The sequence below is a fragment of the Marmota flaviventris genome, chromosome 6 (genome assembly GCF_047511675.1).
Source record: "Marmota flaviventris isolate mMarFla1 chromosome 6, mMarFla1.hap1, whole genome shotgun sequence".
In the NCBI taxonomy this organism is placed as follows: Eukaryota; Metazoa; Chordata; class Mammalia; order Rodentia; family Sciuridae; genus Marmota; species Marmota flaviventris.
Window position 1 is genome coordinate 112549653 of NC_092503.1, and position 70874 is coordinate 112620526.

The 70874-nt window shown below is 47.0% G+C and overlaps 2 protein-coding genes and 1 long non-coding RNA gene across 6 annotated transcripts in view; 1 reads left to right on the plus strand and 2 right to left on the minus strand.

Annotated features, from left to right (window-relative positions):
* Positions 1-16392: 16392 nt before the first annotated feature.
* On the minus strand, positions 16393-44769 carry LOC114099285 (eukaryotic translation initiation factor 1-like). Its single transcript, XM_071613816.1, has 6 exons — positions 44716-44769; positions 24359-24535; positions 24041-24240; positions 19969-20036; positions 18687-18737; positions 16393-16451 (listed from the first exon to the last, which is right to left on the minus strand). Exons 1-6 carry the CDS (start codon positions 44767-44769, stop codon positions 16393-16395), a joined length of 609 nt encoding a protein of 202 aa, XP_071469917.1.
* An 18302-nt stretch (positions 44770-63071) lies between these two features.
* LOC114099257 (uncharacterized) lies at positions 63072-65620 on the minus strand. The gene is made up of 2 exons (XR_003583858.2): positions 65429-65620; positions 63072-63220 (listed from the first exon to the last, which is right to left on the minus strand). It is a non-coding gene; the product is annotated as an uncharacterized lncRNA (long non-coding RNA).
* Positions 65621-67652: 2032 nt separating this feature from the next.
* Positions 67653-70874, plus strand: part of LOC114099350 (triggering receptor expressed on myeloid cells 1) — an 11398-nt gene continuing 8176 nt past the window's right edge. The window contains exon 1 of one of the 4 annotated variants that reach the window (XM_027943638.3): positions 67653-68069. In XM_027943638.3, the coding sequence (XP_027799439.1) occupies positions 68030-68069 (40 nt within the window). In that variant the 5' untranslated portion in view covers positions 67653-68029. The remainder of the gene's footprint in view (positions 68070-70874) is intronic. The other 3 variants (XM_027943640.2, XM_027943637.3, XM_027943639.3) reach the window with 3 other exon arrangements.

Consider the following 70874-nt stretch of genomic DNA (forward strand, 5'->3'; position numbering starts at 1 on the left):
CTGGGAGTGTAGCCCAGTGGTAGGGGGCATGCCTTGAGTGCGTAGGGTCCCCGACATCCCAAAACAAACAAAAAGAATGTGACAACAAATCACAGTGATCCTAGCAGTACCTGTGGTTCTGTCACCAGTAGAAATCACACCTATTTTCAAATCACATTATAGTTGTTGCAGAAATCTCAAAATATCGTTATATTCGTCACTACTTGGAAATTGCAGCAGTTATTAGACCTGCCACCAGATTGCACATAATTGCAGTCTTCTGTTGACAGTCAGGCAACACAACTGGCCGATGCTGAGCCAGGAGGCACTCAGCCACCACATGGTGACGTCCACAGTGCTCATGCTGGTGGGCCAGCCATCTGAACTGCTTCCCCACAGTCTCTGCCTCCGTGGTTGGTCAGTATGAACTGGCCTTCAGCCCCATGTCCAGGACTTCAGGTGACCTGTAGTCCTTCCCATCAAGACTGGTGGAATTTCTTAGCTCAAAGACCATGAACTTTGCCCACCAATTATAAGGAAATTGCAATTCAGATGGGGGGAGCACAGGCAGCCCCCACTCCCTCCATATCAATGCTGGGCCCTGCTGGGCAAGCACTGTGGATACCCACTGCCTGGCCAGTGGAGGAGGCTTCTTCATTAGCCTTAGTATCTTTTCTCTTCCATGACTCCTTGCTCTCCCTTCTGGGAAACATTAGGATAAGTTATTTTCTTTCTTTATTGTTTGTTAAAGGTTTGCCAAAAAAAAAAAATGAATGATTCAAACAACATTTTGTTGTTGTTGTTCATAATCAAAACTATTCAGTTGAGGACAGAGCTCAGTGGAAGAATACTGGGTTTAATCTCTCGTACCACAAATGAAATAAACAACAACAACAAAAAAAACCCCATAAGACTTTCTCGAACATAAATTCTTAACCCTTAATACTGAGGTGTTCAGGTCACAAGTACATGTGCTTGATTCCCCTGCCACATACACCTTTGCAGTATTGGGGATTGAATCCAGGAACACTGCACTATTGAGTTACATTCCTGACCCCTTTTATTTTTTTAGTTTGAGACAGGATCTCACTAAGTTGCACAAGATGGCTGCGGCAGGTTTTTGATCCTCCTGCTTCAGCTTCCCAAATTTCTGGGATTACAGAAATGTGCACTGCTCCCAGCTCATACTGACATGTCTTTAAAAATAAATGTAACTTTAACTTATCTGTGTTTTAAATGTATTGTCTTATTATCTATTGAGTTAATGCAGAAATACCTGTATTACCCCATCGTTAATTGTCTTTCCATATTTTTATAGTTGTATGTCTGTCTACATAATGAGTTTGTTTTATACTACTATGTGTTGTGGACTTAAAAATATTAATGAATTGGTGTGATGGTGCACACCTGTAATCTCAGCTACTTGGGAGGTTGAGACAGGAGGATCACAAGTTCAAGGCCAGCCTGGCCACCCTGTCTCAAAAGAAATAAAACAGTTTGGGTGGTAGAATTAAATCCCCAGCACCAAAATAAAAAGAAAGAAAGAAAGGAAGGAAGGAAGGGAGGGAGGGAGGGAGGGAGGGAGGGAGGAAGGAAGGAAGGAAGGAAGGAAGGAAGGAAGGAAGGAAGGAAGGAAGGAAGGAAGGAAAAAGATATGGGGGAAGGGTGCCCCAGTTAGCCCAAGGGGTCCAGAACCCAAAAAGGTTAAGAAGGATTCTGAGCTAGCGCTAAGCCTCAAGATGAAAGGAGTCTAGGACCCATGGAGGAGATCTGCCTATTACCCCCACATCCACCCAAGACTATTCTGTGAGCAAAAGTAAACCTCCATGTTAGTTTTATGATTTATTGTTACCAGAGCATATCCTACCTAATGCAAAGCCATCAATCCATTGGTTTCTAGCTTTAGGTACTATTTTTGAGAGGTACAGGCCACACTAGAATCTGCTCTCTTGAGTCATTTTCCCACTCCATCAAATCCCTGCCCTGACCATTTTATTTTATTTGTAGAATTTTTACTTTTTCTTTTGGTTCTGAAACTTCTCATGTATTTTTTTTCTCCATTAATGAAGCTGGGCTTTAGTGGGTCTTTTAGTCTGGTGATTCACATCTTTCAATCTGGGAAATTTTATTCTCTCAGATAATGCTCTGGTTAGCTATTGCTGGGTGACAAATCATCCCCAAAACTTAAGGGACTTAAAACTACAACCATTTTTTAAATTTTATTTTTGAACCCAAGGATGTTTTACCACTGAGCTATATCCCCAGTCTTTATAGAAATTATTATTATTTATTTTTTGAGACAGGATTTTGCTAAATTTGCTGAGGCTCTTGGTAAGTTGCTGAGTCTGGTCTCAAAATTGTGATCCTCCTGCCTCAGTCTCCCAGAGTCACTGACATTACAGGGGTGTTGCCACCATGCCTGGCACACAGCAATCACTTTAGGACCTCTCACGAATCTTGGAAAAGCTCAGCTAAGTGGTTCTTTCTCATGAGACTGTAGCAAGCGGCAGCTGGAGTTGGGACAGTGGGGACTGGGGCAGCTGAGGGGTTATGGGGTAGCTCTTTTTTCAGGGTGTCCTCTGTGATCTCTGATATGGCTTTGTTTGGGTTTACTCTGGTGGCTTCAGAGCAGCTCAGGGTTCTGGGGCAGTTCTTCTAGCAAAAAAGGAGGCAGAACATTGCTTTTGATACCCCAACTTCAGAAGTCACACACTACCCCTTCTACCATGCTATATTGGTGGACCCAGTTATGGAAGCCTTCCAAGATCCAAGGGTAAAGGAATTAGGGATCACCTCTTGATGGGAGATGACAAGGCTCTAGAAAAACATGTGCCAGAGGAGATATTGTTGCAGCCATCCTTGGAAAATATAATCTGCTACCCTTTTCTCATCCTTTCTTCTCCTTCTCCTTCTTTTTGAGACAGGCTCAGGCTGCCCCAGGCTGACTCTGTACTTTTGGGCTCAAGTCATCCTTCTGCCTCAGTTTCCCAGGTAGCTGGGACCACAGGCATATGTCACTGGGTCTGACTCAATTCTTCATATTTCTTTTAAGAGTCAGTTTTATCCTTAGCACTAATTCTCTAATTTTCTCATCTCTTATCTCTTATTATCTTTTTGTTCTACTTTGTAGGAGATTTCATTGACTTTATTGGGCAATCCTACTACCATGCTGACTCTTAAATTTTGGTATCATTTAAAATTTGTTCTCAGCTCCTCTTTATTTATTTATTTTTTTAACATTGCACTCTGCTTCTGTTTCATGGATGCCCTGTCTTGTATTATCTCTCTGAGGCTATTAATTATAATTCTTTTGAATTGTTCTGCTTTTGACAGTTGCCTCTTTTTTGTGTGAGTTCTCTTCCCACCTTGCTAATTCTTTTTGCCTCTTCTTGGGCATTTCTGATTAGAAGTGCCCAGGGTGGGCTTGCTCAAGAGGCCAGCCAGCCACTTTGATTGGAAGTTCCAAATGTCAATATTGGCCTGTTATGGTTTGGATGCGAGGTGTCCCCCAAAAGCTCACATGTGAGACAATGCAAGAAGGTGATTGGATGGTGATTTAATCCCCTCCTAGGGAATAACTGAGTGGTAATTGAAGTGCGGGGTGTGGCTGGAGGAGGTGGGAATTGGGGCATGGCTTTGGGTATATACTTGTTTCTGGCCAGTAGAGTCTCTCTCTCTCTCTGACTCTCTCTTTCTCCTTCCTGGTCACCATGTGAGTCACTTCCTTCTGTCCCACTCTTCCTCCATGATGTCCTGTCTCACTTTGAGCCCTGAGGAATAGAGTCTGATGTCTATGAATTGAAACCTCTGAAACCCACATTGAAGGGCCCTTGCTGCTTGAATGCTGTGCAGCTGCTGCTACCATCTTGCAATTCCTACTTATTTTTGAACACAGGTCCCACGTTTCCATTTTGCTCCAGGCCCTGCAAACTGTGCAGCTATTCCTGTCCACCGTTGATCTCCACAATTCACCTTCCACATGCTCTGAGTGATTATTTGGAATTAGGAACCTAATCATGTTGTATTCTTGTTCAAAAGACCTCAGTGGCCCCCGTAATCATCAGGAGGAAGTTCACGCTCCCTGGTGTTGTATCCAAGTCACTGCGAGTGCCCAGATGGACCTATTAGGGCCTAAAAGACAGACTCTCATCACCTCCTTATAATCCAAAGAACCCTCCTTAAGACAAGCTGGATTCGCCCCTTCCTTTCCAAATTTCTTTGTGCTTAAAATACAACCAAGTCTTCCCTCAGGCTCTCCAGGCCCCCTGGGCTCTGAGTTGTGCTCCACACTCTGACCTCATCAGGCCCACCGCTCACCTATGTGGCCCAGGGCTTCCCTGGTATCCCTTCCTGTTCTGTTTGGCAAGATACACTCTTTCCCTTAATGCAGGTCTCATCTCAAATGTCATCTTCTCAGAGGGGCTTAGTGGACAACTACATCTAAACTCCCATCATTATCCCCTTGCCCAGTTTATTTTCTGCCATATCACTGATCACATTGACGTGCTCTTCGCTTGCTTGTTAATGATCCGTCTTTCCCATGGAGGCTCCACCTTCCCTTGTTCACGGGCTTGTCCCCAGCACACCCTCTCTCACTATTTGTCAAATAACAGTGTTGGGATCTTTCTGTATGAACACATTTCAAGAGATACTCAGTAATCCTCATCACTAGAAAGGATGTCCAAGGCAGCAGAATCTCAACACAAGTGTGTTTGGATCAGAAAAGGTACTGGGTGAGTACCCAAGGAAAGGGTACAAGGAAAGAATGGGGACACATTATGGAGACATTTTATTCCCAAGAGGCTGTTTTAGAGGCCCCCTTCTCTGTGACTCAAGAAGAAAGTCCCAGGCATAGATTGTATGTTGTTCACCTGTCTATTTTCCTACCAGGTTAGGAGCACATGCAGGTTAGAACCTGGTTCCTACTCAACCTCATTTACCTAGGGTCAAGGAGGACTTTGGCATACAGGAGGTGCTCAATAAATGTGAATTGATAATAAATGATTATTAAGAATTCTCTCAGGGCCAGAACTGAATGGCAGGACTCTTAGTGAACCCCCTCCCTGTGACAGAAGAAGCTCAGATCCTGTGATTATAAATCCACAGAGCAGTTTTGGTGGGGACAGTACTATGAGAAAAATGGCAGAAGATGAGGTCAGTGGCTTCTATTGGTGACGGTTGTTGGTGACTTGGATGGAAGTGATGAGAGGTGGATGGGTTTTGGGTCGTTTGAAAGCAGAGCCACCGTGACCTGCTGATGAATTGCACTGGGGGATATAGAGAAGGAGAGGAGCCAAGATACCTTGGGAGTTTGGGGCTGAGCACCTTGCTTCAAAATGGTACCATTTTTGCAGGAAGGGAACAACCATGGGTGCAGAATAAGGGTACATTCATAGACAGTAGGTCTGAGTCACGTGACTCAGATGGGTAGAAAGCAGGACTAGGGAGGCAGAAGAGCAGCAGCCAAGTCTGCTCTGGAGGCGTGCACTGGAGAGTTGGTAATTTTGAAACCACGAATCATTGGTTTCAACACTGAACATCATTGCACTTGGTCAAATAGTGTCTCCTCCAAAGTTCGTGTCCACCAGGAACCTATAAATGTGATCATATTTGGAAATAGGATTTTTTAACAGATATAATCAAGTGAACAGGAGGTCGTATTGAATTGGGAAGTGCCTTAATCCAATGATGGGTGTCCTCATTAGGAGAAAGAAATTTGGACATAAACACACACAGAGGGAAGATGGCCAAGGACATCCAGGGGCAGAAGGTGGAATTATTCTGCCACAAACCAAAGAACAGCCAGGGTCCTCTGCAATCACCAGCAGCTGGAAGAAGAAGGAAAGATTCTTGCCCAGAGCACTTGGAGGGAGCCTTGTGACTTGACTTCTGACTTGTGGCCTCCAGAGTTTCTTAGAGGGAATCAATTTCTCTTGTCTTCAGCTTGTGCTACTTCCCTGTGGTGGGTCTGGGTCTAGTCTATTGTCAAGGACGACAAGTAGAAAGTGAACAGAGGAGCCGAGAGGATAGGATGAGCCTTTGAGACACCATTCCTTAGAGGTCAGGAACAGGAGGACGATCCTTCCTGAGAGATGGAGATAGCATAGGCAAGGGGCAGGAAGGAAGCAGGAGAGGACATGTTCTAGACCCAAGGGGAGCCAAGGACTTCAAGGACAAAGAAAGCCTATGTTCCAGGAAGTGGGTCACAGTGAGGACAGAGAACTGGTCCTTGGACATGGCCATGTGGAGGTCACTGATGACTTTGATCAGCCAAGTTTCAGTGGAATGACTGGCATGAATGGAAGAATGAGAGGTGAGGAAATGCAGAGAGTAAGCAAGCAAAAATTACCACTTGTCTTCATTTTATAGTCGGCAATAAGCAAATACAAGTTCTCTCTCTCTCTCTCTCTCTCTCTCTCTCTCTCTCTGTGTCTCTCTCTCGTACCGGGGATTGAACCCAGGGGCACTCAACCACTGAACCACATCCCCAGCCCTTTTTTATTTAGAGACAGGGTCTCACTGAGTTGCTTAAGGTCTCCCTAGGTTTCTGAAGCTGGCTTTGAATTTGTGTCCTCCTGCCTCAGCCTCCCATCCCCAGCTTACGACTTTTCTTTTACAGCAACCCTGTGAGACAGGTAGCATTATTTACAGAAAGGGAAACCAAGTCTCAGAGGTATTAAAGGATTTGTTTAAGTTCCACTACAGATAGGAAGTGTCCAGGTCTTCAGAAATAAAATAGTCCACTCTTTCCTCCCCATGTATCCAAGTGGCAGCTGATTTGATGGCTGAAGAGGGTTGGGAACAAACTGGTTCTTGCTTGGACCTAAATCATCCAGGGCCTTCCCAGGAAACAGCTGCATTTAAAGAAGTCTTTCATTGACCCTTCCCTTGGCCGTCTCCAGCGGCAGTGGACAGAGGCCCATCCTTCCTCATCCCTCTTGGAGGTGAGGGGACCACAGGATTGAGGAATGTCATCCCAGGGGCTGGCTAATCTGCTTCCTCCTCTTCACCCTATATCCTTACGTAGGGGTTGAAAGCTACCCACTGGGGCCGGGCAGGGAATTTACACAGTAAAGTGGGCTTGGGTCAGGCGATGGGAAACAAGTCTGTGGGTGACCTGAGTGCAAAAATCCCACCTGAAGATGTTCAAATTCCAATTTGAAAAACTGTATGTCACACCAAATGCTGGTGAAAATGGATTTACAAAACGGATCAGCCACTTAGGAAGAGTCCTGCCGTGTCTTATACAACCAGACATGTTGTGCGGTAAGATCCAGCAATCACACTCCTTGGTGTTTATCCAGAAGAACTGAAAACTTCTGTCCACACAAAAACCTGCACATGGGTGTTGATAGCAGCTTTATTTATAACTACCCAAACTTGGAAGCAACCGAGATGCCCCTCAGCAGGTGAATGGATAAACAAACAGTACCACATCCAGACAAGGGGATATTATTAACTTCTAAAAATAAATGAGCTATGAAGTCACAAAAAGCATGGAGGAAACTGAAATGCACATTTCTAAGTTAAAGATGCCCATCTGAGAAGGCCACGTACTGCACGGTTCCCACTACCCTGACGTTCTGGAAAACATCAAAGACAAAAAGATCAGGGGTGCCAGAGGGTAAGGGGAGGGAGGGATGAGTAGAGCACGGAGGGTTTTTAGGGCAGAGAAACTACTTTGCATGATCCTGTCAGGGTGGATACATGTCAAATCTATAGGATGTACAATATCAAGAGGGGATCCAAAGTGGGTGTGGTAGCACCCTCCTGTAATCCTAGTGACCTGGGGGGCTGAGGCAGGAAGATCACAAGTTGGAGGCCAGCCTGGGCAACTTAGTGAGACCCTGTCTCAAAATTAAAAAAATAAAAAGGACAGGGGATGTAGCTCCATGGTAGAGCACCCTGAGTTAAACAGTCAGTTTTAAAAAAATGAATCTTAATCCAAAAAGTGAACTTTGGCAAGTCAATGTCAGTTCACTGATTGTAACAAATGTTCCCTGTGATGGAGGCTGTTGATTGTGTCTGGGGGGAGGTATGGGAACCTACTGTACTTTTTGCTCAATTTTGCTGTGAACCTAAACCTGCTCTTAAAAAATAATCTGTTAAAAAAAAAAAAAGCTGGATGTTTGCCAACAAACGTGACCTGGCTAAACATAGTCCTGGCCAGTGTGTGAACTCAGAGGCTTTAAAAGACCTTATCAAGCTTCTTTTCCCAGGACTTGGGCTCTATCTTGTTTTTCTTTTCTTTTTGCTGTACTGGGAATTGAACTCAGGGCCTTATGCGAGCGAGACAAATGCTATACCACGGAGTTGCACCCCTAAGCATCTACCCTCAATGTCAACCTTTTTTAAAAATTTTGAGACAAGGTCTTGCTAAGTTGATGAGGCTGGCCTCAAATTTGCAATCCTCCTTCTTCAGCCTCCTAAGTTGCTAGGATTATGGGGTTCATCCTTTTACCCCCAAGATCTTGACACAGATGATGTCTGGAGCTCACCTATGACTGAATACCCAATGGCTGAGGGAGACATTGTCACCCCACATACCCTGTCCAGACCTTGCCCATTCTGGAGTGGCCTTCTGGTTCCTCTGCCTGTGTGAGGACTATCTGCTCCTGCTGTCATTATGTCACTGTATTGGCTGTCTCTTGTGCCTCTCTGGAGCTACTTTGTACCACCTTGGGAGGTAGCTCTGCATAGACCACATGGCTGTGTTCTGTGATCTCTGGCCAAAGATCTGAAGAAGGGAGGACAATGAGGGTGGGGACTTACTGCCCTGCTCCTTCCACACATGGTTGACTCGGCCCTCAAAGTAATGTATTGCTCCAGTCAAAATGGTCTCCTGACTTCTGATCCAGCTCTCTCAAGGTGAACTGGGGATTGAACCTAGGAGCATTCTACTACTGAGCTACATCCCCAGACAGGAGTTCATTGGCTGGCCTTGAACTTGGGACCCTCCTGCCTCAGCCCCCTGGAGGTGCAGTGATGTCAGGTGTGGGCCATCACACCAGTCAATACTCTTTGCCCTCACACTGAAGGTCTGGGACTGGCTACACTTGGTTTCTACAGTCTTAGATACTGCACTGTTCCTTGGGGTTACCTGTCCATACCTTTGTAAGTAGTCCTTTTGAATAATGTCTCCCCAAAATTCATGTCTACCCAGGAACTCAGAATGAGACCTTATTTGGAAAGAGAGTCTTTGTAGATGTAATTAGTAAAGATAAGATCGTATTGACTTAGGCTGGCCCTGAATCCAGTGATGGGTGTCCTTACAAGAAGGACATGAAGGGCCATAGGGTGGTAGAGGAAGAGACTGAGGAGATGCAGCTAAATCAAGAGCTTCTAAGAATGTTTGGTCACCAAGAAGGTAGTGCAAGGCCCAGGATGGCTCCCCCAGGTCCCCTGGAAGGGAACCCACTTTGCTGGCACTTCATGTCAGATTTCTGGCTTCCTGAATTGTGAGAGAAATAAATTTGTTATTTTAAGCCACCCAATTTAAGATGATTTTAAACAGCAGCCTTATGCAATAAATGAAGCCTTTATCAAACTTTTTTCAATGTTCCAAGCTTGGGTGGGGACACTCCATCTGTTTCCTGAAGGGACCCTGTCTGATATTGTTCTATAGCTTGTTTCTTCTCCCAGAGGCTTTTCATGACCCTCAGTAAGCCCCAAACCCTTACCCTGGCACCTGGGACCCCCAGTGGTAGAATTCCACTCTGCTTGGTTGGCCCTCAAAGTAAATCTATTGCTGCAGTCAAAATGGTCTCTTGACTTCTGATCTAGCTCTACATTTCCCCTGGAAACTTCTGCTTGATTCCTCCACCAGCATCTCATCCATCCCAAAGTCTGGCTCTGCCATTTTCCCCCTGGCTGGAAGCTTCTGGACTCCCTGGCTTGCAGGGGAGGGTCTTATTAACTTTTGCTGTTAACGTAATCCATCCACCATGTCTGAACCATGCCGGGGTATAGACACTGGTCTCCTGTGTATCTTCTCCCTAGCTAGCTGGCATGCCCTCTCAGGGGCACACAGGAATGAGGGCATAGGGAGCCCTGGCGTATTTGTGGTATGGATACTCTTGGTGGACCATCTGGGGAAGAAGCAGAAACTTCCAGGCTCCAAAAAGAACCTGGGTCCTCAGCCCAGTGACTCAACACAGGGGCCCTTGGCACTTACTAGCCCACGCATCTGTGACATCACAGTAAGGACAGGGGCCTTTAACAACACGTACAAAGTAGATTTTCATGGACTCAAAAAGCTAGTGCAAGAGGTAGAGAAAAAGAAGCGTCTTCTCTCTCATCTGTCCTCTCCGTCCCTCCCTCATATTTCAGTCCCCAACCCAGACTGTAGACAAGAATGAGTCTGACTGGCCTTCCCACTCGAGGTGTGTGTTGGAGGGCAGATGCCGGGTCATCCTCCAGCCAGAGGGGAGCAGATGTCTTGTCTCCTTCTTCTTCCTCCTCTTCCCCTTCCCCGGAAATGCCTCTGGTTCACTGATGTTCCTAGCCCCCAGCTCCCCGCAGCCCCCAGTTCCCAATCTCTTTCTCTTCCTTTTGTAGAGAAAATGAAGAGATACCCTGTTGTAGCATCTGCCTCTACGTCTCCGTTAGAGGAGAACATCCTCTGGGACGATTCTGAGTGAGTACCTCCTCGGGGTAGGGAGCCTGCCCGGGCACCTCTTTGTATCTCTGGAGTCTTGGATAGATCCGGATGTCTCCCCTTTTTAGGAAAGCCTGGCTCGCCAAAGGATCAAGATGGGAGACTAAGGGGATCCTGGGGGCTCTGACCTGTCCCTCACCAGTGATCAAGCATGGCTTTGAGCCCTGCCTCTGTGGGTGCAGCCTGAGACCCAGGGTGGTGCTGTACCCCCGGCGTCCTCCAGCTGTGCGCCCCACCTATCAGGTGCTTCCCAGCCTGTCCTCGGGGAGGAGGCTGCCGTCTCCTCCGGTGATTCTCTTGAAGTCTCAACTCTCCTACAGCCTCCCAAAGCCCAAAGCCAAGGCCAAGACCCAACTGCTCTCTTGGCGCAGTGCCACCCAACTGCGTAAGCTGGTGCCCATGGGTATGTGGCCTAATGAATTCAGTGACCCACTCTTCAGATCTTTGCCAGAGGAATCCCTGAACACCTCTATGTACGTGGAAGAGAGCCATATCCCCAGCATGGGAACCATATCCCCAGTGGTATCATTTGTGGAAGGTGACAACTCCTCCCTACCACCCTTATTTAAATGAAAAATTATTTAGTAAATAACAGTCTTTCTCTTGTGTCTACTGAAAGCATGATAAGAGTCTGTTTTAACTGAGAATTTTTTGATCTCTTTATTTGACTCTCATTTGGGGTCTTCAGGGTTCTTGATTTTACGATAAGGGTTTTTACTCATGGCCACCTGTAGCCCTATATGTAGGGGAAAATGGATCTTTTTTTGACAGTGTTCAGGTTCCAGTGGGCCATGGAATCAGATCCGCTGGAGATCAGTTTCTATAAACAAACTTAGTGGGTGTTGATAGGAATTCCATTGAATCTATGGATGGGTTTGGAGAATGAAAATTACTACAAAATGAATCTTCCTATTTACGAACATAGTCCAACTCCACATTTACAGTATTTGCCTCTTATCTATGGGGGATAAGTTCCAAGACTCCCAGTGGATGCCTGAAACCATGAATGGTGTTATTAAGCCTCCATATGCTATGCTTTTTTCCTATGCATACATATCTGTGATAAAGTTTAAGTCATAAGCCATAATAAATTTATAAATTAGGCACAATAATATACTAACAAAAAATGACTTACAGGACAGAATTATAAAGATATACTATAATAAAAGTTATGTGAACATGGTCTCTCTGTCTCTCTTCTTTCACCTATTGCAAAATATCTTGCTGTACTTTCACCTTTTCACTTGAAGTACTTTAAGCTTCTCTTTGATGTATCCAAATTGCCAGTATCACTACTCTTGCCCTTTGGGATTATTATTAAGCAAAATAAAGGATACTCCAACATAAACACTATAATACCACAATCAGACAATATGGTTACTAAATAACTAATGGGGAAGTAGTGTATACAGTGTGGATACGCTGGATAAAGGGATAATTGTCCAGCCTGGATGAAGCAGGATGGCAAGAGATCTCAGAACAGTGGGCAATTAAAAACTTGTGCATTGTTTTCCTCTCAAATTCGCCACTTGATATTTTTGGATCATGGTTGACCATGGGTAACTGAAACAACAGAAGGGGAGGGGGGGGGACTACTGTATTTAGGTCTTTAAATTCTCTTAATAATTTTTTGTAGTTTTGGTGTAAAGATCTTGGACATTTTTTCATTAGATTTATTCCTGAGCATATCATGGGGTTTGCTGCTCTTCTAAATTGCATTTTTATAAAGAATTATTCTAAGAAGTGGTGATGGATATAAGGTGAAGAGCCTCAGAAATACATATTCTTTACCTTTTCATGAGACACCTTTTAAAACAGTCAAAATTCACATACCACACCATTCAACTACTTAAATCATACTATTCAGTGGCTTTTGGAATTTTCACATACATATATAACCATCATCACAATTTTAGAATATTTGTATCACCTCAAAAGAACCTCATCTTTTATCTGTTACCCAACTCTGGCATTTATGATGACCGGAATGTTTGTATTCCCTAAAATTCATGTTGAAATCAAAGTAATGGAATTAGGAGGTGGGGCTTTTAGGACTCGATTAGATTGTGAAGACAGAGTTCTCATGAATGAGACTACCTTCCTTATTAGAGATGGCCAGACAGCTGCCTGGCCATATCCACCATGTGAGCACACAGCAAAGAGGCACCATCTGTGGGAACCAAGGCCCTCACCAGACACTGGATCTGCTAGCACATTGATCCTGGGTGCCTCAGCCTCCAGAACTATGACCAATAAATTTCTGTTTATAAACTATCTAGTCTGTGGTATTAGGCCAGACTAAGAAGCATTGTTTTAAAAAATTATTTTCTAGCCAGACACAGTGGTAAAGGTCTGTAAGCTCAGTTACTTGGGAGTCTGAGCTAGGAGGATCTGAAGTTCAAAGCCGGCCTCAGTAACTTGGGCCCTAAGCAACTTAGTGAGACCCTGTTTCAAAACAAAAAAATATAAAGGGCTTGGGATTTAGCTCAGTGGTAAAGAGCACCTGAGTTCAATCCCCAGTACCAGTTAAAAAAAAATTTGGGGGGTAACTTTTTGTGGTATGGAGAAGTAGAATTTAGTATGTTAACCTTGTCGTATTCAGTGACTTGGCTAAATTCACGTACAGTGCTAGTCGTTTATAGATTCTTTTGAGTTTCCCATGTTCACAACTGTGTCATCCATGAATGAAAAAATATTTCTCCTTTCCCTTCTCAATCCTTAAGGCTTTTATTTTTGGCTGGGATGCCTATATTGATTAGAAGTACAGGTGGGTGGACATCTGTATCTTGTCCTGGTGAACATGGGCCTGCGTTTCTGTTGGGGCCATGCCTACTTTTGGATGCCAGGTCACAGGATATGTGTGCTTCAGCTTTTGTAGACACTAGCAAAATTTTCCAAAGTTTGTGTATGTGAAGCCTTTAAAGGCCAGGGTTGGTTAGCACTCTCCACTCCCCCAAGGCCTCTTTTCTGAAGACTGGGTAGTTCAGCTTCTCTGAAATCTTTCAGATGACTATGCCTGGCCTAAGAAACTTCATTACAGGGAAATGATGTCAGAGATTAAAGAAGGGACCATATAGATCTCAAGTCTAAGCCTTTCACAGGAAGACAATAACTAAGGCTGAGCCTAGGATTGACTGGTCCAAGGAGGTGTGGCTTTAGCCCTGCTGAGAACCCAAGTTTCTGAACTCTGGATCCCCCATATTGCTTTTTGAGTACCTGAAGAGAGGTGTTCATCTGGAAGATGATGGGATGAAACTAGATGCTGGGTGGGACCCACCAGGATTATACATGCAGTATGAGAGTGGGGAGGGGGAGGAGGGATGGTGGCTGTCTTGCTCTCCATATTTTCCTTGAGTCTGGGTTGAAGCCAAGGAAAACACAAGCCCAGCTCCTCCTCCCACCAGGGAAGTCAAAGTGAGGGCTTTACAATTAGAGTCTGGAAAATCTTCCACCTCACATCCTCCCCTGGTCTAGGGAGGGGAGGGCTGGCTCTGCTGGCAGTAAGGACAGGCGTTCCAGGGTCTGGAAACAAGATGGACTTCCCCCTCAAGGGGCCCACAATCTTTGGTAAAACCAGACAGACCTTGGGCGTAGAGCAAAACCCATTTATTACGCCCTGAAATCCCATCCACCAGGAACCTGGCTCGAGAGCCTTGGGCCAGCCTCCAGCGGAAACAGCTCTGCCGGCAACCCAAAGCTTCAGTCTGTCTTACCTGGTGCCCCAGACCCACCCCTATTCCTGCAGCCCTTAAATTTCCGCAGCATCTCAGCCCCACCTCCGCCTCGCCTGAAAGTCGATTTCCTTAAGAAGTGGTTTAAGTCAATGAACCGGAGGGGAAAGAAGACGCTTGCTATCCTCCGCCCAAAGCCCCTTGTATTACGCCCCCTTCCTCGGCCCAGAGGTCTTCACCTGGTGGCTGAGACTTAGGAACGGGATAAAATAGGGGTTGCTTTTCTTTGCAAACTCTTTTGGCACCCCCATCGACCCTCCCTAACTAGCTGCCTTCCCGCCCCAGCTCCCGCGCCGGGCTGGGGCGCCAACTAAATCTGATCAAAATGCAATTGCCAAGTCGTTAAGGTATTTGAATTTAAAAAAAAGAAAAAAAAAAAAACTCCCGAGAAAGAAAGTATTTGATGGCTAATAATCTCATTTCAATATAATGGGACCTTCTTCTGCAGAGAGCAAGACAGGTTAAGAGATATAATTATGACTTTGCAAACTCTCTCCCAAGCGCGGGAGACGCGCTGACAGGTCTGCGCGCGGCTGCGCCGGGCTCCGCTCGCTCCAAGGGGAGACGCTTTGTCTGCAGGGCCCGTTAAAGAGACACGGTCCCTTTTTCCCCCCCTCGGCCTACATTGCAATTTAACTGTCAGCTGCGTCCTCGTCCGGGGATCAGAGTCTGAGTCCCGCTCAAGGGTGGGGGTGGGATGGGAGAGGGGCACAGGACTTGGAGGAGGGAGAGCGAGGGGCTGACCTGTCAAACGTTGCCCTAGATACTCGGAGCTAAGCTTTCAAACCTGTTCCCTTGGGAGTTCCTTAAGGTCACGTCTACAAGGGAGGGCCCGGGAGGAGCAATGATGGCGGAGTTAGGCCAAGCAGATTTATCGCCTGTCTCGAAGGTGGCGCTTTTTGAAGGATCCAAAAGAAACGGATTCCTTCTTGCCAGAATTGCTCGGTGTCATCGGGCTGAAAGAAACCCATTTAGGAAGCCGGGAATAGGTGGCGGTGGTGCTGTAGGATGTTTCTTTCCCTCTACTCTCTGGGCAAACTTTTTCTTTTACTACAATGGGAGAAAATTTCTCTTTTTGAAGTCCTGATAGGGACTCTTCCGGGAAAGAAGAATTCTCCCGGGTGTACATCCGACTTTCACGAAAGTGCAAGGAAGGTTATCTCTAAAGCGATGTGCACGTGCGTGTGCGGGGAAGGGTAGTGGAGGCAAGCTAGGGCCCTGCGCCCTTAATGAGTATTGATTGCCGTTCAGGTCTAGAGCGACCGCCGGAAAGTCAAGGCCTTGAGCTCCAGAGGTGTCTGAGACCCCTGAAGCCAACAAGCTGCGCAGGGCAGCGCGGAGAGAGCTGTGCGAGAGTGCATGTGCGTGTGAGATGTGTGAGCAATGCTCCCGGGAGAGCGCTTGACTCCCAGCCGCGCGAAATAATTGGGAGCTGGAAAGCTCAGGCAGGAACGCATGGAGACTGCACTTAAGACAGGCTATCAGATATGCCTGTCCAGCGAAAAGGAGCTGGGGAATAAAGGGGACCGAGAGCCCGCGGGGTCGGCCTCTTCGCTTGTCTCGGATTCTCACCAAGCAGATGGGAGCTTTCCTTCGGACATTTTCTCGCGGCTCTTGGTGATGTCCAGGTTTGCAATGAAGGGATTCGGAGGAAGCGGGTGCACCACTGTCCCTCCCCAACACTTCGAGCCCCGGGGCTCGGGAGCCCCCTGAATGGTAGCCTGTCAGGACTAAGGCCGTGGCGATTCCCAGGGCCTCTACGACGGGCGACACCGCCGGGCCACGCGGCGTAACGACCCCTCCTCGAGTTGGTGAGGCCATCTTGCAGGGATCCCAGGATTTCCTCCTCGCCCGGCACCCAGCTCCAGGGATCGTTCTTGGTTTCCCTACCGCGGCGCATATGCACGTGGAACCACTGGGCTCTCTAGAGTCATTCAAATAGCCTTAAAAACCACGGCGGCGCTGTCGCATCCTGCGTGGTCGCACGCGGGGATGGGCTTCTTTGAAGTCGAGTTTGGAGTGGGGTCATTGTCCCTCGCCCTTCGGCTCCCCCTGGTGGTCTCGAGTGCAGGTTTTCTCGGCCTCTGAAGATTGGGGGTAAAAGAGCACCCAGAGGGAGCAATGAGTTTCCTCTGGTGGGTCCTAGTTGAACCACCCCCGTCCCATCATAAGCTACTCCTTCGGGCCCGTGGCGGCCATACTGTGCCTGGCAGGACCAGGTAGGGCCTTTCTTTGTAGTGTCCCTGGCTGCTCTCGCCATACACTGCGGGTTGGGGAGAGCATGTACCTAGAAGCAGCCCCCACCCCTGATCCACTAAGCAACAGTTTGCTAAGGCAGCTTGTTGACACCCCCTGTCCATTTTTTTCCCTTGGTGTTTAATGATCTGGTCGCTGAGGTCTGACGCGCGGCCGCCGCAGGGGAGCATTGCTGACAGGAGCCGTGTGGCCTCGAGCGCGCGGGACTTTGCCGGCACTCCCGGGATGACTGGTGGGGATGGGGGCCCAAGCCAAGCGCGCTGGGGGGAGGGGGCAGCTCTGGGCCCCGAGAACCGATGGCCAGGGTCCCATCCTGGTGGGGGGCGCCGCGAATGGGGGACGAGGGCCGGGCGCGCAGCCGGCGGGGTCAGGGGCGAAGGGGCAGGCGGAGGGCAGCGCGCGGGGAGCCGGCGCGGCGGCTCGGGTTACGGCGGTCCGGCCCTCCCACCCGCAGCTCGGGCGCGGCGGCCGGGGCGGGCTTCGGCGGTCCCCCGCTGTTTGCATTTCTCTGGCAGGCGGCGGGACTTGGTTTGAAAGGAATCGCCTTCATTTGGAACGTTGTTTATTTTTCTTAACTAGCCAGCGCCGACAGACGACCCCTTAAGCACTGCTGCCGGACCCGGCCGAGCTGGCACTGGAAAGGGTCAGGACAAGGGGCAGCTTCGCTAGAGGGGCACTGAGAAGCCGGGTCCTGGGAATGCGCCCTAGTCCACCCGTGGCAGGGTTGGGGGAAGGGCAGTGGAGGGCCAGAGATCGACTTTCTTCCTAGTAGGGAAACGGACCTATTGCCGTCGTTTACCTTAGCTTTGACCTTGCACGAGGCAGATCAGTGAAGTGGTGAAGTTTTCTGGCTTTGGCGTCCGGCCGCCTTGGATTTCAGTTCCCCCTCCTCGATTTTTGGCCCTACGACTTGGGGCAAGGCACCTTTGTGACTCAGTTTCCTCCACTTTCAAAGGGATCTTAGTGCTTCGCCCTGTGGATTGCTGTAAAGATTAAATGAGATGATGCACCCTTAGCGCAGGGCCTGAAACTTACCAAAAGCTCAGGAGCTATCAGCTCTTTTTATGCGGGCTGTAAGCCACGCGAGAGTGGGTGGGGGGCAGCCAGCAAGTGTGGGGCCCAAAGGGAAGCCGCTTGAGATGGAGGCCCGTGACTCCCAACCCCTGGGATGAGGTGCGGGCTGAGGAGAGTTCTGAGCGTTTTGACATGAAATGAATAAAATGCAAATGATATTCAAAGCAAGATGCTAATGAGGTTCTATTCTTTGAGCGTCCACAGCCCCGGCAGTGCCCATAATGGTGGCGGAGCTGGTGTGAACTCAGGGATGGGCAGGGTCCAGCAGCTCAGGTCTGGGTGGTGAGTGTGTGAGTGTCGGCGCGAGCCTCCCCCGGAATGTGCGTAGCCGGCTCCGGGTGTGCTCGCGTCGACATGAAAATGAGGTCAGGGAAGGTCGTTCCACTCTGCAGCATAAATCAAGGAGGAAAGGAGAATGGATGTGAGAGACAGTCCCTGGGGACCTCCCCGTGAGAGGCAGAGCGAGAGAAGAGGGAGGGAAGAAAAGTTCTGCGTGGAATGGACGAGAAGCGGCCCTGCGCACTTCCCCCCTGAGCTTTCCGCCCAGGCGGTCCAGTAACAGTGCCCCATCTAAGACCCGACCGTGCCCTTGGCCCCACCCTCCTCCCGCAGCTTCCCAAACACGTTTCCTCTTCTTTTTTGGTCCCCAATTTAAATGGTCCTTATCTGAGCGCCCTTTGTGTGAACAGTGAAGCTCCTGCACCCAGCCTTCCCGGGAACGTGTAAGTGCCCACGCGCAGACGCCACAAGCACACGTAACTGCACATGTTATACGCGGGCACACACTGGGGCTAGCGGCGTTGGGGGGGCGCCCTGCAGGGATAGCAGTGCCGGCGAATCCGACGCTGGCACGTCCTTTTCCTAAGCAACCCGCCTTCCCAGTCTCCCTAACACCAGCTATGGTGGTTCCCGGGGTCTCTCGGGGCCTCTCCAGCTCTTCGCTTTCCGCGGGCCACCGGGGAAACGCGGTGCTCCGCACTAGTCCCTACCTGCGCGCTGTCCTGAGACTCCATCAGGGATCTCTAGACTCTCAGGCAGCCCTAGGGAGGAAACAGAGGCACAAATCCAGGACCACCCAGCTCCCTGGGGAAGAGGTACCAGAATGAGTCAGCCCCAGAGTGGGGGAGGGAGAGGGATCTCATCCCCCACGCTCCTGCATCTTGGACACACCAGGCCCAGAAAGGAAAAAGGAGCGGAACAAAGGGGCGGTAACCCTTTCTGGGGGGAAATCCCCGTGGCACTTTGACGTGCTCTTCTCCCAGCTGGCGTGGGGTACCTGCTGTTCCAAGAATGGGAAAGAGAGTTGTGAAGAGAGCCCCGCCTAGGGTTTGTGCCTAGGCCTGGATCAGATTCATTCTCACCTTATTCTCCGTATGACAATGCATAACATGATGCCTAAAACCTGTATAGTAGACACAAAATAGGCACCCGAGAGCACATACTGAGTTAAATTTACAGGGAGCTGTCATCACCAGGATCCTTCAGGAGTCTCCACATTTTGTAAAAGAATTCATTAAGTCATACTTTCATTCAGCAAGCAGTAAATTCCTACCAAGTGTCAGAGCAACAGGAAGATAAAATCCTGGCCCTCAGAGCACTTCCATTCTCCTGAGACAGAAAGATCATAAATAGATAAACACAGAAACATAGAATATGGTGACAAGGAGGGCAGTGGAAGAAAGCAAACGCCAGATCAGGGAGAGCCTGAGGGGAGGAGGCAGAGACCAGAATGAAGTGAGGAGCATGAACTTCTGGAGGGACAGGGTCCCAGGCAGAGGAGGCTGCAAACTGCAAATACAGTGGCAGATGTAGAAAGAGCCTGACATTGATCTTTGACCCTAAGGAGAGAGAATGGAGGTGAAAGGGAGGTCAGTGGAGATTCAGGGGGATCAGATTATGTGAGGTTTTGTAGGCTATGTTGGGAGACCTTCAATTACATAGTAGGGATGTTGGGAAGCCGTTGGAGTATTTTAAAAAGGGAATGAGGCAATCTGATTTATGTTTGTAAAAATGAAAAACAGGGCTGGAGATGTAGCTCAGTGGTAGAGCCTTTGTTTAACATGCACACCGCCCTGGGTTGGATATCGAGTACTACAAAGTGAGTGAGTGAATGAATGAATAAAATTTTGAAAGACAGGGGAGTTAACTGGTTCATGTTTTGCAGGTTCTTGGGTTTCTTAATTCAGATCTCAATCCAGTCCAATGTATTGAACACGAATGCTTAGGCCAGGAGATGTCTTGAATAATACTCTACCTCTCTTGCACCCATACTTTTGGGGAAGGTATCGTGGATGGGGCAGTTGGTATGGTCTCCATAGCGGCCAGCTTTGGAATGCGGGCTGTGGGAAGGCATTCTGGGAGCCCCAGCGTGAGGATCTCTGGTTTTTCCACTCCTTGATTTGACTCCCTCCCACCTGTTGTCTTTGCTTGGCTTACCCTGGCCCGGTTCCTGGCTGTACAATAAGAGTGGGCTATGCTGGCATAAGAACGCAAGACTCAGTCTCTCTCCGACGCATCAATTCAGCAGCTCACTAGGCTCAGAATGCTGGTTTTCCCCAGAGAGAATCTGATTGTGCGCAAAGCCAGCACCGTGGTCCCATACCGTCTCCTAGTGGCCATGAGGGATACTGCAGCCGGAGTCCGTACCAGATGCAGAACTGAGCCGGGGACAGCAGGGGGCGCAGGAACATGCTTATTGATTACTCACCAGGTGCCAGGTGTTGGGCAAGGTGCTTCACTCACTTTATTTAACCATCACAGTAACCCTAGGATATTCAGACTTCCGGAGCAGCCTGATCCCCGACAGTGAAAAGCAAGGGGCTTTGAGTGGGGGAGCTTTTGTAATCTCAGATCTCAGGAAAGGAAGGAAGGGAGGTAGGCAGGGAGGGAGGGACCACCCTGAGCTCACCACCCTGCTCATTCCCCACCTTTAATCTCAACGTCTGGAGACCTTAAGATTGGCACTGGGACTCCCTCTTTATGAGGCGCTGGGGACGCGCAAGTTGGTTTTGCACCTGCAGCAGCCCATCTGAGCCCTTCCCTTTGCTTGGCGGAAATGCTGTCAGCGCCAGAGAATAGGGAACCATTCTTCGTCCTCTGCTTCCCCCTAGTGGGTCAGGTTAGCACGGCAGCCGCCCGTCTCCTTCCAAGCCGGCTGCAGTCACTTCCAGTCTTGTCACCTTTACCCCTGAAGGCAGGCTCCTCCCCAGGGGCAATACGGGTGTTCTGGAAGAGAGATGTGAAAGTTTTGGAAAATCTGGCTGTAGAAAATCTCAGAGCTTGGTTCAGGATCAGTCCTCCAGCAAGAATTTAATAAGAACCTATCAAGCTGTCCTCCCTGAGAGGAGTCAGGAGACACCCCCATCCCCAAATCGTCCACTCCCGCTATCAGAGCAATGGACTTCTAAAATTTAATTAAATTATTTATTTGGGGCTCGATTTATTTATTTATTGGGATTAGGATTGAACCCAGGGGAGCTTTACCACTGAGCTACATCTCTAGCACTTGTGATGCTCCTGAGTTGCTGAACTCATATTTTAATAGCAGAGGTGACACCCACAAAATGACTGCTCCTGATTGTTCACATTCATGTCAGAAATAAAAACTTATGTCCACTGTTAGAGTCTGTAAACAAGTCAAAAATAACACCTGGCATTTTGCCAGGGGAATGTTAGAGTTCGTAAACAAGTCTGGATGGTGCCTGGCAAAATGCCAGAGGGAGTGGTTTGAGAAGTAACAAAAACAAGCCATTGAGTGTGGAGATTCCTTATTGGTTGACTGATGTATCTAGTTTATGCTAATTAGATAAGCTGTGTGGAATGTATAAATACTGCTCCTGTCCTGCAATAAACGGCTCCTACTCCTGCTGTATCAACGTACACAAGTTGTTCGTCACCCCCCGGTTATTTTGCAGCCAGCCGGACTGCGGCAGTCCACAAAAAAAACTGTGAATCAGTGCTCAGAACAACTTTATTTGTAAAAGCCAAACCCAAACCCAAACCAAAATAAAACTGGAAACACTCCAGATATCCCCGTTTTGTTCTTTTAACCTTTAAATAATTATAGATTCATAGGAAGTTCAAAGATAGTGCATGGAGGTCCCTGGTCCATGAATGAGTTCTTAAAAAAGAAAACTTTTGGTACTGGGGATTGAACCCAGAGGTGCTTAAACACTGAGTCACATCCAGCCCTATTTTTTTTTTTTTTTGTTTTTTTTGTATTTTATTTAGAAACAATGTCTTCCTGAGTTGGTTAGGGTTTTACTAAATTGCTGAGGCTGGCTTTGAACTCAAGATCCTCCTGCCTCAGCCTCCTGAGCTGCTGGGATTACAGGCGTGCGCCACTGTAATCAAGGTACTTGACTACTTCATCACCACAAAGATCTCCCTCCTGCTGCCCCTTTGTAGCCACACCCTTCCTCCCTCTCCCAGCCGTCTTAGCCCATGCCAACCACCAATGTGCTTCCCTTCTGTAAGTTTGCCAGTATAAGGATGTTATATAATGGAATGGTCTAGTATGTGATCTTCTCGTAATGTCTTTTTCATGCAGCATGGATTCCTTAAGATCCATCCAGGTTACTGCATGCATCAACCGTTCACTCCCTTCCATCACTGAGAGGTAGTCTATGGCTTCTTTAGCCTGTCATTTGTTGAGGAACTTCTGGGCTGTTTCTGTTTTGTGGCATGGTAGGCATCTGTGTGTGGGCTTTCGTGTGAACATGAGCATGATCAGATGTCGATAAAGCAAGTGAAAAGTTAAGGGTGGGATCCAACAGGGCTTCAGTGAGGCCTGTTGAACTTGGGGGGCAAATGAGAGGTAGGAAGAAGTGTGTAATTGAATGTCCATGAACCCGTGAGGACACAGCTCACAGAAGATTAAAGCCCCAGGGAAGACAGTGAAGTGAGGCTGTCTGGAGCCTTGGCCAGGACAACACACACACACACACACACACACACACACACACACACACTTTTCTGTTGCTTTGTGGGGCAAGTCTGCTGCGACCATTGACGTCTGCATTTCCTATTTGCTGCAGCAGTCATTAAAAAGCATTTGTTTTTGAGCCAGGCACAATGGCACACGCCTGTAATCCCAGTGACCTGGGAGGCTGAGGCAGGAGGATTAAAAATTTGAGGCCAACCTTGGCAATTTAGTAAGACCTTGTCTCAAAAAATAAAAACAACTGGGGATGTAGCTTAGTGGTAGAGTGTTCCTGGGTTCAATCCTCCATTGAACCCAGGGGTGCTTTACCACTGAGCTGCACCCCCAGCCCTTTTTATTTTTTTATTCTCCTTAGGTTCTCCCTAAGTTGCTGAGGCTGGCCTTGAACTTGTGATCCTCCTCCCTCAGCCTCCTGAGTTACAGATGTGCACAGGGCTTGGTTCTTTATCACTTTTTTTTTTTTTTAAACTGGTATTAGTCAGCTACTGTGATAAAATACCTGAGTAATTGACTTGAAAGAAGTAAGGTTTATTTTGGCTCTTGGTTTCAGAAGTTTCAATCTATGGTCCCTTGGCTCTATTGCTTTGGGCCTGTGACGGCATAGTAACTATGGAGGAAGCATATGGCTGGGAGGCCTCATAGCGGGGAAGGAAGGAAAGGGGTCCAGAGTCCCAGTGTCTCCTTCAAGCGTTCGCCCCAGCTGACCTAACTTCCTTCAATAGGCCCTGTCTCCTAAGGGATCCACCACCTCACACAGCACCACAAGCCAAACCTTCAACACATAAACCTTTGGGGTATATTTTAAACTCAAACTAGCATAACCTAAAGGCATTTTATTGGAAAAAATACTCAAACAATGTAGCAGAATACAGGAAGAAATAGGAAAGATACTCTTCCCACCTCCTGTCTCACCCCAGCCACACACCCTTCCAGATCTTACCTCTGGTACTAGATGTTACCTCTGGTAGCATCTAGTTTTTAATTTTGGGGGCTCTTTTCATTTTATTACATGAGGGAGTTACACTAGTACAAGTTAAAATAGGACCTCAAATGGTTACTTCACATAAGCTGTGAGGTTTTTGAACTCGTGGCAAGAGACAGAGGGAAATTCTACTCATTGCAAAGTTCAGTTGCAGTGAGCCACTGCACTGAACACCCATGAGGCCAGGCATGGTGGTGCACCCCTGTAATCCTAGAAGCTCAGGAGGCCGAGGCAGGAGGATTTAAAGTTCAAAGACAGCCTCATCAATATAGCAGGCCCTAAGTAACTCAGTGAGACCCTGTCTCTAAATAAAATACAAAAAAGGGCTGGAGGTGTGGCTGAGTGGTTGGGTCCCTAAATTCCTGGATTCACTCCCCAGTACAAAAAAACAACAACAGCAACAACAACAACAAACCCACCCCCCCCAAAACCCACAATCCTTCCCCTGCTGGCCTTTAGCCAGTCCAGTCTCTAGCAGGAACTGGCCTGTGTTCTTGGGCTGGTCATCCTCCAGCTGAATTACTTCTCCATACTTTGGAAGTTCGATTATGGTACACTTGCAGGCATATTTCTTCTTTTCCTTACTAAAAAAAATTTTAATTGTAGATGGACACAATTCCTTTATTTGCTTATTTATTTTTATGCAGTTCTGAGGATAGGACCCAGTGCCTCACGTGTGCTAGGCAAGTGCTCCACTCCTGAGCTACAGCCCCAGCCCAGCAAATTCCTTCTTAAACACCTTCCCCAGCTTCAGCGATCCCTTGGACAGTAGTAAAGGTCTCTCTGCCATTTCTCTGTTGAATTATTATGTGAATATAGTCCTCACAGCCAGGAGGAAGCAGGTCATCACCCTTGCTTGCATCAGCAAAGGAGTTGAAAGAGCGGAGGTTCTGGATAGCCGGGATAGGGACATACTATACAATCCTTTTTCCTCCGCTTACTGAAGGTCATGGCATTGGGGGTGGGGGTGGGGGTGGGGGGACAGAGCTTTGTGGAGCCAGAGGGTTAAAGCGAAAGGCTCCAGAGCTCAGTGAGTTGGCCTCTGGCAGCATCTTGAGATGATTCTTGCACGTATTCTTCCCTGTTTACACACACACACAACACACACCCCCCCACACACACAGTGTGTCTATATAGTCTGATACAATTGAGGTGTTACAATATGTGTCATGTAGCAGCTTGATTTTTTTTTTTTTTTTGGTACCAGGGATTTCTGAACCCAGGCCCAGGGGCACTTAACCAACCACTGAGCCACATCCTCAGCCATTTTTTGTATTTTATTTAGAGACAGGGTCTTGCTGAGTTGCTTAGGGCCTCACTAAGTTGCTGAGGCTGGCTTTGAACTCATGATCCTCCTGCCTCAGCCTCCCAATTGGTGGGATTACAGGCATGCACCACTGTGCCTGGCTGCAGCTTGATTTTTTGGACTAAATAGGCTTTGGTGGTCTGGTAAGTGCAGGCAGGTCTGTGTCCTTCTTCTCCAGCCCTGCCCTAGAGAGGGGGCATCATTTATTTAGTTCCTCTCCTATTCATGGCTATTTGATTTGTTTCTAAGGTTCACTATGATATAAAATGTTGCAACAAATAACCTTTTAAATATGCTTCTTTGTGGGCACATGATTTATTCTCTCACATAGGCCCTGGAAATGGAATTGTCGGCAGGAAGTGGATATGCATCTAATATTTTGAGAAATCTTGACAAATTGATTCCTTAAAGGACGCACTAACTTATATTGCTACCAATCGCTTTTGAGACTGCCAATATTCTCATAACCTCATCACCACTGGGAATCACCAACCTTTTAACTTTTTATTAATTTAATGGGTGCAAAATGACCCTCTTATGGTTGGTTTTAATTTGCATTTTCCCATTTACTAATGCAATTGATCTTGTCTTCTCTGTATTAATTTTCCGTGGGTGTTTCTCTGGATGGCAGTGTCTGCCTTTTCTGTTTCCTCTACTGAGCTATTCCCTTTTACTTATTGATTTCACAAATTCTTCTTACATTCTGAATAGTAATCTCTGTATGACTCAGATATTGTTTTTTTCTGACCTGTCACATTTTTCAAAATATTGTCTATAGTGTGTTTTATCATTCACATATAATTTAAAAAAAATTTTAGTTGTTGTTAGACCTTTATTTTATTTATTTATTTATATGCTGTGCTGAGAATTGAACCTAGTGCCTCACACATGCCAGGCAAGTGTGCTACCTCTGAGCCACAACCCCAGCCCCCAGATGGATCATTTTATAAGCATTCAATACTAGTTCTCATAGCAATTCTTAAACTTGTAAGAATTACCTTTTTTTTACCGCTAAGCCCCAGCCCCAGCCCCATATAAATTATCTTTTAGGTAGAAAAATCTATTGTTCTTTCTGGGCTCCCTATGGGGAAGCTGCTTGTATAGAGGGGTCAGTCCTTCCCTGGGATCAGCAAGTGACATTTCTCTCAGGTGCATGTGGAGGCCCATTTCCTCAGGGAGGGAGCTCATCTGGGGACACCTGGGAAGGATTCTGAAAATACCAAGCTGCATGGATACTGTTTTCCACTTCTTGAGGCCCAGCTAGGGAGGAGAAATGGAGCGAGGCCCAGGGATCCAGTCCTCAGTCACATATCGGTAGACCTATCAGGCCCTGTGCTGGGTCTGGTGACTGGCAGGTCACAGTGATTTGCTGATATCTGCTCTTGCCAGCTCCTGGGTGTGCATAGGCCTGCTCACAGAGACCTTTCCCTCCATTCCCCGGGACCCAGGCTCAGGTTCTTTTCCTAGGGACATGGCATTCAAGGACTCAGATCCGCGGGCTCTGCAGGGCTGTGGCAGAGGGGAAGCAGCCCCTTTGTACCCACAGCCAGAATCCCAGAATCTGCGTCCTGCTGGCCCTCAGGCAGCTGAACCCTCTCCCCACCTCTGCTTCTCTCTCTTGCCTTCTGTATGGTCCTGTCCAGCGCTTCATCTGGAGTCAAGGACACACGCCGGCCAGGTGGAGGGGGAGGAAGGGCTCCCCCCAACCAGTCTACCCCTTCCTGAGACCTTGGGTTAAGGTCAAGGTTGCTGAGGAGATTTGTGGTCCCTACTCATCAGGTCTCTCCCAGCACCTCCGAGAAGGGAGAATTGAGAAGGATGAAGGCATTTGAGAAAGTGGAGGCCTGGAAAGATGGTCTCTCTGGAGATAGGTCTGGGGGAGGCTGGAGCCGGGAGACCTCCTCCCGGCAGGTGCAGGGAACATCTCTGGGCCCCAAGAAGCCTCAGAGCTGCCTGTCCTTGACAGCTGCAGGGAACTCTGAGGTCCCTTGTCACACCCTAGTCCAGCCTCCTAGAAGGGAAGGAAACTGTGGTCAATATAAATGAGGCTCCACACTTTCTTTTTTCTCCCGTATCCATTTCCTGAGCCCTGGTTTTATCCATCTTCTCTAGAAGGAAGGCCTGAAGACAACTGACCTTGACCACGGTCCTAAATACCAGTGGACTCCACAGGCCTCATGCTCAGACATAGCATGGGTTGGGAGTGTGTCTCCATCCTGTGAAGTTTTGTGAGTTCAAGTTGGGAGAAGAGGAAGGGGAGAGGAGAGGGGAGGGGAAGGGAGAGAGGAGACCAAGGTTGGCTTCCACGAGGTGGTTCAGGGGCAGCACTGGACATCATCCTATAACTGTGGGAACACCCTGGGCATGTTGGGCATGCAGCTCAGGGCCAGAGGGTGGGGTGGGAACTGCAGTCCTACTGGGTGCTGGCTGGGAAGTGGTGTGTTTTTATAGTCAGCCAGCAGGCTCAGAAGGGTGTCTATTTGTCATTTCTGCACAGGGTCAGGTCATTGGTCTCATTTCCAAGAGGAGCAGGAGGTGCCTGCAGCAGCCTCGTGTCACCTGAGCTCAGGGTCCGGGTGCTTCTGTATTTTTTAAAATATATTTTTAGATGTTGACAGACCTTTATTTTATTCATTTTTTTAATATGTGGTGCTGAGAATCGAACCCAGTGCCTCACACACGCCAGGCAAGTGCGCTACCGCTGAGCCCCAACCCCAGCCCTGCTTCTGTATTTTTAACTCACTGTATTTGTTTTTTTCAAAGCCATAGACAGAGGTTTATTTAGGCAAGTAGATATTCAAGGGAGCATGGGTGGGAGGGATGCCTTTGGGGTGAAGCAGGGGGTACATATTTGAGGGCAAATGTGAGCCATCTCCAGAGGAGAGACTGCCTAGCTCACTGTATTTTTTACGTAGAAGTATTTTAAAATAAATTACAGATGTCCTGACATTTCGCCCTTAAATAATTCATCATGCATCTCTCTAAAAAAAGCATCTCTCTACATAGCAAATTAATATCACAGCCAATGCAATTAAAAATGATTTCTTAATAGCCTTACCACCCGCTGCCTACTCCCTCTTCCCCAAGACGTTCAGCTCTTGAGCCATGGACAGAAACTCTGGTCTGCCTGAGGCCCCAGCTGACCCAGACTTCCTTGCCCTGGACGTGGAGTGGAGCCTGGTCCCCAGAGGAACCCAGGAAGAAAGTGAGAACTGGAGGAGGAGGGGAGGACACCGCGGTTTCTGAGGGAAAGGCCCAGGTAACCATCCCTGGATGCCCAGAGGCTACCTGAACCTCAAGGATGAGTGGCAAGAGGATGGGGGACTGTGTACCCTTCCTGGGACTGTGTGCCCTCTCTGTTGAACTCACGTGAGGCCATGGCATCCTGACTTAAAGTGACCCGTCCTTGCTGGGCTCCTTCCTCTGCTGTCTGGTGCCTCCTCCGGTCCCACCTCTTTTCTAACTTTGTTCTCCTCTCATTGTCCCCTTCCATCAGTTGGTGCTGGAACCTTCCACAGAGGCCCCTCCACCTGCTGACTCGCTGCCACGGGCTGGCTCCGTGGGTTTCTCTGGGTCCGTGGTATATGCTGTCCCTGGTGCTGGAGTCTGGATGTGATTTGTCCTCCACGGTTCACGTGTTGGAAACTTGGTCCTCAGTGTGGTGTTGGGGGGTAGAACCTTGAAGAGGTGGGCCAGTTTGGAAGGTGGTGAGGTCATTAGGAGAGCCGCTCCTTGGAAGGAGTTCATGCAGGTCTTGTGGAGTCAGTTCTTGTGAAAATGAGTTATTATAAAAAGGGTTGAGACTGGCCTCTTCCTGGTCTCTCTGGCTTCCTGTCTCACCATGTGATCTCTCTCTCTCACACGTGCCATCCACCATATTGTTATGCAGTCAAGGGGGCCCTTTCCAGAGGATGAGATAACGGAGTTGCACCATCTTGGAATTATCGCCTCCCAAACTCTTTTCTTCATAAGTACCCAGCTTCACGTAGTTTGTTATGGCAACAGAAAATGAACTAATATACCTGGTAACTCCAAGGAGGGCACAGGAAAGCATTCATTTCGGGCTCATTGACAGCTTCATAGGAAGGGGCTTCAGAATCATCTCCATCCCCTTCATTTTCTGAGGAAAAATAATGGAGGTTCAGAGAGGGACAGTGACCTGCCCAAGTTCACACAGGGCTGAGTTGAGGAAACAAATCCAGGTCTAGGTTTCACACAGCACTCCAGACAAAGGCCCTTTGATTAGCTCGAGGGCGTGTGCTTCACAAATTTTTACTTCAAACACTAGGGCATCTAGGAAGTTTAAAGGCACTGATTACCCGTTAGTGTCTCAGCAGAAGCCCAAGGTACAGAAGGGAGTTTATCTTGAAGAGATTTGTGTGGCTTCATCTAAGGATGGAATCACAAGGAGATTCACAGGAGACCCACACAGAGGAGGTGGAGATTCCATTCTAGGAAGGAAGTGTAGGGAGGGTCCTTGGCAAACATGGGGGAGCTGGGAGACAGTGCTGAGCAGGGATTCTCGGAGGGACCAGCACTCTGAGAATTTCTCTTGACTAGATGTTGACAGGCTTTCTTTTGCAAAGGGCCAGAGAGGAAATATTTTCAGTTTTGGGGGCTTCATGCCTCTGCTATTGTTTTGGGCAAAGAGCTACAAGCTACTGAGCATGAGCCTGGCTGTGTCCCAGTAAGACTTTCCTTGTAGGCACTGAAATGGGAATTTCTTACAATTTTCATGTCATAAAATATTGTTTTCATTTTATTTTATTTTTTTCCAACATAAAAACCATTCTTAGTTTCAGAGCCATAGTTTGCTGGTTGCTGATGTGGACCCCGAGGGATGGGCAGACCCCTCCCAGATACCAACAGGCTCCCACGGGCCACTGGTCCTCACTGTGGGGTGCTTTGCTGTCATTAGCCTCCCGTCTCCTGAGCATCCATCATGTGCTGAAGGTGCCCAGGAGCCTCGGGCTTCCCTGATTGGTCAGCCTGCTCAACTGATCTGCTCAACCATCTCTGAGAAAGTCACGGGCTGTAGGCTGTAGATCACGAAGACAGACCAGTGAGGTGGCTGTGTGCAAGTCCCCAGGGGCCTGTTCCCACCAGCCTTCCCAGGAGACTGGGGCAGGGCCGAGGCTGGCCTCTGTGACCTGGAGTGAAGAGCATTCCTGGAGCCCGCAGAATGGGGTCCCAGATCAGGGCACATGCAGAACTTGCCCCACACTGGACCTCTGGCCAGGGCAGAGGTGATGAGAGTCGGGTCTGATTCTGTGTGCTTCTTTTAGCAGCTCTGATATAGAACAGAGAAGTGACAAGACCCGGGGTAGGGAAGAGGGACAGTGTGGAGGGCGGATTCTCTGGGCTGAGGGAAGTGGAGGCCTCCAGCTGTGAGCGTCAACCTGGGTCTAGAGGACTCAGCCCCGCCCAGCACAGCCCCCAGGCCTCTGGAGGACGCCCGCTCTCCCCTAGGCCCAGCTGCCCTTTCCGTGTCCCCCCCTGGTGGGGAGCCGAGAAGGTCAAGAGGAAGCTGTGGTCAGCCATAGCCTCTGCCTTTGCCTCTCTGCACCACCTCGCGCAGGGCCTGGCTTTGCTTCTCCAGGGAAGGTCAGACTGAGGCTGGTGGCAAGCACAGGGACACTTGGGGGTGGTCAGAGTCTTCATGCCCAGGCTCCTGGTGGGTCTGTGCTGTGCTTCCCCCTGGGAGGTTTGGCGGGTGCTGGGGGTGTGGGGGGGAGGGGGGAGGAGGTGGAGATTCCACTCTAGGAAGGAAGTGTAGGGAGGGTCCCTGGCAACATGGGGGAGCTGGGAGACAGTGCTGAGCAGGGCTCCTCAGAGGGACCAACAGGAGGGGACACATCACTAAGGTGGGGACTAAGGAGCCCAGGAACATCCATCAGGCCTCCTCTCTGAATCCCACCCCCATCCCCCATGGGCACTGGAGTCATAAACTAAACAGAGACTCCAGCTTCTCTTTCATTAAAGAATGAAGCATCATTAAGATTTAATTTTTTTAAAAAAAGATGCGATTTATAAAGAGAGAGGTGTGTTTCTGGCCCCTGGAGAGGCCGTGTGGAATTCCAGGGGAAGCCTTTGGGAGCGCTGTCAATCAAGCCAGCTGTGTACTAAGGGAGCCCCCCCGCTGGGATTCACTGTCTATTCTTTGCACCCCAGGACTCCTGCTCCCCACTGGGCCTCAGTGCAGGGCCCTCTTCCTTACTACAGGGGTGACAGAGGCTTCGGAGAAGAAAGGGAAAGAAGACGAACTGAGGAACACAGCAGGGATATCAGACTCAGAGGGGAGGCACCCCCAGCCCCCCACCGAGGGGAAGCAGCATGGGGCTTTAGAGCTGGAAGACAGTTCAGGGGACCAGCCCAGCAGGCACCACAGTGCAGTCTACAAAGCAGGGTCAGGTCGCTCTCTCAGGTGCCTGGCAGAAGGTTCAATCCTACTATGGGGGATTTGAACCAGGGGTGCTCAATACTGAGCAACATCTCCAACATCTCCAACATCTCCACTTTTTATTTTAATTTTAAAGACAGGGTCTTATTCAGTTGCTGAAGGTCTAGCGATGTTGCCCAGGCTAGTTTATGATCCTCCTGCCTCCTGGTAATCCCGAGTGGCTGGGATTACCAGTGGGCATCCCTTCGCCCAGCCATTTTTCTCCTCCTCCTCCTCCTCCTCCTCCTTCTCCTCCTTCTATATTATATGCATTTTAAAAATTTTTATTTTATTTATTTTTATATGGTGCTGAGGATGGAACCCAGTGCCTCACACGTGCTGGCCAAGCGCTCTACCACTGAGCCCCAGCACCAGCCCTACTTTGCTTCTTAATAGAAGGGGAGCTGAGGCCCAGATAGGGTCAGTGACCTGCTCTAAGCGACCCGGTGAGTTGGCAGTGTCAGCAGAACAGGAATCTCTGGGTCATCGTCTGGCTGCAGTCTGATCCACAGACAGGACAGGAAACCAGGCTTGAGGCAGGGCATGAGGGGTGGGGTTTCCTCACCCCGAGCTGAGCTCAACTTCCCCCTCCCTGAACCTCCTAAATCACCAAATCAGGGTGGGGTGCCCTCTTGATGGGGAGGGAGGCTGCCAGCCCTGGATGGCCAAGAGGCCTGTCACTCAGTGCAGGGGCCTCAGCAATAATGGGGTAACTTTTGGGGAAAGGACTTTGATTAGTGTTGGGGAAGGAATGGCGAAGAGACTTTTTATCTAAACTTGGACTTTTTATCTGAATACAACTGCAATGTTTGCCTATTTTTCCAGCTTTATTAAAGTTTAATGGAGAATAAAATATATATAATAAAAATTGTATATATTTAGGGTTCACAAGATGATATTTTGATTAAATGTGAAATGATTAAATGAAGCTAATTAATCTATCCATCACTCATACACTCATCATTTTTTGCGGTGAGAGCATTTAAGATCTGCTCTCTTCCTAATATGTAAGTCTATAATTCATTATTATTAACTACGTTGCCATGCTGTGCCCTAGATCCCCAGAACTTATTCATCCTAACTGAAATTTTGCCCTCTTGAACCAATGTTTGCAATGTTTGCTTTTAATAAAAGGTCTTTATGTACATATAATCATAAATTGCTTGTGTAATGAATATGATTTTAAGATACTATATTAAAAAGTATTTTGAGCCAGACACGGTGGCGCATGCCTGTAATCCCAGTGGTTCTGGAGGCTAAGGCAGGAGGATGGCTAGTTCAAAGCCAGCCTCAGGAACTTAGTGAGGCCCTAAGCAACGTAGTGAGACCCTGTTTCTAAATTGAAGAAGAAGGAGAAGAAGGAGAAGGAGAAGGAGAAGGAGAAGGGGAAGGGGAAGGGCTGGGGATGTGGCTCAGCAGTTAAGCACCCCTCTGTTCAATCCCTGGAGTTAGAAAAAAAAAAACAGTCTATAAATGAATGGCAAAGGGAGTGGGATGGGAAAATCAGCAAAGCAGGGGACAGTGGACCCCGCAGGTTTGAGGCCAGTGCTCAAGGGTGTGTGGGCAGCAACCCCAGGACATGCAGTGGGGCCTCCTGTGCCTGGGGTGGGTGAGGGGCTTCTCTGAAACCTGGTAAGGATGGTCCACGGGGTCCCACACGTGGTGCAGGGGAGAAGCCTGAAGAGAGAGGATTTAATCAAAGTTGTCCAGGCGCTTGGTCAGGACAGGACTGTGTGTGCCTGCAGGGAGCTGCTAAGGAGCAGTCTCGGGTCTGCTGGCTGCTGACATGGCCAGCTCATTGGGGCCGCAGACAGGTCTGCGGAAAGAGTCCCCACGGTGGAACAGGGGCATCGCTGGCTCTGCCCAGTCCCTGGGGAAATCTCCCCAAGCCTCTGACCTGAGCCTGGGCTTATCCAGCTGCCTTCAGACACACTGGTGCTTTCCAGTTACCCTGAGGGGAGGAGGGGCACACTGTCATTGCCGTTTCTGGGATCCAAGGAGGGGGCTGCCTCCAGGCACTTACTGGGGGCTCCAGGTTAGGCTATGCCAGCAGGGCCAGAGTCAAGTCATCTCAAGCCAATTTGTCCAGGCCAATATGTCCAGAGCCATTAGGAGCACAGCCGTGCACCAGGTCACTGGAGTCTCACTTTCTCTCCGTCACCTGCACAATTGCAAGGAGAGACAGCATCTGCCTCATGAAGTTGTGGGGGTTGTCTGAGATATCATATGTGAAAACTTGGTGCATGTGCATGTTAAAAAAACTTTAAAAAAAGCATAAATATTAAAAGTCAAAGAATTCTAATTTTTTTTCCTGCACTGTATAGATCTATTAAAGGATTTCCCCCCCCTGCAGTATTGGGGATAGAACCCTGACCCTTGAGTATGCTATACAAGCACTGTCCCATTGAGCTACAGCCCCAGCCTTAAAGGACTTCTCATTGTCCACCTCATAAGGGGCTGGAGACCACAAGGGGGACAGGACAGTGATCGTGGGAGGAAGGGACTACTCCTGTGCCCTGGCTCACTGGTTCCTGCTGCCGTGATGGGGACCCTTCTCCCATTGACTTATCTACCTCCCCTTCTCCCGGTCCTCTCTGTGATTTTTTTTGGGGGTGTGTGTGTGTGTGTGTGAACTATGCAATTGTCATTTCGTTCCTTCCCCCCGCCTTTTTCATAGAGAAACAAACGTCTGAAAATAAACAACAACAATAATAAAATCATCTTTAGTGTTTTTTTTTTGTCCCAACATTTAAAAAAACAAAAGATAGCAAGGAGGTAGCTCACGTTTCCTTGGTCCTGTTGCATAGTGGAACAGGAGGGGCCATCTCGAGTGGCATATCAGACTCACATACACATCCTAGTTTTGTTTTACTTCTGTGGTGTTTGGGATTAAGCCCAAGGCCTCATGCACACTAAGCACATGCTCTACCACTGAGCTACATTCCCCAGCCACACCCTGAGTTTTGGACTCCGAGGCACCTAAGTCATAAACTTGGACTGAGAAGACCTTGGACTCTGAGATACACACCTTGTTTCAGGTTCCCACTTTGCTTCTTTGGGGCTCTGATTTTTTTTTTTAATTACCTACTTCTAAAAGCTCCAGTTTTCTATTTTCTTAAATGGATCTTAATGGATCCCTAACAAGAATGAGTAAATCTTTCAGAACATTTGTAGAATTACTTCTGACATAGTAACTGTCATTATTAATAATCAGTTTTCAATATATCATGCTTTCATAACTTTTAATTTTACTTTATTTATTGTGTTAGCTTACTGTTACTGTGACAAAATAACTGGGAAAAACAAATTTAAGGAGACAAGATATAGACCCTGAGGATACACCCCCAAAGTAGGTCCCACCTCCTACAGTTTCCATCACCTCCCAATAGTCTGTTCAGCTATGGTGAGGTCAGAGCTCTCATGATCCAATCCCTTTCTCAAAGCCCCACTTCTGAACAATGTTGAACTGGGGATCAAGGCCTTCAACACATGAGCCTTTGGTGACACTCCAGATCCAAACTATAACATGTATGTAGACATAAAATATTAATACAGAAAGTTCTAAGAGAAAATAAATCTAAAATTTATGTATGTATTTATTTTGCAAAACAGAACATTCTTTGTTTTTTGGTGCTGGGGATTGAATCTAGGACTTCCAGCATGCTAAACCTGTGCTCTGCCATGAGCTACACCCCAGATCTGGAACTTGGTGTTGATCATGATCTTAATGCCAGGCACTTTTTAGAGAAGAATAGTAGGTCAACTATATACAAGTTAACAATTGGATATGTGAAATTTAAAAGCAAATCACAACTGTGTCTAAATGTTTCCTTTCTTTTTGATAGATTAAGGGTTATTAGACTTCATGTATAAACAATTCCTTTTTTGTTTTTGGTACTAGGGATTGAACTCAGGGGCACTCAACCACTGAGCCACATCCCCAGCCCTCTTTGTATTTTATTTAGAGACAGGGTCTCACTGAGTTGCTTAGGGGCTCATTAGGTTGCTGAGGCTGGTTTTGAACTCGATTCTCCAGAGCTGCTGGGATTATAGGCGTGTGCCACTGTGCCCAGCAAAACAAGTATTTCCAATAATAAAATAAAGTAAATATTTTAATAGAGAAGGGTTTAAAGCCAGAGTAGGCAATTTTCCTTTGAAAAAATATAAGTGAAACGTGTTAATAAAATATATTCAAAATACATATTATTTAAAATAAATGCAAGCTGGGTGCGGTGGCGCACACCTGTAATCTGAACGGCTTGGGAGGCTGAGGCAGGAGGATCACGAGTTCAAAGCCAGCCTCAGCAAAAGTGAGGTGCTAAGCAACTCAGTGAGACCCTGTCTCTAAATAAAATGCAAAATAGGGCTGGGGATGTACGGGAAGCCATCTGTGAATTATGAGGGTCTTCTCCCGGTATGGTAGCCAGGGAGATTAAGGTTTGGCATTGTGAACTATCCGTGGCAATAGATTGCCCAGCGCATGTGACCTTTCTCTCCGTTGTGCTAAGAAGATCCCTCCTAGTAGCTCTGGAGATGGACATAACCCATTGGGAACTGGACAGCCCAGCTTTAGCCTTTTTTGGAGAAGAACATTCTATAGAAGGCCTTTGATGTTTCCCAATATAAATAAAGCAGGCACAGACTCCCTTTTGCCAGAGTCGAGAAGTTCCATCCATTTGATCAGCTTGCCCGTCCTGCCCCTGCTTTTGAAATTACTTTCTGTGGTTTTCTCATAGTTCTATTTTTCTTAGTTTTACTTCTCAGCCAGCCCATGTCACCAAGGGAAACCCCATTTCCGCTGCCCACGCTGGACATGGGCGAGAGTGATGTGGCTCAGTGGTGGAATATCCCTGAGTTCAATAGCCAGGACCCCTCCCAAATACATAAATAAAGAAATAAATACATAAATAAATGCAAAACTACTCTTCTCATCAAACTGACAAGAGTCAATATAAATGATGACAACCAAGGTACTGTGAGTTTTTGGGAAGAGGCAATCGCACATACTGCTGGATAAAAATAATTGGTAACACCTTTCAGAAAATGGGAGATGAATCAAAATCTGTTTTAAAAAGCCCTCCGTGGGTTGGCTCAGCATTTGCCCAGTGCCTTGATTTTATGGACCTGCATCTGGCACCTGCTTCTCTGGTTGTCATGGGAAGGGTAGAAAGTGCTGGAAAGTGGAGCGATGGTCCTTAACTGGTTCCCCTGGAAGTGAGACCTGTCACAGCTCCTGTCTCACAGGTCACATGGATCATCAAGGGGCTGCAAAGTACCATCCTTAGATTTTCCAGAGCTAAATACTGGCCAGCCCAGGGATGCTTACCGTGTTTCTCTAGGAAAAAATCCTACAAGCTCAGGACTGGAAAGAAGAGGTCATTTACAAAGGAGTAACAAATCTCATCAGCTTCAGAGCTTTCTGCTAATCACCAAATGTCAGAAGATGACACATTGATTTTTATAGACAGCCAGGGAAGCATTGCCATTTAGTTTATATCTTAGCCATCTTGACCGTGTGAGAATAACCAGAGGGCGTCACACATGTTAGGAACTAACCTAATCATTCTGTCCTAGTGTGAATGGACTGATGGGGTGGTCACTGAGCACAGAGGTGGTGTGGCTGGAGGAAGTGGGTCTTTTGGGTGTGCCCTGGGAGGGCTGTTCCCGAGAGCCCTTACCTGGCACCCCTCCCTCTGCTGCCTGACCCCTGCCATGAGCTGAGCAGCTTCCTCCACTGGGCTCTTCCCCGCAATGCACTGCTCACCTTGGGTTCAAAGGAATGGAGTCAGCCATCTATGGGCTGAGACCTCTGAAACCTTGAGCCCCAAATAGACTTCCTCCTCTAAGTTGTTCTTGTCTGGTGTTTTGGTCACAGCAATGAAAAAACTAACAAAAACAATCTTGAAAATATTTGATGGGATTTACCAGTGAAGCCATCGAGGTCTCTAGTGTCAAGACAAATATGGTCTTTAGCAAGACAAAAATGCCATAAATATTTAAGAAAGAACTAATACCAAACTTAAATTCTTTAAGGAAATAGCAAACAATCCTAACTCATTTTATGAGATCAGAATTCCCTGACACAAAACACAAAGAAAGGAATTAGAAGACAGGAAAATGACAGACCAACGTACCTCATGAACACAATGTCCTGAACAATATATCAGCATACTGAATTCAATGGTATATAAAAAGATAATACACCACAACCAGATGGGATCTATCCCCAGAATCCAGTTTGGGTTAACATTTGAAAATCAATCAATGAAAGTTTCTCTATTAAAAAGGAAGAAAATCCATATGATTGTCTTGAAAGATATATAAAAATCATGTGAAAAATGAGCACTTATTGTGCTAGGCATGGTGGTGCACACCTGTAATCCCAGTGGCTCAGAAGGATGAGGCAGGAGGATCGAGAGTTCAAAGCCAGCGTCAGCAACTTAGCAGGGTCCTAAGCAACTCAGTGAGACCCTGTTTCTAAATAAAATACAATGCAAATGCTGTGTAAACCATTGTTATATTGTATTGCTTAGAAAATAATGACAAGGAAGAAAAACTATGCATTTTCAGTAGGTGCAATTTTTTTTGCATAATTTTGACCCCAGGTTTGTTGAATTCATAGATGCAGAACCTGCATATATGGAGGGCCAACTGTATAAACTCAGTGCAATCACAGACATAATCACAGTAGGCATTTCTGTTGAAACTGACAATAGGATTCTAAACGTGTGAAAGGCAGGGGGCAGAGTAGCCAAAACAATTTTTGGGAAAAATACTACAAAATTGGATGGCCCATGCCAACTGATTTCAAGACTTATCATAGTCTAAAGAAATCAAGACTGTGTGATTTTGGAGTGGGGATAGATAATTAACTCAATGGAATGTTGCAGGGGACAGACGAGGCAGGGTATCGAAGATAGCAGGAAACAGTTTTATTTGGCTGCAGCCAAGTTCAGAGGGTACAGCTTTTGCTGTAATCAATCCATTCCCTGAACTCTGAGTTCAGGCAGTTTCAGAACTTTATACCCAGTGTGTAAGGGAAGGGGCCCAGGAGTTCACAGTCTGCAGACATTCACACATAAACAGTTTCACTGTTCTGGGCAAGTTAACCCTGCAAGGACAGAGCCTGAGAAGGGGAGAGCTTCTCCCCATTCTCCTGCCCTCCCCCCCACCAGCTGTTACCATGGAGCCCAATTAGTAACCTCTTCTCTTATCCTTGAAATGTAAACATCTCTCTGAAGCTCAGCCCAAGGCCAGAGGCCTGGTTAAAAGAATCTGGTTTTCGTATCACACTCTGCATTTGCAAACACACTTCTACAAACTATTATATATGTTGTTATTTATATTAAATAGTCCATAAATGTTTGTGAGAAACTAGTAAAGGAGCATTCAGCACCTGGAGTGCTGATCTCTTCTAGGCCGGTGGCCAAGCAAGACAGAGCAACAGGAAATAGAAGGTTTAACAACATTGAATTCTTTTGTAGAGATTTTTTTTTTTTTGTTGTTGCTAATAGTCCTAAGATAAATGGTGGTGAAGATTTCTGGAGAAGCTTCATTAAGATTTTCTGTGGAGGAGGGAATAGATTAGTCCAGAAATAGACCCACACCTGAAGGGGCAAGTGATATCCAACAAAACCACCAAAGCAATTCCACGGGCAAAAGGAAAATCTCTTCAATGGTGCTAGAACTGGGTGATTCTTACCTCACACCAAAGGGAAAAAAAAATTCGAAATGCACCATAGTACTAAAGGGGAAAGCCCAAGTTGGAAAACTTTCAGAAGAAAACATTGGAGAAAATCTTTGCCTATAATAGATTTCCAGAAATATGGAATGATACGGTATGCATTTTTTTGGTATTTCTCAACTTTTGCTCAGCCTAATGTTTTTGAGATTCATACATGTTGCTATTTTATCAGCAGTGCATTCTTTTTATTGCCAAATTATATTCCATTGTGAAATGCTATTTATGTGTTCACCTGTTGAAGGATGTCAGGAGGGAGTGCAGAGTATCATGTCTGGGGGTGATGCAAAGGTTCCATATCTTAATAGTGGTGATTGACACAGGAGCATAAACGTTTTCAAAACTCATCTAACCATACACTTAAGATGGGCAAGTTTTATTTTATTGAAGTTGGAACTCACTGCAATGAGTAAAAATTGAGTCCTACCCCTGTGCTCTGGATGAAATAATGTGTCTCTAAGTGGGAGGAGAAGAGAGTGGAATGAAGAGGGTGATCTGGGAGACCTGGATAGGGGCACACCTGTCCCCTGTCCCCAAGACCAGGACAGAGTCCTGTAGAAATACTGGGGTCTGAGAATGCATTGTATCATTTCCTTACTTTCTGAAAAATTATCTTGGGAGGTGGAGATGTTTTCCTTTCCCACCCACCCTGACATGGTAGAGATTATACAAAACAAATTCATGTGTCCTAAGTGAGGGGTGGAGATTCCAAAGCTGTAAGCTCTTGGATTATAAAACCTGAGAGTTTTTTCTTTGAGTCTAGGAGTGCAGATGGTGAGGCAGTGAAAGGTGGGGTCTCCAGGCTGAGTGAGGGAAGGAATCATGGGCTCCCTGGCCCAGAGGGGACTGCATATCTCAGAAGAGAGCAGCTGGGAGGGTAAAATGATGAGTCCCACCCATGTCCTGTGCAGAGGGTGGGAATGGGGTTTTCCTCCGTGGAATGGGCTGGCTGAGAAATAAGAGCTAAGAGAAATAAAGCGGCGAAAAATCTACAGAACACAGAAAGTGTTTTCAAAAGCAGGGGCAGGATGGGCAAGCCCATCGGATAGTTGGAACTTCTAGACTCTGGCAAAATAGATCCTGTGCTCTATGGGGAAACATCAAAGAAGTTCTATAGAATGTTCTTCTCCAAAAAAGTTTAAAGGTGTTCTGTTCAGTTTCTAAAGGGTTACGCCCATCTCCAGAGCTACTATGAGGAATCCTCCTAGCAGAGTCAAGAGAAAGGTCACATGCATTGGGCAATCTATTGCCGTGGGAGAGCCTCGGATAATTCGCAATGCCAGGCCTAACTCTCCCTAGCTTCTTGTCCAGAGAAGATCCTTATGTATTTCACAGATGGCTTTCCACAGATGAACCTGGGTGGGAAGCAGACCTGATGTCAAACTAAATAACACAACAATATCTTGCGTGTGCCAGACTTATCTCAATGGTCTCACTGCCAAAGAGCTTCACAGTGCGCTGATTAGAAAGAAAATAAGGGGCAAATTCATCAGATGACTCCTCGGGTTCCTAATACAAAAGTTTTAAATCCTTGCAGTGGTCAAGATGGAAAAAAAAACAGGAAAATTTTATACTTATAAAAAATCTCTTAAGGTATTTATTATGGTCTAGATGTGAGGTTTCCCCCAAAAGCTCTTGTGTGAGACAATGCAAGAGAGCTTAGAGGTGAAATGATTGGGTTATGGGTCTTAACCAGTGCATTAATCTGCTGATATGAATTAACTGGGGTGTAACTGCAGGTAGGGAGGGTGTGGCTGGAGGAGGTGGGTCACTGGGATATATATTTTGTCCATGGTGTGGGGAGTTTGTCTCTGCTTCCTGATTGTCATGTCCTAAACTGCTTTCCTCTGCCACACCTTCTGTCCTGATGTTCTGTCTCACCTTAGGTACAGAGCAATAAAGTTGGCCATCTGCCGCAGTCCGGCTGCAGCAAAATAACCGGGGGGGGGGGGGGGGGGGGGGGGGCGGGGGTGTGATGAACAACTTGTGTACGTTGATACAGCAGGAGTGGAAGCCGTTTATTGCAGGACAGGAGCAGTATTTATACATTCCACACAGCTTATCTAATTAACATAAACTAGATACAGCAGTCAACCAATCAGGAATCTCCACACTTAATGGCTCGCTTTTGTTACTTCTCAAACCACTCCCTCTGGCATTTTGCCAGGCACCATCCAGACTTGTTTACCAACTCTAACATTCCCCTGGCAAAATGCCAGGTGTTATTTTGACTTGTTTACAGACTCTAACAGCCATCTATGGACTGAAACCCCCAAAACCTGAGACCCAAACTTTCCTCCTCTAAAATTGTTCTTGTCAGGTCTTTTGGTCACAGCAGAAAAAAAAAAAAAAAAAAAACTGCCTTAAACAGTACTTGTATTTACCTCATTTACCTCTTACAAAATATTATGAAAATTTGATAATTATGAAATTTGAGTCTTTTTTTGCTAGAAGCTTATGTTTATCCCAATTTTTAAAAAACATTTTTTATTTATTTATATGTGATGCTGAGAATCGAACCCAGTGCCCCAGGCATGTACCGCTGAGGCAGAAACCCCAGACCCCCCCCTGCCCCCATTTAGCCCAAATTTGAATGGAACTTGAAATTGACAAATGGTTGCAAATTCCTGGTCCCTTTGTCATCAACCCTCTGAATCTTTTTCAGTTTCTGGAGTCCTTGCCTCCTTTCCCCAGCAAGAACCGCTCACCAGGCTCCCTCCACCTGAGGTCTTCACCTGCAATAGGGCTGCCCCTTCTGCACCTGGCTCAGGCTCCTGGGGCACACAGCATGGACACTGAGCTCTACAGGACTCATGGAGGATTCAAAGTGCCCTATAACTCAACAGTGTGTCTGTCTGTCTGTCTGTCTGGGGGTGAGGGGTGGTACTGGGAGAGAAGGAGGTCAAACCCATTCATCTCTGAGACACCTGCCTGGTCCTGGGCATTCTTCTGGGCTGGTGGGAACATCTGCATAGGACCAGAGCAGAGGGACCCAGGACAAAGCATCTAAGTGTGGGTGTTTATAACCACCCAGAGCGATTCACCTCAGGAACCTGATGAGAGAGGAGGCACTATTCCTACCTTACAGACAGAGAAGCCGAGTCCCCTCTGCCTGGCAGCTGTACCCAGGGAGGAACAGGCAGGTAGGGCACTCGTGTGGGCTCTGCCTTCCTAGGTTCTTCTCAAGTTCTGAGGCTCAGGGTTGGGGGAAGACAGTACCCATATTCTCAACAGAATGGGGTTCCAGAGGCAACTGGGGCCACCCAGGGATGTTTCCTCCATTCTCGGACAGTGCTCCAAAGGCCCACATTTCCTGGGTACCTCCCAGGGTGAGCTGAACCCCATTAGGGTCCAGTGGTACCTGGGAAGATCAACCCTTCCAGGACTGGGGACCGGAGCCTGAACCTCTCTCTGTGGCTTCTATTTTTGGGGACCCAACTGAACTCTCAACAGAACTGAAGGTCCACGGGTTGAGCAGTCTGCCCCCTCAGGAATCTGAGACCCCTCCCTGTGGAGGCTGTGGACTGGAGAGAGAAAGGGCGGCTCCACCCTCCCAGAGCTCACTGCCCTCTGGAAAGGGAGACCATACCAAAGAGCAAGTGAGAAGGACAGGAGACCTCAGAGGGCAGAGTGTGGGACACTGTGCCCCTCAGGCAAAAGCAGCAAGGCTCCGAGCAAAGGCGACCTTACACAGGCCCGCTCGCGGTCATGGCAGTCTCTGGCCAGCAGGGGGCAGGAGCAGCCTGTCCATCACCCGGGCCGGGTGTGCTGCCTCGGAGTCCCCTCCTGAATGCTACAGAAGACCCCTGGCTCCGCTTCCGTGCGGTCAGAGGGCGACACCTACGTGAGCAGGAGTGCTGGGCTCCTGGTGCCACTGATTTCCCGGGAAATCCTAGAGCAGATCACCAAGATGCCCGTGCTCCTATCCTCAGTGTCAAAGGGGACAGTGGCAACTGCTTCACAAGGCTTTGTGGAAATTAAATAAGATTGTGGGATGGCCTGGAGTTTCAAAGGCTTCATGTAATCCCTCTGGGTGTGGCCGGGACATTTGCATTTAAAAAATCATCCCCAGTTAAGTCTGAGGTGCAGACTGGTGTGGAAATTTGGAGTTAGTTGACCAGTAAACTCTAAATTACAAATGTGTTTTTACTCTTTTTCTTGAGGCCCCTTTTTTTCTACCTTGGGTCCGCAAAATTAAAATTCCCTCCTCTCTCTCCTCTGCATAATCTCTCAAATAGAAAATGTGGATTTCTCCCACAAACTGAACTTGAAGTGTTCAAACATTCACTCCTATGAGTTTTTGCACAAAGATTATCTGAACATTAGCTGACCCGTTGTGACAAGCGACCTCACACACCAGGGAAGACTGTCAAGATTCTCCAGTGCAGGAGAGAGCAGAGGTCCCGGGCCATGGTGTCTCAGTGGTCCCCTTCAATGGTATGGGGTCTTGGGTTCTTCGGGTTAGCTCTGCTGGACACCGGGGCCACAATGGATCAGGTCAGATATAACTAAGGTCATTAGTAGCTTCAACTTATTATTTCGTGTTTAATGACATTACACTCAGTGTTCCCTATAGCGTAGAGGGGAAACGGACTTGGTATCTAGTAATGTGTAGAGATTGTCCTGCATCTGAACTTACTCCCTGAAGAGACTATTAGACAGAAAATAATGTGGCATTCGGTACGTGGGGTTTAGTAGGTGCCATTGTTCCGGAGGCATGTTCCGGAGGCATGTTCCGGAGGCTTGTTTGGCAGCGATGCTTAGGGAAGCTGGCTGGGGCGGCGAGGCCTGGAAATGCCTTGCTCATGGTTCCTAGGGGTTGTGTGAGTCCACTCTATCTGAAAATTGCTGCAGGACACCTCGCCAGGGACTTTGAGAGCCAAGTGTGCCCTGTGCCATTTCAACCCCACCTCCTGGTCAGGAGGTCTCTGCTGTCCTTGGGGAACAGAGGGAAATAAGCCTTAGTCAGGTCTCAGGTACTCAGAGTCCTTTCCTGGGGGGCTGGAGGTGGGCCGAGGAAGCCACCTCTGGAAGGAGAGCTTGGAAGAGGCAGGGCAGCCTCATCTCCGGGGAGGAGGCTGGCCTCTGATACAGGGCGATGTGGGGACCTGAAGGGGGTCCCCAGAACACAGCTTCAGAGCTGGCTAGGCGGGGATGAAGGAGTACCTCTGAACTCCCCCACGGTGGGCTCAGGAATGGACGTTTCTATCAGAGCTGATTCAACAGCTGAGGGAAGCAAGGCCCAGAGAACGCCAACGGCCTGTCCAAAGTCACTCAGCTGCTCAGGGCCACAGGAGGACGAGGACTAGGTGTCCTGCCTCCTGGCTGGGGGTCCCCTCAGGCCCTGCGGATGCTCCACTCAGGTTTACCTGATGCCCATCCGGGAACTTGCCCTGACCCCTCTGCTTTTCCTTAGGTCCCTGCGGCCTTAGGTTCCCCATCCAATGGAGCTCTGTGCTGCAGGGCCCCTGGCAGTGACCCCTGGCAGTGTTACCAAGGGCAGTGACAACTCTGGTCATTTCTTCTCTCTTGGCCCACCTCTCCCTCTGCCCAGGATCCTTGGGTTTCCATGATCTTGTTCCAGGGGCTCCCTGTGTCTAACCCCTACGCCACCCCCAGTTGGTGGGTTGAGGTGGGTCTTGCGCACAGTCTCCAGCCCCATGTTGGGTTCAGAGGCTCCTCTCCCCACCCCGGATCCTCCTATCTTTCTTCTCCTTCTTCTGCGACCAAGCTTCATTCTCCCTTCAGTCGGCTGTGGGCAGTTTCCTGGTGCGTCTGCTGTGTGGCCTGCTTGTGACCAGGGTCCTGATGGTGGCAGCCCCTGGTGGGCCTGAGCTGTAGAGCAGGGTGATGGGATCTGGGTTCACCTGGGAGGCGGTGGGCTGGTGTCAGCTGCTCCTCTGGGAGGGAGGGAGGGAGGGGCTGCACAGTAGACAGAGCCAGGGGTCACCCAGGTGGCGTAGTATCTATTGGAAATGGCATCAGCTTGACCCTGTTGTACCCTGTCTCTGCACACTCATCTGGTTGCCACCGTTCACCATTTTCTTTGAACTTCAAACTCATGCTCCTGGTTCATGTCCTCGCACAGCAGCTGAGGCAGCCAGGTTTGAGGTGGTATCCTGACCCCAGGATGCGCACGCACATACCAGCGCATACATCCTTACAGGTATTTCAGGTATCCATCCCCTCTGTCAGCGACCAGACCAGCATGCCTGGGAATCCGCCCCTGCACCAGCCCTTAAGGAGGGGAGAGTTGGAGCCCTAGAGCTCCCCACCAGGACTGTGCACCATTCTCTGTCCAGAAGGGAAAAGGAGCAGGTAGGTGGAAAAGGAAGATGGGATCTGGTGAGAAGGGGACATCATTGTAAGGAATAAAAAGGGACTGGGACTAAGAAGAGGTTCAGGTCAAAGAGGAGAGTTGGAAGACAGCCAGTGAATGGACACACTTCATATTCTGAATTCCTCCCCTCCTCTCCTTCAGCTCTCAGGGGTGGAACAAACCAGGAACAGCAGCAGGGGCTGCCTCAACTCCTGCCAAGCCCCTAGACCCTTGGGTTTGCCCTGCTGAGCCTGGGTTCTCTCACCTCTTCTTGCTCCTTGCTTTTTCACTTAGCATGAGAGTCTCCAGTTCCATCCACTTACTGGCAAATGCCATCATTTCATTCTTCTTTAAGGCTGAGTAATATTCCATTGTGTATATGTACCACGTTTTCTTTATCCATTTATCTGTTGATGAATTCATCTGTTAATCCATTCATCTGTTGGAACCCCTAGGTTGCTCCACAGCTTAGCTATTGTGAATTGAGCTACTATAAACATTGATATGGCTGTGTCACTGTAGTATGCTGATTTTAAGTCCTTTGGGTATAGACCAAGTAGTGGGATGGCTGAGTCAAATGGTGGTTCCATTCCCAGTTTCCTGAGGGATCTCCATACTGCTTTCCAGAGTGGTTGCACCAATTTGCAGTCCGACCAGCAATGTGTGAGTGTGCCTTTCCCCCATATCCTTGCCAACATTTATTGTTCCTTGTATTCTTGATAATTGTCATTCTGCCTGAAGTGAGATGGAATCTCACTATAGTTTTAATTTGCATTTCTCTAATTGCTGGAGAGGTCGGAGTCTTCTTGTGCACATAGGAGAAGCCTTACAGTACCGAGTCCACCACTGTGGAGGCTCCTCCCCCAGAGCCAGGAACCCCCAGGTTGTCTGCCACAACCCCACATCCCCAAAGCCTGGATCTATCACCTGGGGACTCTCAGAACCCCCGTCCCACTTACACCTCTCAATGAGATCGAACTCAACTCACCAGTGTCACCTCCCCAGCCGCCCTCTCCTGCCCTCCTGTCAGGGTCTCCTGTTCTCTGTCAGCCAGAGCGTAGCTGGTTGCCTGGTCACAGGAACATCGCGGCCAGCTCTGTTTCTCTTGCTCCCTTTAAAAGAAATATCCATACTTCATACCAGGTAAAAATGGAACATTTGACATTTCAAAAAATGACATGACTTTTAAAAATATCTGACAATGAAGGAAAGAATTTCCAATATATACTGCAGATAAAAGGGTTAATAGCTTTAGTACCTAAACATCTTTTTCTTATAATAATAATAATAATAATAATAATAATAATAATAATAATCTGGCAGGCATTTCAATCTCAACAAAGGCGAAGGGTGGCTCAAGGCCATGGTGCCCTTGGGAGGCTGAGGCAAGAGGATCGCAAGTGTGAGGGCACCCGGGCAACTTGTTGAGACCTTGTCTCAAAATACAAAACACAAAGGGCTGGGGACGTGGTTCCACAGCAGAACACTGAGTTTCATCCTCAGTACCATTAAAAAAAAAAAGAAAAGAAAAAAGCCAAGGGGTAAGAGCAAGTAATTGATTATAGAATAAAGAATGAGTAACATGGATACATGTGTTCCATGTGGCTGAAAATCAAAGAGATGGAAAATGAAACGAGACCTTGCTGTTCAACCTTCAGTTCAAAGAAGATTCAAACCGACCATGATCCTCTGTCCTCGAGGGGTGGGGAAATGGCACTCTCATGTGTTTTTGGAAAAGCCACAGTTGATACCCTGTTCCTGGGGTCAAGGCGGTGATGAATTAGGAGCAGAGCAAAGAAAACAAACAAAAGAAGCTCCTCGCTTTTGAGCCAGCAGTTCTAAAGTGTTTTTCTGGGCAAGTAATTTGAGTGTGTGTGAGGACTGCTGTTGCTTTAAAAGTTACATAATCCGAGGGAAAACCAAAGCAGCCCTCCTCCACCACCCTCTGCCTTAGTCCCCATTCCCCCTCCCCCAAGGAATTCACTTCAAATCTTTTTATTTTTGGTACCAGGGGTTGAACTTGGGCACTCGACCACTGAGCCACATTTCCAGCCCTATTTTGTATTTTATTTAGAGACAGGGTCTCACGGAGTTGCTTAGGGCCTCGCCATTACTGAGGCTGGCTTTGAACTCAAAGCCTCCTGCCTCAGCCTTTGGAGCTGCTGGGATTATAGGTGTGCACCATCATGCCCAGCTCTGACGCATATATTCTTTTTTTAAAAAAATTATTTTGTACACTTGTAGATGGACAGCATACCTTTATTTTATTTATTTATGCGGTGCTGAGGATCGAACCCAGTGCCCCACACATGCCAGGCAAGCGCTCTGCCACTGAGCCACAACTCCAACCCCTGAGGCATATATTCTTTATCTCCTTTGTCTATCGTTATCTCCTTTCTGTTGTTAAGTAGTACTCCATTGTTTGGTGGCACCTGTTGGCATTTGGCTTGCTTTCAGTTTTGGTTATTAAAGGTTCTATGATCATTCTTGAACAAATGTCTGATGGGCATACATCATATTAGTGTGTAAGGTCTTTTCTGTGTTCCTCTCCTCTTCATATAAGGACACTAGTCATATTGGATTAGGGCCCACCCTAGGTGTCTTATTTTAGTTGCCTCTTTAAAGAAGATATCTCAAAGACATTGAAATGAATCAGACATAACTTTCCTATGTCCATATATGAATGCACAAAAACTCCATGTGCAACCACAAGAATGAATGGTTGTACTCCATGTGTGTATAATATGTGAAAATACATTCTACTGTCGTATAGATCTAAAAAGAACAAATAAAATAAAAATAAAAAATTAAAGAACTTAATTAAAAACAGTCCTATTTTCAGGTACCAAGGTTAGATTTTGGACATTAATTTGGGAGGCGGGAAATAAAATCAGCCCATTTTTATGCCTTTTCCTTTTTCTTGGTGATTACTTAGAAATGGAATTTCTGGGCCATGGGGTAAAAGTATGTTGCACTTTATAAGAAACCACCAGATAGATTTCCAAAGTGGTATATCATTTTATACCCCAACCCCAGCGATGCCCGAGAGTTCTTGTTCCTTGACGTCCTTGCAAACGTTTGGCACGTGGTCTACCCGCACCCCCCCCCCCCAGCCCTTTATATTTGATTTTGAGACAGGGTCTCACTGAGTTCCCAGGCTGGCCTTGAACTTGCCTCCTTCTGCCTCAGCCTCTTGAGTAGCTAGGATTACAGGTGTGCATCAACCACCTGCCTGGCCTGAGGATCTGTCTACTCCTGAAGATACAAAACTAATTTTAAGTCTTCTTTCTAAAAACTTTATAGCTTTAGCTTCATTTTAAGACCTATAAGGAATGTCTAAATTTTGTGGGTTGAGTTTTGTTTCTTTTCATATGGTTATCCAGTTGTTTCTGCACTATTTGTTGGAAAGAATTTTCTTTTCCATTGAATTGTTTTGGCACCTTTATTAAAAATAATTTAATAGGTGAGCCTGTTTTGACCTCTCACTTCCGTTCCATGTAACTACTTAGTTATCATTTATACTCTTCTTCTTTTTTTTTTTTTTGTACTGAGGATTGAACTCAGGGGCACTTAACCACAGAGCCACAGCCCCAGCCCTTTTGATATTTTATTTAGAGACAGGGTCTCACTGAGTTGCTTAGGGCCTTGCTGAGTTGCTGAGGCTGGCTTCGAACCTGTGATCCTTCTGCTTCAGCTTCCTGAGCTGCTGGGATTACAGGCGTGTGCCACCGTGCCCAGCTCTATGCTCTTATTTTTAAATCTTTGTTGCTTTATATTAAGTTTTTAGAATCAGGTAGTATGAGTCCTGACTTTGTCCTTTTTAAACAAACAAACAAAAACCATTTTAGCTCTTGGCTATTCCATATCTGCCGCAGTCTGGCTGGGCACAAAATAACCGAGCTGCCACACAGCCTTGTAGGTTCAAAACAGGAACTCCTTTATTCTCCGCACTCCCGTGATCGCCAGGCACGCGGCCTCAATAGGGACACCAACCTGAAATCCCTCCTCTGGACCTTCCCCAACCAATGCGAACTCTCCAGGAATCTCCGCGAGAACTCCAAAGTGGCGGGCTGAGGTGGACAGTAAAGGTCTAATATACAATTGAATCAATCCAGCATCATCTTAATGGCTCGCCTCTCAACCAATACTATTGGCAAAATGCCAGAGGCCATTCCGACTCGGCTGTGGCTCTCAGCACATATCCTTGCTTTTCAACTCAATTTTAGAATCAGATGAAATTTTTTGACATTGTATTGAACTTGTAGATCACTGTGGGGGAGAAGAGGCATGTTAAAAATACTGAGTCTTGAAATTCATGAAGATGATATGTCTCTTCATTTATTTGGTTTCCTGGTTGATACTTTAAAGTTCTCAGGTTTTTTCAGTTATTTTCCATTTTTTTTTATTGGTTGTTCAAAACATTACAAAGCTCATGACATATCATCTTTCATGCATTTGATTCAAGTGCGTTATGAACTCCCATTTTTACCCCAAATACAAGTTGCAGAATCACATCGGTTACACATCCACATTTTTACATAATGCCATATTAGTGACTGTTGTATTCTGCTACCTTTCCTATCCCCTACTATCCCCCCCAATTTTCCATTTTTTCCCTTACTTCCTCAAAATATTTTGTCAATTATTTCTATCACATTTTTAATTGCAAAAAATGCTGTTTGTGTCCTCTGAGGGGCCTCTTTTTATGGTTTTCTCTTCTTGTTTAATGGCTGTCTTCTCTTTTCTTTATAAATATATTGTTTTAGTCTGTTTTCTGTTGCTATCGCAGAATAACTAAGCCTGGTTGATTTATAAAGAAAAGATTTCTTTTAGATTAAAGTGTTGGAGGTCCAAGGTACATGCACATGTGTGAGAGAGACTGAGGGGAGTTTACAGGCTTGTTTTACAACTCTGTCTTGCAGTAACTAACCCTGTCTCAGGAGAGCGAGAACCCATTCTTGCAAGAAGAGCATGAATTTAATCCCTCTTAAAGGGCTCAGTACCTCTCAACAATGGAGACCAAGCCTCAACTTGAGTTTTGATGGGGAAAAACATATTCAAACTATAGAGATATAATATAAAAGGTTCTTTGATTGTTTCATTCAGACTCCTGTGTTCTCTATTTGCCTCATATTCCTTCATATGTTTAATTTGGTTTAAGAGGGAAAAGGAATTCAATTGTAAAATGATCTATAAAACAACAAGGGATAGATAGACCGCAAAGAAGGCAGCAAGAAGCCAGAAGAATGAGAAAAGAAGCAAAGACGTAAGATGTGGTAGAAGAAAACTTTTTTTTTTTTTTTTTTTTGGAAGTGAGGAAAGAAACACCTGGGCTGAGTTAAAGGACTTTCTGTGTCTCAGACAAAATCAGCAAAAAAGATCTACAATCAATCTAACAGCCAAGCACTCGAGAAGGGGGAGGGCCAGACCTGGAGGTGACACGTTTCTTCACATTTCTTTGCACACAACAGATAATATTGCCCTGCTTGATTTCAAGAAGAGAAGAATGAGTCTCTGAGTGTCTAGAAAGAAGGAGAAACAGGCTGCTGCTGAGCTGGAGTGATGTCAGCCCTGTACCTTGGGGCACATCTGGGAGGTAAAAAAACTTTTTTTTTTCCTATGACAACCAAGAAAAAAATTCCCCCCAGCGTCCATGCGGGAGGGAAGAAAGGGTCACTTCCAAAGGACTCCAAAAAGAATCTTGTTGACTCCGGAGTGTTCTGCCGCTGTGTGTTCCATGTTCAAAGACAACAAATTACCTTCTCCTAAGGATAGAGGGAAATATTATGATCCGGCAATTTTACGCCTCATTAACCCGTCCTCATTTGTGAAGGCAACCCCAAGGATTTTCATAGGAAAGAACCTGAGGGATCTTTCTTTAAAAATATAAATTGAACGTTTGCTTCGGGCCACTGAGGCAGAAAGTAAAATAACAAACTGACAAATGAGGAAGTCATGGTTTAAACATGTAGAGTCCATCAGAAACCAGGCTCCGGAGACACTCAAGTAACCGCAGCGGCCATCCTGCTGGAAAGATGGACAGAACCCAATCCCAGGGCTCAGGTGCAGGGCAGAGAGATGTCCTGGGGTTTCCTATTTGGCCCTCTTTCCTAAGGGCAGACGCGGTCTGGGAATTTCTCCAGACATCACCTGTGCACAGTGGTAGTCTAATGGCCTCTTGTTTGGAGGCACTACCTTGGATTTTCAGTGCGGCCCTGATAGGCAAGATGACAAAGAGGACGCTGGTCTGGCTCCTGAGTTTTAAGGGCCCTCCCTTCCCTCCTTCCCTGTTCCCAGAGCCAGGAGTTTTCTGGTCCAGTGTATCACAGATCCTCGGTTGCTGATTCCTCTCAATATCGACCACAGGTTACTTAAAATGTGGTTTTAATTTTTCAAATACCTCATTAAATTTTTGTCACTTATTCCTGACTCAATTGTGGCTGCAAAATGTGGACTATATTTTGGAGATTGTGTGCCCATCTATAGATCCCAGATCTCCTTGTTTCTGTAGTTTGATTCTGGGATGTCCCTGAAAGGATGATGTATTAAAAGCTCGGTCCCCAGATGGGTACAACCAGCTGGTGGGGGGACCTTTAAGAGGTGGGGTCTAGTGGGTGGTCTTAGGTCACTGGGGCATGACCTTAAAGGAGACTGGGGGATTCTAGTCCCTTCTCTCTCTTTTGCTTCCTGGTCCCTAAGAGATGGCTGGCTTTGCTCTTCACATGCTCCCTCCACGAGGAACTGCCTCACCACAGACCCAAAGCAATGAGTCAATCAGTTAGTCACAGACTGAACCCTCCAAAGCTGTGACCCTAAACAAACCTTTCATCTTTATACCTTTATTATCTTGAGTATTTTGTTATAGTAATGGAAGGCTGACTAACACCTGTAGACAGAAGTTGTCATTTAGCTAAGCTCTGGTCAATGCAATCAAAACTCAGTGTACAGGATGTATTCCAGGAAACCTCCAAGGACACCTTTGCTTGCTTTTTGCATTTCCTCTCTCCCATGTAATAAACCACTATGGGTTGAGCATCCCTAATCTGAAAATCTGAAATCCAAATTGATCCCAAAACCGATACTTTTGGAGCACTGTTATATGCCACAAGTGGAGAATCCCATACCATGAAGCTTTTCTTTGTGCACAAAATTATTATAAATATTGTATAAAATATTCATATTTTATATGAAGCTGCTATGGTTTAAACAAGGGTGTTCCCCTTCACTCTTACAGGAGTTTAATCCCCAAAGTCATATGTTAGTGATATTAAAAGGGTAGAAAATTAATTTTACTATGTGCTTAGAGGTGGGGCCTCTGGAAAGTGATTAGGTTTAATAAGGGAGTGAGGGGGAAGCCCTCACGACTGGGTCCTGATGGCTCTGTAAGAAGACACAGAGAGATCAGACACGCAGACATAGCACGAACACGCCCTGCCTCTTGACATATGATGCCATGTGTTCCTTTGGGAGCAAAAAGTCCATCACCAGACCTGAGTCAATGCCAGTGCCATACTATGCCCATGAACCTCGAAAAACCATTGGCTAAATAAACCTCTTTGCTTAAAAATTGGGTCTCCATCAGGTATTTCCTTATAGTAACAAAAGGCTGACTTATACATAAAAATATCTGATTTTTATGTATCCTTTCAGGAAACCATATGCACATGGTCAGCTATTGGTATCCACAAGTTCTGCATCCACAGATGCAATCAACTTGAGATTGAAAATATTTGAAAAAGAAATGATATCTGTACTGAACATGTACAGACTTTCTCCTTCTCATTGTTTCTAATCAATACAATATAGAAACTCTTCACGTAGCACTTCCATTGTATTAGGTTTCATCATCTAGAGATGATTGGAGGGACCTGGAATCAATCCCTTGTGGGGACAACTGGGGGACAAGGGGTAAAACTGCACCAGCATATATTTAATTTTTCCTTTTTACAAAAAAAAATGTACCCTGCATGAAGTGCAGCTCTGCATCTTTTCTCACTGGGTCTCAACCGCGGGGACTGCTCTTCATCAGCTCATGGAGGTTCCACTCACTCCTTCCACAAGCAGCAATTTCCTTCACCTTTTCCTTATTGATTACGGAAATGTAGAAAGACTCTTTCCAATCATGCTGCAGTAAGGTTCCTTGTACACATAATAGTGATTTAGGGGCACATCTGTGAGTAGAGGTGGAGCAGTGGACTTGCTGGGCTAACAGGTAGATACCTGTGATTTCTTCCATACGGCTAAATTGTCCTCCACAGGACACTGGCCCTTTTCTTGGGGGACCTCTTTGAACCACGACTGGTTTCTAATTACTAAGTCATGCAGAGAGATTTGCTCCAGGAAAACTCGAGAACGGTGAGCAGGCTGGATTGAAGAGGAGAGAAGGAAAACGGTCACCTCTGGGGCCCTCGGGGTGACCTGGTGGGAACTGACCAGGAAGACAATAATAGATGGTTCTGGAGAAATGGCAGGGGGTGAAGGAGCAGGAGGATGAGACAGAGGGGACTGGTCTTGGCAGAAACAGGACCTGGGAGAGAACCAGGAACCAGAGGCCTCTCTGGCCTCCAGTGGCTCAGGGAGGGTAGAGGGAGTCCCGGCCGGGGCAGGCGGCCTGGGAGTCCTGGCGCTGTGAGCTGGCGGGCTGTGAGCTTGGGGACAGTTCTTCTCTGCGGTGCTGCTCGGGGCTCCTGGGACACACGCACTGAGCAGGTCTCCTGGGAGCCCGTGTGGCGGGAGGGCGCTGGCTCGTGGGCCCAGGTTCCAGGGGAGCTGGAGGCAGCTCTGTGAACAGGGGGGCCAAGGAGGAGGTCGGGCAGGTGGAATGGACCCGTCCGTGACCCTCCCGCAGCTCTTCAGCCAGCTCCCCCCACCAAGCCTGCGCGCTCCCTCTGCCTCTGTCCCTGGTCCCTGATAGTCTTACTTCCTGTGCTCCTTTCAGCCCAGGGGTCCGGGAGCAGGGACATAAGGGGACATCTGTCTTCCTGAGATCAGCCTCCCCGCCACCCTTGCAATAACATGGTGGCCCTCTCCTGTGTCCTGGGGCTGCCACCCACAGTCCAGAGAGCTGTGCGACAGTGTCCGGCACACTGATGTTTCAGAGCAATCACAGTTTCTTGTCTCGGGATGGGTTTGGTGGCAGGGGCACTGGGATGTCCTGGGTACTCAGCCCCCAGTGCTGGGAGGAGAGGGGTCGCCTCTGTTCAAGGTCTCTGATGATGACCTACCCGGGCAGTTGTGAAATGTGGAGCAGGCGGATGGGGAGCACGTGGGGAGGACCCCTTGTGTGTGTTCTGAAGGGCGGAGGACGCCAGTGGCTGAAGTCGGGGAAGAGCAGTCACAGCTGCTTCGATTCTAAAGGGGAAAGGAAGAAAAAGAGCTGGTGGGGGGCCGGAAGAGGCCTGGTCCTATTCCCCCGGCCACCAGGACTTAAGTCCAAGGCCAGATCACTCCTCCAGACTTTGAGCCATGGCTCCCAGAGATGTGGGTCCCTCAGACCAACAGCACCTCCTAAGACGTGTGACCCGCTGATGCAGGTCCAATTTTTATTTTTCCAAGAAAAAAAAAATCTCTTCTATCTCCACGGCCACCATTTTCCCAGTGGAAAGGTCATTTCAGGGGTTTAAGGACCACCTTGAGCCGGAGCTGGCTGGGCTCCTGAACTCCACGGAGCACAGCCCCATCCCTCACCCACGCACACCTCTGGGTTTCACCTTCCTGGAAATGAACTTCAAGGCAGTTAGGAGAACGGTTACTTGAACATTTTCTGCTTTCTGCAGATGAACCTAGCCCTTCCTAGTACAGCTCTTGCTGTTGAGCATTTTGTTAGTTTAACGGTTATTTTCCCTAAGCATTTTGGTATTGTTCCACCACCTTGCGTGCTTGCAGATGAGAAGTCTGCTCTTTAAAATTCTTCCTGCCTCCCGCGGTGGTGTGCGCCTTATCATCCCAGCGGCTCAGGAGGCTGAGGCAGGAGGATCACAGCCAGCCTCAGCAACTTAGCGAGGCCCTAAGCAACTCAGATAGATGCTGTCTGTAAATAAAACATAAAAAGGGCTGGGGATGTGGCTCAGTGGTTAAGTGCCCTGGGTTCAATCCCCAGTGCCCCCCCTCACCCCCAAATCTCCCTGAGCGCTGACTGCTTCCTCCCAGTTTTGTATTTTTGCATTTTTCTCTACAATTTGCCAGTTTGAGGGGTTCTTTTTGTTCCGATTGCTTGGTTTGTTATGGTCTGTAACTGTGGCTTACTGGCTCTTCCAAGCTCTGGAAAGTTCTCAGCCATTCCATCTTCTTCGCGTGCTGCCTCTCAGGCTCAGCTTTTGCACGGGGCGTAGGGAGCTCAGACCTGTGCTGCTCCCGTTGGAACAAGGAGAAGAATCCATGTGTCTTAATGTGTCTCCATGTGTCTTAACCCCATGACAGCTGAAGTTCAAAGCAACCGAATCACCGAACATCTTAGGAGGGTCAAGACACCCCAGGAGAGCTGAGACCGGCAGCGCTTTGCCTGCCTCACAAACAGGCAAGGATGACTCAGCTGAGGTTTAACGAAGGTCAAGTACAGGCTAGCACGATAGTCCAGGGCTTCCAGGCTCAAGAGGAAGGATCATATGTGTGCTGAATCTCTTCCCCAGGGACCACCACTGGTGCTCTCATGAGGGTGGGTGAAGGCAGAGTGGGAAACTGGAGAGATGGATGCTCCATGGTGAAGATCTCAAGAAAGAGTGTGGAAACACAGACTCTCAGCCTCCCCAGGACAAAAACTTCAAACCACTAGGGTGGGAGCACCAAGGCTTGTACCCCCAGAGAGGGTGAAAAGAAACAAAGGAAACATATAAAAAGAACTTTCTCATTGCATGGAACACAAATGTGATGACTGGCACTCTGGTAGCCATTTTGGAGGCTATGAACTGAGATGGTGGGGCAGAGAAGAACCAGTTTCTGATCATGTAAAGCTCTCACAGCAGCCGTAAGTGCCAATTTCTGAACTTTTAAATGAGAGGTAAGAAACTTCTTTTGCTTAAGCTCCTCTTAAGCAAGTTTTCTATTATATGCAGCCAGATAAGTCTAACTGAATCAGAACCAGACCAACAAACCATTTGTTGAGGACCCTTATATCCCTGGGATATCCCTGGATCATAAACTCTGTGTGCCTGATCCATCCAACTAGGTAGGAAGGCAGTGTTGTGCTTCCACAGGAAGATTCATTTGCAAGTTCCAGGTGCTGAAAGAAAGGAAGGAGGGGAGAGAGTCAGAGAGTTGGGAGGGGGGAGGAAAGAGGGAGGAAAGGGGAGGGGGAGAAAGAAAGAAAGGAACCTCTTCTAGTTGAAAATTATTTTAGTGTGCAAGACATTCGTGGGACAAAAAGTTTTGGGTATTAAGGTCTGTGCCTGAAGCATCTAAAAACGGTTGTCCCTGGGAGCCTCTTCCCTTAATGACCTTGTGGAAGCTTATCCAGAGATAAACTGGGCAACCTACTCCCTCTAGTGGTGACGTTAGATTTACACCAGGTTGTGCTTGGGAGATTTGGTTATTTTGGTTTAGGATCAAAAAATGTCTGAGTTTTTTAGGGGGGGGGGGGGCGGAATATATATATTTGGTACCAGGGATTGAACCCTGGGGGGCTTAACCACTGAGCTACATCTCCAGCCCTATTTTATATTTTATTTAGAGACAGGATCTCACTGAGTTGCTCAGGGCCTTGTTAAATTGCTGAGGCTGGCTTTGAACTTATGATCTTCCTGCCTCAGCCTCCTGAGCTACTGGGATTACAGGTGTGCACCATGGGGCCCAGCTTTGAAAAAATTTTAACTGATTTTGTTTTAACTTTTCTTTTTTAAAAAGTAACTTCACATTTTTTTTTTAGTTGATAGTAATGCAATTACCTTGTGATGAATGGTATTGTTCTCTACTAAAACCTAAATAGTTAAGAGTGATTGTTTTATAAACATTTTAAAACTCGCCTTTATCAAATTTGTTACTGTATAAATAACTGGTGTTCATACACTTCCATCGTGGTATTCTATCTAAAATTGAAAATTCTGTAAACTTAGTGTAACCATTCTATTTGGATCTTCTCATAAAAGTATAATGTTTCTATTATAAATCTTAATATGATTAAATGGATTGTTCTTGATTGTTCAGAATAATCTAAGAATATTTTATAAAATTGTTAGTAAACTTTGGGGATTTTGCCAGGTATGGTGGTGCACACCTGAAATCTCAGTGGCTTGGGAGGCTGAAGCAAGAGGATTACAAGTTCAAAACCAGCTTCAGAAACTTAGCAAGACCCCGTGTCTAAATAAATAAATAAATAAATAAATAGGGAGTGGCTCAGTAGTTAAGTGTTCAATCACTGGTATTCTCCACCACAAAAGTGAGGGGACTTTGTACCAATACAATACTGGAATACTAGAACAATAAATATTTCTATTTAAAATTTTTTTTTGAGAAATTAGAGTTCATTAAATTGGATGGTGGTCGGTCAAAGAAAATAATACTACTATATACTAGTAGTATCTAGTAGGGACTGAATCGAAGTTAAAGCTGTAATATATATCACAAGTACATGCATATACTTGTATTGGTACAAAGTCCCCTCACTTTTGTGGTGGAGAATACCAGTGATTGAACACTTAACTACTGAGCCACATCAAACATACAAACATACAAACACACACATACGTAATGTTAAACAAGGGAATCCCAGAATGAAGAAAGTTTAGCTAAAACCTAAAAACCTTGTTTATGTTTGCATCCTCTCTTTTACCCATATGAAATGTTCCCTCAACCTCCCAACCCCCAGGTAGAACAGAGTGTTTTCAGTTTTCTGTGTTAGGGTGATACTAACAGGGAGAATATTCGGACAAATACAATGTGAAATAAATGTTAAGGTATTGGGGCTAAGAATGGAAAAACAGTCCCCACATCATTCCTGAAAGTTCTAAAGGAAGCTGAAGTTTTGTTAGTGATGCCAATTCATCTGTGGATCTGTCTAGGGGATATTGTCGTTGAAGCAATATTCTATTTTCCAATTCATGGACAAGGGATGCCTTCCCTTTATTCAGTTTTTTGAAGAAGTTTCTGTCCACGTTCTCTCGCTTCGAGCGTACAGGTCGTCCATCTCCCTTGTTAAACTGCTTCCCAGGCATTCATTCTTCCGGATGTCATTATAAAGGGGAGTGTTTTCCTGATTTCTTTCCATTTTCAGACCGTTCATTGCTAGTGTATAGAAACACAATGGCTTTTTCCTTGTTCATCTTATATCCTGCAACTTTGCTGAAGTTGTTCGTTAGCTCTGATCATTTTTTTTTCTTCTCTTAAATCATTCCTTGGGTTTTCTATGGACAGGTGAATATTCACCTGTGAACAGGGACGGCTTTACTTCTTCCTTTCTAATCCAAAAGCCTTTCATTTTGTTGCCTTACTGCCCCGGCTACTGCCCCCTCACAATGCTGGGTAGGTTGGCAGAGAAGGTGTTCTGCCTTATCCTGACCTTGGGGAGGGTCACGGGTTTTTCATCATTAAATGTCGCGACCCCTTGCCCGCAAGGAAGACGCAACTCAGGAATCTTCTTTCAGCAGTTTATTTAGGCCCTTGATATTTCTTCTTCTCTCTCTCGGATGCCCCTCCCAGCCTTAATAAAGCATCTCAAGCCCCAATGTAAAGCTGCCACGTGGAGCTTTCTCATAGGGTGATAAGGGATTACATGCCAACTCTCCAAAAAAGGACTTGTTTATCACAGGCCACAGTGGAAGCCGGCGCCATCTTCTAATGGCGGCCACGGTCTATAGGAACGGCTCACCACAGTTCCCCCTTTTCTGTTTTATAAAACAATGTAGGCAAAAGTAGAGGTCCTATCCCACTGTGTAGAAGTGGCTGCAATGTATGGTTCAGTCCTAAGGAGGCGCCTTCTCCAGACCTGATCCCATATCAGCCGACGCCTTTTTTTGTAGGGCGGGGCGTGGACGTCAAACCCGCATGCAATAGGACATGCTTTCCTTGAGGTCCGTTGAGGGATCACTCAAGTGCAGTGCCTTGCCTCGCATCCTGCATCGTGACGACGATGAGAAGTAGGATAACACAGGTAGCCTGGTAATGATGACAAAATTTAAGTTGGCAACACAATCCCTAAGCCCCAGAGGAAGGTAAAGAGTCTGTAGCCGAGAAGAAAGACCAATCCTGAAACCCATCTGCGTGCAATGGTAACAAGACCTGTAGAGTGCAAGGGCTATTCAGTACCGGGAGAGCATAAAGAAGAGGACATGCCAATCCCAGTGTAATGTGAAATTAACTTGGGGTGCAATGGCCATGCCCAGAAATCACTGTTTAAGATGTGCAAGCCAGATTTGCGGAGAAATGCCATTCTCTAAGGCCGCAAAAGCCTGTACAATCATAGCCTTCTCTTGCGCATGGCGAGCTTTAAGGCGACAGAGAAGCCACAAACAAAGTACAACACCGAAGCAACACATTGCCCCAAAAATGTTCACTCCCACCCATTCCTTAAAAAAGGAAAAAGCAGAAGATATCCAATCGGTGAATCAACACGGGTACTGTTCAAGACAGCTATCTGGGTTAGTTGAGACTGGATCATGTCTTCCGCTGCCATGGACCAATTTCCGGCCAAATATTTGCCAATGATGTGGGAGGCATTCCTGGAATCATTAAATCTGACAGAGGTTATACATAAATGTGCACGTTGATCAATACAACCCAAATGTACTAGGTCAGACAGTTCCTCAACTTGAGCTTGAAGCAGATCTATCCTTTGATTAGCAGCCAAAATCCCAGATAAAATGTGTTGATTAATTTTACTTTGGGATTCAAGTACAGTGGATGTTTGTTGAATAACCTGATTAATAGTGGCAGCAGTTTGTACTTGGCTGGCCATGGCTACTCCAGCTGTAACTGCTGCAGCAGCAGATACCACCACAGCTGTCACTATAGCTGCCGTAATTCCAAAATCTCTACGGGTTTTAATCAATTTAACAATAGGAAAGGATTCTGGATCTGCAGTAACCGGGATCGGGACAAAGGTTGGAATTTTCATAATCACTGCCATAGTCCAGGAGCCATTCCAACACTCAGACAAGTAGCAAGTAACATTAGAACAATTAAGCATCCCCTGTAATGTAACATTAGCCAAAAGAAACAGGAACGGAGATTGGAGACAGACTGCTGCGGAGGGTAATGTAGCATTAGATAATTGTGAATTATTTGCAAAAATTTTAAGCCTCCTACCTCGCTCCGAGTCTTGGGTACTGCCAGAAACATTAAACAGCCAACTTTGGACTCCTAATATTTCCCTGGGGAAACACAAGCGCGGACTAGACTAGCCCAATCTGAGGGAGTCATGCAAAATCTAGTAAGTCCCTCCACCTGAGTGAGAGTGAAAGCGGCATCTATGCCATAAGTGCGGACAGATTCTGCCAAGGTTTTAACTATCTTAAAGTCTAAAGGCTCATGATATCTTTCCCTGTTATTGTCCTGAAATACAGGGTATGTAAGTCCCATATCTGTATTAACTGTCCTCCAAACTTGTGCATGAAAAGATCTCCCGGAACCTTGGCTCCCCCCCACATACGGAGGTGGGGCAATCGGCACCATATCTTCTTCTAAATTTTCAACCTCCTCCTCCTCAGAATTCTGTTGACCAATATTAGATCCCTCCCCCTTCTTACAGTAGGCATGCGCGCCTTGTGTCTCCTTTTTCTTCTTTTTCATTTTTATCTTATGTAGTTGTTGCAACAATATATCAAGGTCCTCAGAACACTCTGAGCCGCTTGTGTCCTCAGATGTTTTGAATTTGGTCAAGTCTGGATAGAGCCTTCTCCTATTTTTATCTTCAGGCTCTTTTGCCTTCTCACTACTGTTACTTTTGATACTCTCTGCCACTTTACTATGTGATCCTTCAGATTTTTCCTCATGTAGTTGTTCAAGAACGGCCTGACCCTCACTCACAGCTTTTTGGCATTTACCATCTGTAAGGCAACTACGGACCATGTTCCAAAGGGGTATCACCCCACCCTCTAATATGCCCTGCTCAGAAGCAAAGTCAAGATCTTTGCCTAATTTATCCCAACTAGGTACAGTAAGGCTGCCCGAAAATGCAAACCACGGTGCAGCGATATCTATCTTCTGTAAAAATCTCTGTAAAGTACTATGTTTCACTTCCAGGCCCTTGGAACGTAACAGGCCATCTAGGGCCAGGAGAAGCGGACTTGAAGATGCGGCACCCATGACACAACAACAAAAGAAGCACAAAAAACAAAAGCGAAAGTAGAAGCGAAAGTACACAGTGCAGCTGCAATAAAATGTAAGGCTCTCTCTGTGTTTACAGAGGAGCTGCCCCGCTTTGGTCGCGGATCCCATTTACTAGGGACTAACCCCGCTTTGGTCGCGGATCCCACTTACCTGGGATTAACCCCGCTTTGGTCGCGGATCCCACTTACCTGGGACTAACCGGTGCACCACCCCTGACTGCTGAAAGTTCTGGTTCCCGGGTCTCGGCACCACTTGTCGCGACCCCTTGCCCGCAAGGAAGACGCAACTCAGGAATCTTCTTTCAGCAGTTTATTCAGGCCCTTGATATTTCTTCTTCTCTCTCTCGGATGCCCCTCCCAGCCTTAATAAAGCATCTCAAGCCCCAATGCAAAGCTGCCACGTGGAGCTTTCTCATAGGGTGATAAGGGATTACATGCCAACTCTCCAAAAAAGGACTTGTTTATCACAGGCCACAGTGGAAGCCGGCGCCATCTTCTAATGGCGGCCACGGTCTATAGGAACGGCTCACCACAATTAAACACCATGTTAGTTGGAGGCTTTTCATTGATGTCCTTTATGAAGTGATGGAAGTTTCCTTCTCATCCTAGTTTGTTAAATGTCTTTCTTTTTAATCATGAGGTAGTGTGGCTGTTGTCAAGTGCTTTTTCTGCATGTGCAGATGACTCTGTGCCTCCTCGCCCTTTGCTATTGCTTGGGCACATTAGGTGGACGGCTTGTCACATTGAACCGTCCCTGCCTTAGGAAGCTGACCCTGCTTGGGTGTGGCGTGCATTTCTTTTTATAGCTGGTGTGGTGTTCTTGGAGGATTTCAGTCTCTTCATAAGGAAAGAGTGTGTCTGCAGCGTGTTTTGTGATGCCTTCGTCTGGTTTGGGCATTTCGTGACATTGCATCGCATGCACTTTGCAGCGTAGGCGAGAGGCGGGTGGAGCCCCGTTGGCAGGGCTCCTGAAGGATTCTGGCCCCCGATGGGGGGTCCTGAGAGTGAGTTGAACACTTCTCTACCTTGATTTGAGCTGAGATTCTGACACTAGTTTGCTTTGCCAGATGGTTCACTTCTGGGCTGTCAGAGGGGGAGCTAGAGAGATTTGGGGGAGGCAGCCCCCCCGGGCTCTTCCCATGGGTGTCCTTCTCCTTTGAGGAGCCTTTGCAATGCCCTTATAGGGTAAGGAGGTTACCCTGCAGTGGACAGGGTGAAGAGAGCAGGGCGGGAACTCTACAAGAGCCTAAGAGCCAGCCGCCATTGATTGACGGGGATTTGCCATTTTAACAGTGTCAGGTGTCAGGGGCCCAGTGGGTGGGACTGCCATGATAAGGTTGTGGCAATCCATTTTAAGTCACCCCATTTCCAGAATCGAGAACAAAGTCGTGCTGTTCAGTGGAGAAGCCCTGGGATAATCACCCATTTATTAAGGAGGTTTCGTATAATAAGTCTTGATCTTGCAGGGCCCCATTTCCAGTCACATTTGCCCTATGGACTGTCTTCATTATGAGCTTATGGGCCCTTGATTTTTCAGCCTGTTGATAAGGGACAAAAATTTACTTTTATTTATTTATTACTTTTTTTTTATTTAATTTTTTATTGTTGGTTGTTCAAAACATTACAAATTTCTTGACATATCATATTCCACACTTTGATTCAAGTGGGTTATGAACTCCCACCTTCACCCCATACACAGATTGCAGAATCACATCAGTTACACATCCATTGATTTACATATTGCCATACTAGTGTCTGTTGTGCTCCGCTGCCTTTCCCATCCTCTACAATCCCCCCTCCCCTCCCCTCCCCTCCCCTCCCCTCCCCTCCCCTCCTCTCTCTCTACCCCCTCCACTGTATAACCCTGAGGGTCTCCTTCCATTTCCATGCAATTTCCCTTCTCTCTCCCTTTCCCTCCCACCTCTCATCCCTGTTTAATGTTAATCTTCTTCTCATGCTCTTTGTCCCTACTCTGTTCTTAGTTACTCTCCTTATATCAAAGAAGACATTTGGCATTTGTATTTTAGGGATTGGTAGCTTCACTTAGCATAATCTGCTCTAATGCCATCCATTTCCCTGCAAATTCTATGATTTTGTCATTTTTTAATGCAGAGTAATACTCCATTGTGTATAAATGCCACATTTTTTTTTATCCATTCGTCTATTGAAGGGCATCTAGGTTGGTTCCACAGTCTTGCTATTGTGAATTGTGCTGCTATGAACATCGATGTAGCAGTGTCCCTGTAGCATGCTCTTTTTAGGTCTTTAGGGAATAGACCAAGAAGGGGAATAGCTGGGTCAAATGGTGGCTCCATTCCCAGCTTTCCAAGAAATCTCCATACTGCTTTCCAAATTGGCTGCACCAATTTGCAGTCCCACCAGCAATGTACAAGTGTACCCTTTTCCCCACATCCTCGCGAGCACTTGTTGTTGTTTGACTTCATAATGGCTGCCAATCTTACTGGAGTGAGATGGTATCTTAGGGTGGTTTTGTATTTATTACTTTTTGTTGCTAAGGATTGAACCTAGGTCTTCAGGCATGCTAGGCAAGCACGCCTCCGTTGAGCCACACCCCCAGGGCTAATTTTAATTCATTCATTGTGTCAGAGCATCCAGGACCGACATAGAATATTTCACAGCAATGAGTATATGACTGTAGGAAATTTAGGCAAAACTATGGTTATGGGGATGCATATTCTTTTATAAAACATTAATATTTAGTTGCCTTTTTCAATATTATAGGGCAGGGTTTAAATTTAGCAGGATCCCCAAGTAGAACTATAATCTATGCTGCAATAGGAAGTCCGTGAATTTTTGAGAACCATTGTGTTGTCATATATGTTAAAGTTTAGTTAGAACCTAAACTGTAGGGTCAAAAACCAATCGGTGTCCTTTAATTTTTTTTTTTTTTTTTTTGTACTAGGAATTGAACTTAGTAGTGTTTTTTTTCACTGAACTATGTCCCCATCCCTTTTTATTTATTTTTAATTTTTATTTTGAGACAGTGTCTCACTAAGTTGCTTAGGGTCTTGCTAAGTTGCTGAGGCTGGCCTGGAACTTGGGATCCTCCTGCCTCAGCCACCCAAGTCACTGGGATTACAAGCGTGCACCACTGGACCCAGCTAAAATTTTTTTGGTTGTAGAATTTTTTGGCATATAAACTAATGCATGATTTTTGAATTTCAGTGGAAACACATTAAGGAAAGTGTATATACATTTACCTATTTCATATTATATTTAAATATATGTGCATATATTTTACTTGATCACCTTTTATTTCCCCAGTTACCTGGCGATCTGTTCCTAAATGACGTAAGTAATCGAGGTCCAGCATCACCATCCCCACGCCTGGCATCTGCTCAGGACTTAAAGCTTCAAGTTTCCTTCCCCCTGGGACTTGTTGCTGCCTAAGAACAGCAGGCTTTTTCATTTTTAGGTTTTTAGCCACCTGAAGCCAGGTTCTTAGCGTCTGTCTGTGGTTGATAAGAAGGAAAAAGGGAGGAGGAAAGGGGCCCCGTGCCTCCAGGGAGGGCCCCACCACATGCTCGTCAGTTCCTGCCCCCCCAATCTTTCTCTTTTAAGTAAAATCTTTTGCATTTCTAAGTGACTAAAAATTTTTCCCTCTCCTGTCTCTCTACAGTTGCTGACCTCATCCTGGTGGGACTGAGTAGCCTGTTTTTGACTTTATACTGATTGTTACAAGAAAAAAAAAAATATATATATATATATATACATATATGTCTGACCTTGTGTTTGCTGGCCTCCTGGACAGCCACTTCCCTTTCCAGGTGTCCCAATCGACTCTGAGGGATCAGGTCAGTGTCCCCCAGTGCGATTCTTCTTCTCCATCTTCCTGGTTCCCAGGCCCCACCTCTGCAGGCAGAGTACCCAGCCGGGCCTCCGCGGCTTCCTTGGGAGTTTGGCATTTACCCAAGAGCTGCTTTGACATCCTCTGGTGTCTGTGGTGGGACAGGGACCAAGTGTCCTGAGTATTTATATTTATCCCCATCAGAGTCTTAGCCATATGAGGCCAGGAATTAGACTCATGATACCCCATGGGGCTGGGGACATGGGTGACAGGATCAAGGGACCCAGCAAGAAAGCAGGGTGGACCCCAGCAGGGGCCACCCTTTCTAGCCTTAGACCCACTGTACCAACTGCAGATACCTCCAGTCTGAATGGGGTCCCCCAGTGACACTTTGCTGCTGTCACACCCCACCACACCCCATGAGGAGAACCGTGGGGCTCTGGGACGTTGTCCCCCAGTTGTTTCATTAGCGAGAATGTTGCCCTGTGGTCTCAGGAGCTCACCTTGGCTCAGGCTGGGACAGAGAAATAGTTGTTACTGGGGACAAGGGATTAGGAATGTCACACTTCACTCTAAGAGAGTTGCCTCGTGTGGGCGCCTTCCCAGTCAGGGTCCCAGAGCCACCCTGGCCCTTGGTCTAGACTAGAGTCCCTCTTGGGGTGGGCCAGATCACTTTGGGGAGCATTGTGGGGAGGCCCCTCTGAATGACTCATATTCTCTGTCCCAGAGCGGAGAGGCTCTGACCGTCACTACATCTCTAGTGACCTGAACTTTGCCCAGGTCCCAGAGGTTGAGGATGCGTCTTCAGACGTAGGCGTGTCACCCCATGGATGGAGCTACTCACCTGTTCCTTTGTGATACCACCCTTTGCCCTGTTTGAGATAGAATGTTCCATGGAAACACCCTTAATGTGTTCCCTTCTCTTGCTCTGCCCTTGGGTGTGGCCTTCCTAGATGTCAGTCAACCTGCTGACAGTGGACATCATGAAGCTAGACTCAGCACCCTGAAACTTGACCCCTGGCCTCATTTGAATGGCTTCTCCTCAATAAAAGGAGTCAGCATGTACTCTCTCTTTCTCTCTCTCTCTCTCTTTCTGTGGACCCTTAAGGTCTGAGGAGCTGTTACAGGACCCCAAAGAAAAAGATATCTCTGTCTCTTTTGGGGTTATTTTGTGCAGCCCAGTTCCCCTGGAGTGAGCCTGAGTGTTTTAGTCGCGAGGAACATGACAGAGCATTATCATTGCCACTAACATTTTAGGGTGGACAGCCTAGCGGCACTCTACAGAGGTGACGGCAGCAGAGGGGGGTCAGTTGAACTACAGGGAACAGCACCGCCTCCCCTGGAGGATGTTAGAGGCAGAAGCACTCTCCGTCCTGCCAATAGTTCTGACTGAGAACCTTCAAGGTGAAGAGCACCCCCTCAATGATTAGCAGACACACAGAAGGAAATAACGATTTTTTTACTTACAGGTCCCAGTGGGTATGGGGCATGCCCAGAGGCCCCCCACATGCAGGCCAGGGAGTGAGTGGAGAGAGATCACAACTTGTGGACCAACACCTTTAGGGGTCTTGGGCAGGTTTCACTCAGGGATTTTTAAAAAAAAAATATTTATTTTTTAGTTGGAGGTGGACGCAATATCTTTATTTCATTTTTATGTGGTGCTGAGGATCGAACCCAGTGCCTCACACATGCTAGGCAAGCGCTCTACTACTGAGCCACACCCCAGCCCCTCACTCAGGGAAATGTAACTGCTGCCATTTAAAGCAAGCAGGCCTGAGTCCTGGGAGGTCACACTGTGATCAAGTGGTGGTAACAGTGACATATCTGCACAAGTCCAGTGGGCCCAGTGAAGTGGACTGTGTTCGGCTGTCCCAAGGAAGATGGTCACTAGGAGGAAGTTGTATGAGTCAGATATCTGGATCCACCGCTTTGAGGAACTGGACACAGTGTCAGAGGTGACTAAGGCCTGCAGCTGGATTGAGAAAGTGAAAACTGTATTTAAAATGGATGTCGTGGCAGCAATTATAATTGACCACAATTATTCTCACAATTTTTTGCAGGGGGGTACTGGGGATTGAACCTAGGGGCACTTTATCATTTTATCCCCATCTCTTTTTATTTTTTATTTTGAAGCAGGGTCTTGCTAAGAGTTACTCAGGGCTTAATTAAGTTGCTGAGATTGGCCTCCAGCTTTTGATCCTCCTGCCTCAGCCTCCCATGTCACTGGAATTACAGGTGTGTGCCATCGCTCCCAGCTCACTTAAATTTTGTGAGGCTGAGAAGGTAATTACCATGGGTCTTAGAGAAGAGGAAATTGAGGTTCAAAGAAGCTTAATTGAATCTTGGGCCGTGGTCTCTGGATTCCTCATTGACGTATGCAACCAGAGTCAACAGTGATGGAACAAAGCATCTGACCCGGAACCTTCCAGGAATGGCCTCATGTCCTGTTGAGCAACTTTCCGGAGCCACTGTGTCAGGGTGGTGCCTTATAACTGACACAGGAGCCCACAGGGGCAGTTGGAGCTGGAATCCCTGAAGGATGATGCTTTGGGGGCTACTGTGGACGCTGTTTTTTTCAGGTAAGGCAAAGGAGAGGTGCGAGCAGGTGAGACCTCTGGTTTGGACCCCAGGAGACCTTCTCTTTTAGAAGCACCAGAGCACCCGGCCACCCAAGACAAAGCCAACCAGCAGTTAAAGCAGTCTGAGCTTCTCTACCCAAGGTCTGCAGGACCAGGAGAACGCACAGGTCTGAGCACAGACATCAAAGAAGGGTGGAATTAGGGAAGAAAGATGTTTCTGATTTTTTTGGGGGGGGGCAGTCCTGGGAAGTGAGCCCAGGTCCTCATGCATGCTAGGCATCTGTGCTCTCCCACTGAGGTATGTCCCCAGCCTCCCTGTGCATTTTGCATTTGGATGTCAAAGACAGAAAAACCCTAGATGAAAATAATGATAGAGGAAATCTAACTCGGGTACGATCAGAAATAATTTTGTCTGATTTTGAAAAGCATTTTTCTCTTTTTTAAATTAGTACTTTTTAAAAATTATACAGAAAATTGTACTTTATGTGTTCCATCATGGTGCTTTTAATGTGGACATCTGTTAACTCAAAAGATACCATATATTTAACAAGTATTTCCTGGGGCCTACTGTGAATCAGCAAATCTGCTACTGCTAAAGACACAGGTGGGAACAGAAGCAGCCTGGAGCCCCTTCTCCAGGAGGTTAGGACCCCTACTTTCTTTTGCGTGTTGGGGCTGGAGGGCCCTGTTGTGCACGCTCAGCAGAGCTGATCCATCCCCAGCCCTACGGGTCTCTTACAATCTGCAGAGCATTTGGGGCGTTGCTGGTTCTTCCTCCTAATCAACCCGAATAAGACAGGGGAAATGACAAGACTTTGAAAACAAGTTTTGCCTTGGGAAGAGATAGAAGCCCAGGGAGTGGCTGTCTCTGGGACCTATTGAGCAGGGTCAAGGGCAGCTACCTGGGGGTGCTTCCTTTGGATCTCCTTGGAGCTGGGACTGTCACCGAGGCGAATAGGAACTGGTTTCTCATGAACCAGTGCATTTGCTTTTATTTTACTTATGTTTTTCTGAAGGACAACTGGGAGAAGCAGAGGATTGAAGGTTGGGTACTTGTGAGAGAAAAAAAACAGAGCTGTATATTTCATTATACCCTACAGGGATAGGTTAGGGGTTCACCCCAAAGCCCCTCCCAGCTAGATGCCCATTCATCCTTGGGTGGGGATGCTGTAACTCCAATCAGACAACAGTGTTGGACAATGTAGCTCAGAGGCTTAGCACACACTGCGCTGACTCTCTAGGTTTGAATTCTGACTCCATCCCTTATTGCTGTGGGACCTTGGGCAAGTCACTTAGCTTCTCTGTCCCTCAGTTTCCTTATCCATAAAATAGGAATAACAGTGGCAACCTTATAAGTGATGAAGATTAAGTAAGATAATGCATTTAGCATATAATACTTGGCAGATGGTAATTATTATTATTGGTATTTTTTTTATTAGTGTGTTGAAAGGGTTTCCTTTCTTGTGATGGGGTACAGACTGCTTTTGAGCATATATTTCTGTCTTCTTTCGCAAGAGGTGGTCAAGTTTGTAAAAAGAGTGGAAATCCATCTGTAACATTAATGTGGGAAGTTAGGTCTTCCTTGGTGGCAACCAGAAGTTGGAGTTGATGTGTCTTTCACAAAGTCCAGCACAGTGCCTGGCACAGAGAAGTCTTTCAGCCATAGTTCCATAAATAAGGAACTAAACTTGGTTTAAGATATCTCTCCACCTCTGCTCACCATCTTTTGTGGAGGGTGTTCCTGGCCAGGGTGCATAGACATTGCATGGGAAAACCTTCGAAAGGTTTCCTTAGAAGTGAATTGGCCTTCAAGCTCTGCTTCACCTTCAAACCCCCAGGAGCCCCTGAGGAGGGTCTTCCTAAGGTCAGGTTGAGATAGGCAGGGCCTCAGGAGCCTGGCCTGGCCAACAGGGAAGGTAAGCACTTCACTGAAAGGACAACTCTTGGCGTTGTTCACCGCGGCACTCCTGAACTATCACGGAGGATGAAAGTGCCAGGAAGTGCAGTCATGGTGTTGAGAACAGCGGTGGTGATTGCAGGTAGGGGTGGCCTGACCCACGGTTTGCCCCGGCATTACTGTCCAACCTGTTCCTGGTATTCCCTGAAGCAAGGTGTCTCCAGGCCTGAGTGGACACACTGTGGTCCCTTAGTGAACCACAGAGCCCCGAGTGTCCCCCTGGAAGCACAGACAGGATCTTCTGCACCTCCATCAGCAAGCCCTGCTTGGACTAGAGCAGAAAAATCACTCTTACTGTCTCTGTAAACCCGGGGTTCTCAAACTCAACACTCCTGATATTTTGGCCACTGTCGCTTTTCTGTACTTATTAGATGCCAGCAGCATCCACCTCCATCCCTGGTTATAACAACAGCAGTGTCTCCGGACATTGCTCAGTGACCCTGGGGGGAGGGAGGAGGACTTGTCCCCAGTGGAGGAACAACGCTGTGTCTCCTTGTCAAAAACAGGAGGAGGGGTCTCTCGGCTGGGGTACTGGGGGAGCCTAGGGGTGCGGTTTTGGAGCACCGCTAAACTCAAGACAGGTAACACTGTTGGCTCGCTCCCTCGGCCTCCGGCCTCATTCTCGGACAGCCGTTTCCACGTGGTAGAAAGACGGCAGCGGGAGTTCCACAGCCCGCATTTTCAGCCCGGGCCAGAAGGAACGTCCCCCCTCCCCATAGCCGCAACAGTCTCGGGGAGGATTCTGATTGGCTCAGCTCATGACGTGCGCTCGGGGAGGATTCTAATTGGCTCAGTTGATGACCAATCAGTGTGGCCAGGGCAAGGGGGAACTTTTAATTGGCCAGTTG

Excerpts from the sequence above, each read along its gene's own strand:
- LOC114099285 (XM_071613816.1), bottom strand. The coding sequence starts at position 44,769 with ATGGGGCTGGAGACTGTGCGCAAGACCCACCTCAACCCACCAACTGGG. Across the intron at positions 18,738-19,968 it reads CCACGATACCTTCCCCAAAA|GGCTGCCTGAGAGTCTAGAG; the intron begins GTATGGGTGCAA and ends TTTCCTCCCTAG. Across the intron at positions 16,452-18,686 it reads AGTCTCAGGACAGCGCGCAG|AGGCCGAGAAAACCTGCACT; the intron begins GTAGGGACTAGT and ends CCCAATCTTCAG.